The following is a 71,579-nucleotide window of genomic DNA, read 5'->3' on the forward strand; positions in this document are numbered from 1 at the left end:
CTGTTTTAACAAAAGGTACGTGTGCTTATAGTGGTTGGATAGAACTACTGTCAGTATGCTTCTGCTTTGTGTGATTGGTCAAAAAATTTTTCAAGTAAGCTGTGCCATTAAGTTCTTTGCCTGCTGCCACAGATGTGAGCCGCTGGCATCTTCCCATAGTCAGACCCAAGTAATGAGACTGATGCTGGAAAACAAACAGCTCGAGGCGCGTTCCTCAGCAGTCCCGTCCCGTTCGTGATTTGTACAGGGACCCCCGGCCGGCAATAGTGTATAGATGTTAAATTACATCCATGATAAATTAAGAGGTATTGCTTCATTCATTTTGATACTTTTTCATTTCATTTAGATTTATGTATTTTAATTTAATAAAGATTTGATTTCTTCCTCCAGCTTGGGAGAGCGAAGAATTACAACAGTGCAAAACCTTCTGCCCACACAGCAGTCAGCCCCCGGGCGTGTGCATGCACACCCACCCACTGCGCTTGCTCTTCTCAGCATCTCAGGGCTGCTGTTTGCACAAAATTGGGATGAATTTAACTCAACAGAGCCACGACTGGTGTGTCCAGCTTGTCATGAACACTCATGTGGCAACGAACAACACAGAGCTCTCAAATCACATGATCACAGGTCATTTCATTCCTGCTGGGCACTGAGGACATCTTAAAAGTGCCAAAGACACAGAAAACGGGGTGGAAAACACTGGCATCATGGTACTGCTGGTATCCTCATGGAGGAAAATCTCTTGAATTTCTTAAGGGGCTCTTGGATTTCTTAAGGTGGGAGCTTTCCAAAAACTAGGAAAATTGCTCAGCACTGGCTCCCCAATTGTGAATGGTTTTCCTGACTTGGCAAAGCTGGGGTGTTAACAATGGACTCCGTCCTTGGTTCAAATCACCTGCCCTCACTGCAGACAAAAGCACCACCACCAGCAGCAGAAGCTACTTCAGTCAATTTTCTCAAAAAGCTCTGTTAAATTTGGGAGAGGAAAAGAAAACAGATCAGACACTGTGGATTAATGACAAGACTCTGAGGAACAGTTCCAAAGCAAAGGGCAGCAGCTTCTCTCTGGGCCACTCCTTGTGCTCCAAGGCAGCCGGGCTGCCCTGGCTGCCCAGGACCCTGCGCCCCGCGGGCTCTGCAGAGCTGCACAGCGGGGAGGCAGCTTCGGGCACCTCAGCCCCGGGCAGGAGTGGCTGCTTGCTCTGCAGGGCTGCCTGTGGGCAAAAGCAGGGGGCTGGCCTTCTGCTCTTGGCCCTAGCCTGGCCTTGCAGGGTAATCCTGTTCCCTGTCTCAAATGTGCTAAAGACAGACTTGTTTGTTTCCAGCTCTGCACAGCATTGATGTGCACTGCAAAATACCAAAGGACTAAGGCCTGAATAACAAACCCTGACTGAAGCCTCCACAACAGGACCTGAGCCAAAGCTGCCCTCTAGATGATCTTTCCAACCTAGCGTTCCACATATCTCCTCCTTAACCAAGTATTAGTGTCAAATATATTGTTGCCTCCATTCACTGGTGAAGCATGTCTGCATCTTTCTGCATGAGGAAAAACGGACAAGGCCACACCTGGTCTTGGTTCTTCCTTGAGCCCTGGGCAGGCTCGAGGAGAAAACCAAGAGGAGAATGAAACCAGCTGTGCCCCAGCAGAAGCTCTGGCACATTGCTCGTCCAGCACTGTCGGAGCCGGGCTACTCTCACAGCGCACTCGGGAGCCTCGTGGCCGGCAAAGGTGGAGGCACCGCAGCATTTCCCCGTTCCCAGCCGTGGCTCTGCACGGCTTGGCTGGGACAGCTTCCCCCAGCTGATGTGCAGCTCTGGATGAAGGGGAAAGCATTGGGGTACCTGGTGATGTATCTTCCTTAATAACCAGAGGCACCCTTTTGTAATAATGCTGAGGTGCTTTGCTTAGCTTATTCTTTCCTGACTCTTTTTTGTTCTTTTGCATTACAGAAAATTACACTGTTCCTTCAGATGATGTCTGTGTCTGCATCTCTGACCCTCCCCAATATCAAAACAAACACACAGCCAGTTTAGCACGTGACCTGCCTCTCTGCCAGCCCATCTCTTGGCAAACACCCCTGGCGGCCATCTCCACAAATGAAATTCCCACGTTGCAACTTCCTTTTCTGCAGGCAAGTGAGAAAAGGAGCCACTCCCAATTCTGGACACCTCCGAAAACCAGCTGCTTTCAGCAGTCACAACCCTGAAATATCAACCTCCTTCCTTAAGCTGCCACAGCGAACCCCCACCAAGATCGTTTTGTCCAATGATACCCACAGAAGAGCTGGAGAATGGAGCAGATTGAAACACAACTGCTTCAGAGTTTAAACCTGCCTTTATCAAATGAGAACATACCAACCTGTCCCAAAGGGAAAGCAGGCAGGAACGAGAAGCTCCTCTCCCACAATAGCAAACTCTGTGCTTCCTTCTGTTCCAGCTGGAGACTGGAGGCCATGGGCTACACCTCACTTTGGGAAGGAGCCCTGGGAATTAGCCTGATCTGGGAGGGCAAAAAAATGAGCTCTCCAAAAAGCAGGAAAAGATCCTCGGGAAGGAATAGATGATGACAATATTTCTGCAGAAAAGCGAAAAAAAGGATAATTGAAGCATTTCAAGAAGTGCCCATGCTGAAATTGGTTTGCCAATACGACAACCCCAAAGTCTCTGTGCTGTGTCAGGAAGCTCAGAAATGAACCTGCATGCTTGGATAAACATCATTGCTGTCCGTCCCCCAGAGCACAAGCAGCTCCCCAGCAAGACTTCAAGACTAAGGACAAAGCTTCCCCCTTTAGCTCCCCACAGCAGCTCTAGGGAATCTCTCTCCGTTGCAAGATGTCCTTTGTCAGTCTACAGTGACAGGAGTTGGCTGCAGGAGGCATTTGCATTGGAGCTCTCCCCAGAGAAGGGGAAGAACAGGAAAAGGTGATTCCTGAGGAAAGAAAATAGCAACGCTGTTTGGGAAGACTCCAGTGTGAGGTCACTGCAACTGTAGGCCAGAAATGCTTTGAAGAAAGCAACATCCATCCATGGGGGAGCACTTTGGCTTTGATATCCATGCTGACAAAATTGCTGCCCCTTCCTGCTGCTGTAGCTGACTCCAAATCACGAGAAATGTGCCAACTCTGCCAAAGACAGGAGGACATGCTGAGATGAAACCAGCTAGTCTGCAAAATAGCAGTCCAAATTATTATTTTCTGAGTCCCGCTTTTCATCTTTTCCCCAGCCAAGCCAGAGCAGTGTCCTTGCTCTCTGTCCCCAATGGTTACCCAGGCATGGGATGCAGCATGTGGACAGAGCCTGTCACTGCTCCCAGTGCCCTGCCCTGCCCTTCCCTGCCTGCCTTGCCCTTCCCTGTCCTGCTGGAGCCTGCTGTGCTGTGCCAAGCCGAGCCGAGCCCGGCCAGCGGTCATGCATTTCAGGAATGATCCTCCCCTGTGCCGGCCGCCAGCGTAATGAACATAGCACTTTCTAACTTTGACTAGTTAGAGAGTCTTTGTTGGTGATTTTAAGTTTTAACAATTCAGGAAGCTTTTGTTTTCCCTGACAGAATCACAGTTGCTGCCAAGGGAAGCACACCCAAAGACCAGTAGTGACCCAGCCTTCCCTTTGCTTCCCTTTTCCTTCCCTCACTGCTACACAGTGCTCTCATACCATGACCTCAGTGCTGCCTCACCCGAGCATTTAGAGCTGCCTCCACGCCATTCCAGGTGAAGTGCAGGTGCTCACAATTCTGAGGTTTTCCTAGCTTCTTGGGAGAAGGTGTTTGCTTCATCTGGACTTCTTGGCGTTTCATCAGAGGAGCCAGGAACAGGCAAATTTCATCTCCACTGTGAGCTCCTCATTCTGCTTGTTCCCATGGAGCTTAAATGCCAACCTGAGCTCATCGTTCCTCTGGTACCCATAGACCATCACAACCCTTCCCTGGCCTCTCCAGAGAGGAGCAGCTGCACATCTTCAGAGCAGCACTTGCCAGCCCGCAGCCCATCAGGGAGGGAAAGAGCTTCTGCCCTTGCTTTCCAAGCAGCTCCTGGTTAATGACCCTTTCAAGTGTTTTCCTGCAGTGCTCTATCATGGGTAGATCTCAAGTGAGAAGCAGGTAGAAAGTGTCAAGTTGCCTAGGAAGGGGGACCTTGAAAACAGACAGATTCTCTGCCTCATTTTCCGGTCCTCACTGCAGATTTGGAGGGTGTTCTGGGCATTTTGTACACAGACTCTCTGTAGGGGTACAAGGGCATGGTGAAAGATATTGCCTAACAAGTGGTCAGTGTTAGGTGCACTCTCCTCTTTCTTTGAATGAAGCCAAACTGGGACTCTGATAGGACATTGCAGATGTTTAAGACTGTCTGCCCTGCAAATCAAGCCGTGCCATTGAAATGAGCTCTGTGTGCCCAACAACAGCTGCAGCTGAAGATAATGGCCTCACCCCCAAGGCTTTTTACAGAATAAACTCACAGTACAAGTTTACCATGCATGTATAGATCTGGGCTCTTCCTGGGTGAATCCATTTTCTGTGGTCGTTTGTGATGAGAAACCAAATGTAGCCAAATCCCAAAGCTGCTGGGAAGATGCACAAAGCTGTGATTCTAGGGTGTTGGGGTGTGTGTGTGTCTCTGTGTGTGTCTATATCAGATTTCCAGTTCATGCTTTAATCTATGTACATGTCAATTTGGATAAATATTTTTAAGAGGAAGAACTCACTCCTTCAATCCCCTGGGAAGTTTGAATACATTTCTGGAACGGAGGTTGCTGTGTGCTTCCTGTGATGTTTGATCCAAGGCAGGACTAGAGCTCTGCGTCCCAGAGACACATTTTGGAGCCCGACCAATGTGTTTGGATTCTTGCAGCCAGGCCAGACACTTCAGCCCCCAGCACTCAAGCCACCAGTGTAGGTTCTGCAGCATGGACAGCCACAGCTGGCTGTGGAATACTCCTGGGAAAGAGGAATTGCCACCGCTGGATCTGGACATGGTGTTTGAGACACTGGAGGAGATGTTTTCTCCCTCTGCTTGGGCAACTGCATTGGGCAGGGAAGAAAGGGGCTGGACTGAGAACTTGTGAATGTTGTTGCATGGCTGAGAAGGAAAAGCTTCTTGAGTTCAGCTGTGAATGGACAAGGAAGTATTTGCCTGGTAAAGCATGACTTCCTAAAGAAGAGGGAATGAAAATGTCATCCATGAGTAAGGATGGAAAGGTGTGAGCCTGTGTTGGCCAAGTTTGGGTGCTCCTTTTCCTGGGAAGAACCCCTGATGCAGGAGCATTTGTGGTGAGGAAGTGGAAGCTTTGTAGGTTCTAAGAGGCTTTGTTTGATGGGAAAGAAGAGAAGAGTGTTTGGAGAAGTGGCACTGAAGGCCCAGTGTCCCGTGCAGGGAGGGGCATGCCAGAGGTGCCTCCGTTGCAGCAGCAGATGTGGGCTGTGCCTCTTTTGGGTGGGGAGGCCAAGGCAAAGCAAGGGCTGGGCTGCTGCTGCTGCTGCTGCTGCTGCTGCTGCTGCTGCTGCTGCTGCTGCTGTGTGAGCCCTGCCGTGCATGTGGGCGCTCCCAGAGCCGTGGCTGGGGCTGGGCTGCAGCTGCAGCTTTCTTGTCCTCTCAGTAAGCTGCTGCCTGCAGTCCAGTTTCCATCTGGGAAATCCTCAGCTGGGAAAACTGGCCAGTCTTGCTGTCCATGTTGCAGAGCTCTTTCCCCTTGCTCTTGGGCATCTCTGTGGGAAGAGATGTGTGCTGCAGCCTGGATGAGACTTCTGTGCTCACGGCTGTGGAGGAAGGAGCACATCCCTTTGCCAGGAGCTGGCAGGACTCCTGCTTAGCAGCCATTCCATGTGGTCAGTGTCACCCCCATGTTCAACACTGTCAGCTCTGACAGCTTTTGGACTGTGTTTGAGAAGTCAATTTTTCTGACTGTTGAAGGGCTTTGGGTCTCAGAGTTGTTGTTAGGAAGAAGGGATTAAGTGTGTGAGCCATGGAGTTGTTGGACCAGGTGTTTTGTGTAAGTGGTGAGAAGGGTTTCTTCCTTTCTGTTTCTCTTTCAAGGGCAATATTATTGTTGCCCCTGAGTCTTCAGGAGGGGAGCCTGTGGGCAGAGCTGCAGCAGAGAGAGCTTTGCCTGGCACCAAGAGCCGCAGGAACAATTCCCAGGAGCCCGAGGAGCTTGGTAGGGACAGAGCCCCCACTGGTTTAGAGAGGGGTGAGATGGCTGCTCTGAGCCTGCCTCTGGCAGTGAGGGAGATGAGAAGGGTTGAGTTCCTGTCTGCAGGCTTGGTGCTTCCTGGTGCCTTGAGTTCAAATCCTGCACGGGCACAACCTGCCTGAGCCCTGCCCTCCACGCTTCTCCAGAGGCTCTGACACTGAGTCCTCTGCTGGGGCAAGAGAGCAGGGAATAAACCTGACCTGGTGGCAGTTGTGTCACCAAGCCAGGTGTCCCAGTTTTGTGCTGATGTCCGTGGATAAGTTTGCTGCAGGATGTCAGTGCTCTGGAGGCAACCCGGAGTGACTCTTGAAGCAAGAGAGGAAAAGCCCAGCAAAAGGTCAGTGTAGAAGTCTGAGCTTTTTGTCTCCAAGCATTAAATCCATGTAGTGGCCAGTCTGCCGATAGCTGTAGTGAGATACATTAAAAATACAAGCAGCAGAAGCTCTGAGGCAAGGAAATCATTAGTCACAGATCCAGGAGCTCAAGGAAAATCTGAAATCACCCCTTAAAGTTAGTGAGAACTAAAGGAGAGAGAGAGCACTTTGGGTCTGCATCCTTGAGCAAAGCTGGTGCTGCCTGCAGTCCTGTTAGGGAGCTCTTTCCTTCACAGCTGTGAGAAACAGAATTCACTGCTTAGAATTATAAAATGTATAATACTAATAGGATAAAAAAAGACAATATTTGCAGCACTGTGGTGCTCGGGGCTAACACCCAAACAACACCTGGTGCTAAGTGACAGTGTTAGCTTTATGGTGTTACATTGCTGAGAGGCAAGTATATTCATGTGTTTCATGAATTTTTCAAGCATTCTTGGGAATTTTCTGATGTTTTGGGAACTCCTTAGCTTGATTGCTTCGCACTCAGTTTTACGGCATGACATCCTTTGCATCAGGTCAACATATATTATTTCTGCTTGTGTCTCCTGATGTTTCACACCCTCTGATAAGGCTTTAGTAGGTTCTCCCTAAATTTCACATGGTATTCTCTAATTGTCCTGTGGTGCTCTGGTTTGTGTCAGGGTTATTTTATCACTTGGACAGGTTGGGCAGTGGACAGCCTTACACTGATTTTAGTTACACACAAGCCTTTTTTCCAGTTATGTTTTGCTAGGGTCTATAACACAATACATTCATCACACAATTGTTTCCATAAGTGATGCATAGATATTATATTCATTATGCTACTGTTTCTATGAGCAACACAGTGCTGATAGATTCTATTATATTACAAGCAGCTACAAGAGTTCTAACTGATGCTATTTCTAAATACTTATAATCACTAACAATGCCCATAAGCTAATACATAAATGCCTAAGCCAAAATTACCTGGTCATTTGTCACGGAGCTGTTCATCCCAGAGCTGGCGGTTGTTTTGGAGGAGCTGTGGCTCACTGCAGAGGGCAGGCTGTAGATGGCAGGGAATGGTGCTAGTTGATAACTCAGCTCCCAGCACCTTCAGCTTCAGCCATTTCAGTGAGGACTGAGGTGTCTCTGTCAGCACAGAGAAAGAACCAGGCTGGGCTTCTTTGTGGCAGCTGGGTCTGTCTGTGTTTCAAGCCCTCATGGGGGCCCTTGGCCCTGTGAAAGTATCCCAATACAATGAGGGCTTTCAGTGTATTGGGATACTTCAAAACTTCAGAAGTTATAAACTCTTGGAAGGAGTCTGGCTCTTTGAAGAGCAGGCTTCAAATTGCCAAGTGAGATTTTGCCTTTCGGCTCATCTTTTACAGACTTTGATAGAAGGACAGTTACTTCCAAGAGGACAAATGATGCAGAGAGGCCAATATTGACCCAGTGTTCCCTTTGCTTCCCAGACTTCCAGCTAAACTGCCTTGCCAGGAGGGCTGCCCTGCATGGGAAGAAGGACCAGAGGCAGAGCCTGTGAGCATCAGACGGGTGGAATCCCTTAGTGTACACACAGATTTATAGATTTCTACAATTCTCTTTCTATATCCATACAGTTGCATTTATAGATTTACAGAGGTGTGTTTATATGTGCATATATATACATCTATATAGTTAAATTGATCTCTATTGTTCTAGATGGGATAGAATTAGTTACATTTCTAGATTTTGAGATCTACATTTATACAATTAATAGAGTTACATTTAGATGCCTACATTTAGACACCTACATTTAGATGCTTAAATTTAGATGCTTAGCTATAGATCTAGAAATATGCTGAGTCATTTAGTTAGAGGTATGTGGAAGTTTAGATGCATAGATTGAGCTGTGTAATCCTAGGCTGCATTTTTACCTCTTTCCCCCCTCGGCTGCCTTTTTTCACCTCTTGCTTTTGCCCCTGTGCCCCCTGTGTCCCCTGTCCCTGTGCTTGGTCCGAGCTGGCGGCCGGTGCGGGCGGAGCAGCACTTCCAGCCCCGGCTGTCCCTGGAGCGGTGGGAGCTGTCGCTGGCCCCAGGCACTGTTCCCTGAGGAGCTGCTGAAGGACGGTGAGACAGAGGGGGCTGAGGGGGCTGAGGGGGCGGTGGCGCCGAAGGGACGCTGACCCTGAGCTGCTGCTGGGGCTGAGGGCTGTGGGGCAGCCGAGGGCCACGGTGGCACTGAGGTGACAGGGAAGTGGCACAGGCTGACAGACCAAAACTTCCCATGCATTTCTTCATCAATCTGCAGAAATGTTGGGTAAACAATTTGCTATTCCCTTTACTGATGCTTCTAGTATTGCATGATCCTGTCTTCCCGGTCAACGAGATGGCATTGGTTTAGGCATGGTGTTAGCCCTAGGGGTACTCAGCCCTTGCGGTAATGGCAAATGGATGTAACTCATGTAGAAGAATTTGGTCAGGAAAAATTTGTACATGTTTGCATTGATACCTATGCTTGTGTTTTATAGGGTACTCTCTTAAATGGTGAGACGTCATGTTGAGAAACATTTGTACAATTGCTTTCCTATATTAGGTATCCCCTTAGCAATTAAGACTGACAATAGTTCTGCTTCGTGTTCCTTAAGATTCAATTTTCTGTAAGTTTGGGGTATTTGACGTGACACTGGTATTTCTCACAATCCTACTGGACAGGCAATTATTGAGCGTGCCCATCAGATGTTCAAGGACATGCTGCAAAAACAAAAAGTGGGAACTCCAGGGTTATCCCTTGAGGAAAAAACAGCTAAAGCCAATTTTGTGCCTAATTAGCTCAGAACAACAGGAGATAGGGAAGATGCACCTATTCTTGTGCATCATGCCCTCACAGATAATCCAAGGGAGGAATTGCCTGACAGCATTCAGGTCATGTTCACAAGTCCAGGACAGGGGTGTGGCAAGGACCAGCTACAGTCAAATGAAGAGGAAGAAGTTCTATGTGCTTACTTACAGATAAAGGCGTTCGTTGGATTCCAGCCACGTGGACCTTCACTTCCCTCACAAGTTGTAAATCAGATAGAAAATGCTTGATATCTGCATAGTTGTGCATGTAAGCCATGCTTAAAGTTCATTGTATCAAGTGTAACTAAAAAACTTGGCAACGAGTTTGTCAAGAACATAATTGAGCAGTGGTCCGAGGGAAAAGCAAAAATTTCAGCCTATCAACCTAATATGCAATAACTGCTCTTACACACTTAACACTAGTACCCCAAGAATGGCATTAGCTAAATTTTTAAGGCATAACTCAAGAAGATATCAGAGTTTTCTCTAAGATGTATCTTTGATAGAAATATATAAGCAAAGATTGTTACTGCAATTGCAGTTTAGACTTGCTTTAATTGCTGCAGTAAATCAAATTGTGCTAGAGAGCAAGATAATAGCTACAGAATGTAGAGTAAGAATAGCAATACCACAAACACATCACTTGAGAGAGTTGGAGTGAGAACAAGCTAAAGCAGTTTCGGCAAAGTACAGGCGTGATGGACCACAAGGGCGACAATGGCACCAGTCTGGAAAACATTAACAATGTTGCTTAGTGGAGTGATTAATGAAATGCAGGGGGTATACAAGATAGAGCAGCGAGCTAACATGAGGGTTACATAGGCTAACAGAACAAGGCAAGAATCTTTCTGCCTATCACTAGCTCCACCTTCGGATCCATTTGGCACCTGTTTAATTGGCATTCCTTTAGACTCAATGGAAGAATTGGGAAATTAGACCAGAGCTCAAATTTATGGCAACTTAAGTAAGGCCTGTTCAAATTGGTGCACTAATCAAAATGGGATGATCACAGAAATTTGGTGTGAAAAACAAAGCATCTCTAGAAATCCGTTAGGAATTCAGGCATTTACAATCGTTCAAGGTTTAAATACTACAAGTCAGTGACCACAGGAACTGGATATTTTGGGATCAGTGCCAGGAAATTACTGTTTGTTCTATGAGTACCACCGGGTTAAAGAGCTGAGAAATCAGGAAAACTGATTAGGGAGAAATCAGGAAGACTCGGCAATGACGGCACTTGGATATTTCCTGTTTCTTCCTGGTATTACAATACCATGGCATACTGAGCCAATTGGACATGGTTGTATCCCTAAAACCAAAATCTGCAAGGATGTCACCTCCTGGAGTTTTTCTCATTTGTGGAGATAAAGCTTAGCCTGAGACTCCTGAGAAAGCATGAGGAGGACTGTGCTATTTTGGGAAACTGACACTGTTTGCCCCTAGCATTCAACAGATGCTTGACATCAGGCACAAATTAAATGTCCAAAATGTACTGTGCATCTATTAGGCTGAGACTGTAAGGATAATGTAGAATTGTAGAATATGCCTTTGGTTCTACTGGCATCACTTTTTACACCAGGAGTAGCTTCATCACAGGCCCTTACACAATTCAAACGATTGGCTTGTTGGACAAACAAACAAATTAACATTACATCTGCCATACTGAATGAGCTTACCACTGATGTAGGTAGCATACACCATGCTGTATTACAGGATAGGGCTGCAATAGTGTTTTTGTTGCTAGCACAGAGAGATGGGTGTGAAGATTTTGAAGGGATATGTTGCATGAATCTCTCTGAGCACTCTGAATCTATGGACAAGCAAGTGTCATTGCTTAAGGAGAACATGATACAGCTGACAGTTGTTTAGAATTCTTTTTTTTGATGAGTGGCTAAAATCCTGGGGAATAAGAGGCTGGCTCAAGGACTTAGTATGCTTTGGTATTAGGTATTCTTGGCTATGTAATGAATAAATAATTTTAAATATATTTGGCTTTGTATTTCATTCTTTATCAGTTCTGCTAATAGTGCCTTGCTTACTATGGTGTGTGCAAAAGGAAATTGACCGTGCTTTTAAATCAGTCTGGCTTCTGCAAAAACAAAAGAGGGGAACTGTTGAAGATATTTTGCATGTGGAGGAATTTCTGCAAGACAAGGGCCGTATTCAGCCGATGCAGAATCCAGCCTGCTTGTAATAATGGACACTGAACACGTTCACAAAGAATGAATTATGGACATATTCAGAAATGGGGTCGGTATATCCTTGAAGAAGATGCAAGCAAAAGAGTCATCAGGACTCAGCAAGTTTGTCAGCAAGCTTGAGAAAGTGAGCCATGGGTGGGCCATACAAACCCAGCAAGATGCGTGAAAACTTAGATAATCCAAGCAGCATTCTATTTTAGATGTGTGAACAGCTAGGATTAACCAATCATGTATTAGCTAGAGACGTGTGGACAGTAGAGATTTATTATAGATAGTCTTTTTAGGAATAATAAATTTAGCTTCACTGGATCATATTGGTTATGGTGTGATGCCCATGAACCTCCGCACCCCGCACTTAATGGTGGGTTGGTGTTGCCCAGAAAATGTACACATTTGGGGAAGTGCCCTTGGAAGAGAGGGGCTTGATTGCCAAGGAAACTGCTTCCCCAGGAGCCCCCAAAGAGACAGGTGCAAGTGTCTCCATTTGACTTCCTGTGTTTCCTTCAGTTCTTGCACTTGGCTGAGGGGCAGGCGAAGGATGTGAAGAGCAGCTTAGGCATCTGCCTGGGCCTGCAGAGACCAAGCCAAGCACCTGCGGCAGGGTTTGTTGCCCACCTTTGAGCACAGGTCTGAGCTGAATCCTGTTTGTCCAGCCGAGTGCCCCAAAGCTCTCTTGGGGAGCTGTGAATTCAAAGGCCTGATGCACACATTCATGCCACCTCCCCTATCTGGTGAGTTTTAACTCTTGGCAAGATGTGTTTACCCCGTGCTTGCTGGAAGCTGCTCTGCTCCAGAGCCACCAGGGAGCTGGGCTGTGCTGGCCTGGCACTGTGGAGAGTCCTCCCCTGAGCACTTGGCTGGGCTTGGTGTGTCCCAGGATGTCTTAGACACTTGGGGCAATGGATTTGTTCCAATCAGAGGCATTTGGGGCAGCGTTGGTGCAGCCCACTTGGCAGCGTGTCCAAGGGCCCTTGCTGACACGGCGCAGCATGGTTACCATGGAACGGAATGGAACAGGGCCCTTTGTGACACGTGGTGAAGTGGCTGCTGGCGGTGACGAAGCAACGCCACAGTGCTCGGTGCACGTGACAGGACAGGACTTGCCAGAGCTGTGCTGTGAGGAGCCCCACACAGCCGGCTCTTTCGTCACTGACCCACAGCGATTCCGAGGTGTTATTCCTGCAGCTGGCCTTGCAGCCGGACTGCGGGACTTGCTACCTCCGAGATTTCCCAGGCATCTGTCTCAAAGGTGTCCTAGAGGCCAAAAAGCAGGATGGCAGGCAGAGTGATCAGGCTCTTCAGGGTGCTTCGGGGGAAGAAAAAGAAAGGGCCTGCAGCCTCCCCAGAGCAGCAGCCTGCAGAGCCGGAGAAGTTGCAGCCAGTGCGTGATGGTGAGTGGCAGATCTGGGCCGCAGGGCTGGTGACTGCGGCCGGCCTGGCCCCATCCCATCCCTGCCCCTATGGATGTCCCCACAGACAGGACGCAAGAGGATGGGGCTGCCCTTGCTGGCTGTGCGCCGTCCCCTGGGCACCCGGGGGCTGTCCCTGCCTGGGCCGTGCAGGGCTGTGCCGTGTTCTCTGGCCTTTCCCGCAGCCCCTCAGCTCTGGCTGCATTCACTCTTTGCCAGATGCGGGCAAGGATGGGACACTGGAGCAGGACTCCACTCACGGCTGCTTCCACAGACCAGCGCAGGTACCTGCAGCCATCCCCACCTGGGCTGGGCCTGCTGGCACTGCTCGGCCCAGCACCGCTCTTGGAGCAGGCCACGGAACGTCCCTCTCTTCCTGCCCTTCCTTCTGTTGCAGATACTGCGGAGGTTCCTGGGCCTTGGGCGCAGAAACACCAGCGCCGCAACAACCGAGGGCACAGCTGAGCTGCAGGCAGAGGCTGATGTCACTTCAGTCTCCCCGGAACGTGCAGCAGACTCTGTCATGGACGTGGCTGAGGGCAGGCCAGAGGCTGTCATGGCCCTGCAGGGTCTGCACTTGAACAAGCACAGTGCCAGTGCCCTGTCGGTTGTGTCCAGGCACCTGCTGAGCGAGTGCGGAGACAGGCTGCACCCAGAGCTCAGAGGCCACATGGAGCTCAGCAAGGAGCCCTCGCTGGTGAGAAGGAGCAGTGGCTGATATCTACTTGGAACATGAGGTGGTAGAACAGGAAGGCCATCTTGCAATGGTGCCTGCTGTATCTGAAGTGAAATAGGCACCTTTGTGGCTAGGGAGCTGCGTGGGCAAGAAGGATGGCAGGCTGGCGGCCTTGAGCAGCTGAAGATGCGGCAGCGTGTGGCCAGGGGGCCAAGAAGGCCAAGGGCTTGGTGGCTGTGCCAGCAGCAGTGGGGCAGCAGGAGCAGGGCAGTGAGTGTGGCCCTGTGCTGGGCAGCGCTGCGGCAACAGCTGGAGTGCTGTGTGCACTTGTGGGCCCTGGGGAGCAGAAAGTCATGGAGGGGCTGCAGCGTGTGCACAGAAGGACAGGGGAGCTGGGCAAGGGGGTGCAGCACAAGGCCAGGGAGGAGGTGCCGAGGGAGCTTTAGCCTGGACAATGGGGGGGCCTCATGAGGCACCTTCAGGCGGACTTCCATAGATTGCTGCCTTAGATCCATAGATCCAAAGCTCAGCACAAGGGCTGTTTCCCTTCCAGACATCCCCTCACTGCATCCAAGTGCTTTAGACACTGGTGTGAGTAACACTTTCATATTTTGTTTATTTGTTGGTTTGATAGAAAGAAAACCCTTGTGCAATTTCTCCTTCTCCAGGGAGCAAGGGAGCTTTGTCTCAATCTTTCCTGCCCTTTTACAGCACTGGCAGAAATTCTGCTAGAATTTTAGTTTGCAAAGAGGCAGTTCTGGATAATGCAGTATTTATGCACAGGAACACATAGTTTGGGGCAGGGATGTTTGTGCAGAACAAGCTGTTCTGGTGCCCGACCAGCCAGTAGGGCTTGCTTATCATTTTCAAGTTAACGGCTCCCGTGTTTTTCGGCAGCCCAGGGAATCAGTGTGTTTTGTGTTTGGGACTTGATCAGGAAATCAATGCGCTTGCATTCCAGCTTGCCCTCAGAGATTAGAGAAGGTGGGAGGGGCTGGGCTGCATTTCTGATTCCAGCCACTTTAGCACCATCAGTGTGGTCAAGTGCAAGAGAAGAACTTGCCCGAGCACAGATGCACAAAGAGTGCTGTTCCCTGTGCAGCGCTCTGGGTCTGATTGCATTCCATAAGGACCCACATGCTCCAGAGACCCCAAGAGTGTGGGTTACTGAAGCAACAGGAGAGCAGGTTCAGGATGGCTTCTGATTGGGGCACTGCTACCAAGTGATGATGTGTGTAGCGACAGAAAGAACATTATTGATCCCGGGTGACCCCCACGTGGCGAAAAATGTGCTTTGACTCTGTGGTTTAGAAGTTTAAACAAATTCTTTATTAAGCTATGTTATATTACACTAGTACTATGTTAAAACTATACTATGGAAATAGTATACTAAAAAGATACTAAAGCAAAACTAGTGACTGTCTCCACACAGTCTTTTATCTAATTAGCTAATCAATCCAAACAACTGTCACTAAAATGCAATAACAAATCACTTACAGTAAACAATTGCTATAACACATTCTTCATAGACTAAACAACAAGAAGAGCAAGTAGAGATAATAATTGTTTTCTCTTCTTCTCTAAGTTTCTCACTACACTTCCTTAAAAAAAAGCCTAGGAGAGAGAATTATATCTCTCTCCATTCAAAGAATGTAAATCCCACAGTACAGTAAAGAGAGATTATAAAAGTGAGATCTGTCTATCTATCTATCTATTTGAATCTTCCTGGCTCTGCTCCAAAGCAGTGGAAGATGCAATGCTCACCTAAACGCATCCCTTCAGGAGAGACAAACAGGACATGGTAGAAGCAGAGGGAGGCCCTCACCAGACCCTTGAGAAATGCCACACCTTCCCTGTCAGCTGCCTGAGAGGCTCTTGCAGCTTCAGTCCCAGTTGGCCCCTGATTGTAGAGCCAGGGTCACTTTGGAATCTGTGCCTCCCCTCAAACAGAGAATGACCCAGCAGAGCAGCAGCACAGTGCTTTGGGAACGTGTGAGCCCAGCAGTCTTTGAGTCTTGGTCCACAAAGGTCATATGGGAAGCTGAAACCCATCTTCTCTCGCTTTCTGTGCAGGTGCTTCTTGAGAGAGAGCAGGAGCAGACTGCTTCATCAGAGATGCCATGCCAGACTCAGGGAGAGCTGTTCCCAGCCCGAGAGCAGGAAGAGCAGCTTGGGCAGCAGGTGGAAGAGCCACAGGAGAAAGGCCAGGTAAGCCAGACTGGCCAGGGCACAGAGGGAAGGGCAGGAAGAAGGGCATAAACCACAGCTCTTGGGGCTGAGGAGGCCAGGAATCCCACAGGCACTGGAAGCACAGAGCCTTGGAATCTGTAGAGATCAGCCCTGGGACAGGAGGGTTACAGAGGAAGCAGATGTGGGTAGGGAAGCAGAAAGAAGTGGCTGAATCCATGTGATTTTGAGGCAAAAAGAGGGAAAAGCTGAGCCTGATGACAGCTTCCAGTCACTTGCTCTGCATTTGTGTGCACAGAACATCAAGGTAGAAACACAAGCAGAGCTGCCCGAATCTCAGAGTGACATGGCAGTGAAGAGGAGGAATGAAGACATCCAAGCGGAGAAGAATGTCCCTATGCAGAGGGACAGTCAACAAAAACAGGTGAATGAAAGAATGGCAGCCGCTCCACTCATGAAAGAGAGTCCTTTCCGTTGTTGTTTACAGAACATGGACAAACAGGTGCCGGCACAACTGCAGGAAACTGAGGCTAGGATCAAGGCAAGGAAGAAGAGGCCAGACGAAAAAATTGAAATCATCAAAGAGAAAATTAATCGCCTCCTTCAGGAGTAAAAGGCTCTAGAAAAGCGAGAGAAATAGCAACAGGCACTGCAGTCACCCAAGGGGTGGTTTCTGCCCTCCTTGCCTTTGCAGTGCAGAGCAGCAGGGGGGTGGGGTGTTGCCTCTGAGTGCCATCCTGATGAGGCCTCTGTCAGAGCTGCTCTCAAGGACACTTCCTGCTCTGCTGAATCGCAGCTGATGCTCTAGACAGTGGCATTACTCCCTTGGCCATTTAGCCAGCAGTCATCCCAATGAACTCCTGCTGGCTTCTTCCGGGTGACCTTGTTTCTTGAGGTGTTTTTGCAGGTGAACATGGTCACTCACATAGATTTGGAATACAAGCTACAAGCTGTCTGTATCCCTTGTGAATCTGCTCCTGTCCTTTACTTTCTTCCCAGTCGATGACTCCTGGCTGACGGGGACAAGCTGTAGTCTCTGACTGCTTTGTTCTGTTTGACTTGAGGTGGAAGGTTCGCCATCCTACCTGGCAGCCTGCAGAGAGTTCCAGCAAGTGATGGGCAACCAAGAGCCCCGAGGCTGGCATGAGGCCCAGGAACTGTACCATCCAGAGATGCTGCAGGATAAGCACGTCCCGAGGAAGGTGCAGTAAAAGAGAATTTCATGGCAGGAGGTAGAACATTAGAATGAGGAGCTGCAAATGTATCTGCAGACCTAGGAGGGGGAAAGGAGTCTTTGGGAGGAAGTGGAGCGGTCGTTGCTGCAGTCATCCTTTAGAACAAGAAAGTGGCTATGAACTTGAGTAAAATCAGTCTTTGGTTTTGACCATTTGGTTTCACAAGTGGACATCCAAAGCAATCCAGTTGAAGAGCTCTGCATGTGGCAGACAGCAGCTTCCTAAGGGCTTGCATTTCAAATGGCAATCTCTCTTGCATTTCAGGGCAATCTCTGCCACACCTTCCTGACATCAACTCATTTCTTCTCTCAGATCTACACCAACTCTGACACTGAAGCTGCTGCAGCAATGCCGCCCCAAGGAGCCTTTGCTCCCCAGCCAAAGACGTGGAGCCTGAGCACTTGGTTCACCTCCCATGCTGACCCAGCTGCTGCTCTGCAACAGGAGATGGCGGGTGACTCCCTGGAGCAACACAGTACGTCTGCTGTCTTTCTTATCTGAGGGACAGTGTATTGTGTGCACATGTCAGCACAGCTGTTCCAAAGGGTTCTCCTCACTTCAGGGTCACAGAAGTGCTGGCATTGCTCCAAGGCAGCAAGAGGGAGCTCTGGGTGCTCCTGCTGCCTCAGAGGGCAGCTTAGGCTGGCTGGAGTTTGCCTGGGCTTCCCTCTCTGCCAAAGGCAGAAGCAGGAATTGTTCCTGCATCAGCAGAAGGCTGTGACTGCTTGACTTCTAGCCACTAGTAGAAGCCCTGCTGAGATCAGTCTCTAGGAGAACAAACCAAGCCCTTTGTGATTCTGCAGCACAACCCAATGAATCTGCTTCTTGCCCGTAACAGCTGCCAGTGCTGTGCTCTCACATAAGACCTGGTAGAGTTGAGAAGAGAGCCCAGGGGATTCTGTGTCTACCATCACCTGTTGGGACAAAAAGGGCACTGATCCACACCTTGGTGGGGCTGATCTCAAAGCCCATCCTGTTGTGTCCTGAATGGGGGCAAAAGCTTGTACAGGGCTCAGGCTCACTCTGGCTTCTTCCCATCAGTGCCTGTCAGTGCTCATGCTTGGCCTTTGCCAGCCTGGTTGTGCTCGCTGCCCTGGCCCTGAGGGCTGCAGGGACTGCAGAGGCTGGAGCCTTCCTTAGCTGGGAGGGTCCCGCTGCTGCCCGGCTGCTGCAGCGCGGAGCTGCCTGAGGCAGCAGCCCCTTCTCTGGGCCGGCTTCTGCCTCGCACGGCCTGGACTCACAAGAGGGTCAGCATCTCCTCTGGGCAGCTCTCTGTGTCACAGGGGTGCCTGAGGAGCACTGCTGCCCTCTGTGCTCGTGCCTGCCGTGCCGAGTTGGGAAGATGGGGAGGTGTGCGGTGCCGAGAGGGCGAGTGCAATGGGAGCGACTGATCCGCGCTGTCAGGGTGAAGAGAAGCGGCGTGGTTCTTCACGCGGGGCACGGGCAAGGGCGTCTTTGAGCTCAGCCTGCTCATAAAGGGTGAGGGTCCTGATGCTGAAAGCCCCGTCGCGATTGGTTCTGGCATGAGCTGCTCTGGTTTACAACTGGGAAGGCATTCTATTGGCAAACTGCTGCAAGGTGGAAAAGATGGGAACACTTGGCAATATTCCTCCTGTTCTGAACTTGACATCTGTTCAGAGGAATTGATTCGGGATGTGCAGGTGCATTTAATCTTAGCAAGTGGGAAACCTTTTCTAAATCTCGCAGTGTTTATTCCCAACAAAACAAAGGCACTCTTAGTTCCAGCTCTCCTCAATGTTTCTAGAGGACAAACTTACTTGCTTTGGTATGTATTCTCTTCTGGTCTCAGTGTAGTCTGAATCTATCTCCCTGTGCTTCCCTGTGTGTCTGCTGCCAAGAGGTCTCTCACTTCAAAGGATGCAAGAAATCAGTCTCTGTGCCAGCCAGACTTGTGCTGTGGACGTGCTGTTCTTTTCTTGTTGTTCCAGTTCCTGTTCCTGTTGTTGTTAGCCACCTCAGAGCTGGCTAACAAAGAGAGGGCTCAGAGCCCTAGACAGTGGGGCTGCCATTTGTATCTCCGAGAAGGTGGGATCTCTGCTTTAAAGTGAACATCTTGCATTTTGTTTCCCTCAGGGAGAATGGTGAAGACGGAAAATCCTATCATCAAATACATTGAACTGGAAAGTATTGGCAGTGGGTGAGTCCAAGCAATGCTAATTTTACGAAACTATGCATCAGGTGTTTTGCTGGTGGAATAGGTATCAAGCGTGAAGTCAGACAAGCTGCAAATGTGTTCAGGCACTGGGCTTAGATTGTCAGTGCTGATCAGAATTTCTAATTGTGCTCAGAAGGCATTGTCCAGAACGTCTCCATGCTTCCAGAGTCCTGCAGCTTTTAGGCATTTACAGCAGAGATCTCCTGTGTGGGCTGGCTTTCAGTGCAAGATCTAAATGGCTTCTCCTTTCTCTGCTTCTCTTTTGTTTCTAGGAGTTTTGGAGATGTTTTTAAAGCACTCGACACTGCCACAGGAGGAGAGGTAAATGTCAACAGCCCCTGCAGACTCTGCTGCTCTTGAGGGGCTTTCCCCACAGCTCCCCTCTGGTGTGAGCTGTGGCTGGAGCTTTGGCTAGAGCTGTGCTGAAAAGGCACAAGAAGCACAGACTGGTGCCAGCCTGCAAAATACATTTGGCACTTTGTCCTCCTCAGCTGCCGGAAGGAAGGCATGCAGGGCAGCGCTTCCTTTCAGACAAGGACGCGCTCACTCGCTCTCCATTGCTAAAACAAAGGTGGTGCCTTAGAGCACCTCCCTGCTCTTTGGGGCTACAGCTTCAGAGTCCTGAATTCTCGATTCTGGCTGCCAGCAAATCCATCGGAAAGTTACTGGTAGTTCCTTAGCCACCTGCAGTGTTACCCTTGGCAATTGCACATAGGGAGAGATCTGCAAGTGCCCTAAAAGCCCTAAGCCCTGCCCATTGCCCAAGATGGATCCACAGAGTCTTAAGGCATGGATTACTTCTTCTGAATCCTAGAAAGAGCAGCGGAGAGTGTGGTCAGAGGTTTGTGGGTGATAGTTGAGACACCACTGTTACCAAGTGGACAAGGCAAAATGTCAGTGGCCCCACATGTTCTGTAACTGGCTCCCAAGGGAGCAGAGAAATGGGCTGTTGGAATGTCAGTTCCTAATTACTGCAGTGCCTAATCACAAGGCAGTTTGGCACAGCTCAGCTGTGGCATTGCAAAATCACTCGCTTCATGTGCGTTGTTGTCTCCTGCCACCAACTGCTCAAGTTACTGATTTTCAATGTCATTTTAGGTGGCCATAAAGAAAATAAATCTTCAAGGACTGAGAAGGATGGAACGAAGCATTAATGAAATCCTAATCATGAAGAGGTACAGGAGTCCCAATGTTGTGAATTTTTTAGACAGGTGAGTGGTTCTGGTCTTATCCCATGTGTGCATTTACATACAGCAAACATAAGAGGTTAAAAACCCACTTTGGTCAGTGGCAGATAGTAAAGCTGTTAATTTTTATTTATTCATATCTCTCTACTCATCTCCAATGGATGAGAAGAGAGTGCATCCCTTCTGCATGAGTCTTCCCTGGCACACCTAGTTTGAAAATTATTCCAAAATTATTCAAAATCTGGATCAGCTGTATCTTCCTTAGTCATCAGCCTCGAAGTTTACTGCCTCCACATATTTTTGGGATTGATTTTTTCAAGTTTCTGAAGTGCTGATGAACCGTCCTAAAATGGATTTCCCTTGGATTGTTGCCACTCTTTGCCATTGCTGGGCATGCCAGGAAGACTAGGTGCTTATTTCCAGAAACACCATGCCTGACAGGTTTTTTATCTGGGCTGTTTCTAAACTGCATTTTTCACTCACTAGCCATCTAAGACATCTCCTTTTTCACAGCTGTGCTTTTCTCTTTGAGACTGCACAGATTGCAAACAATGCACAGCCAAGAGGGAATTTCTCTTGCTATGATTCTGTCCTTGTCACAAAGGCATTTGGAAGTAAGAAACCTGGAGGCAAAAATCAACGTAGCCATGCATGCTCATCTCCATGGCCTTCTTTCCTTCTTTCAGCTACCTTGTGGGTGAGGAACTCTGGCTGGTGCTGGAGTACATGGACGGAGGCACCCTGAACGACATCCTCAGCACGACCGCTCTGTATGAAGATGAGGCAGCAGCAATCAGTCGGGAGGTCAGCAATCCCATCTGTGTTTCCAAGGGCTTGGGCAGGATTGTCTGGGAAACAGGGGCTCAGACCTGCAGTGATTTCCTGTGCCAAGCTTTGGTTCTGTGTTGCTGGTATGCTATGGGCAAGAAAAAGCATCTCAAGTGAAAGGCCTGCCAGTGCCCCTGCACTCTCTGTACTCAGTGCCAGTACTCTTCTCTCCTGCTGTTGTATTCTCGCTCGGGCTCATGTATTTGTATTTGCTGTTCTCCACCTTGCCTCTCTAAATGTTTGCCTGGAGTCTGTCTTCACTGCATTCCTTGCCTGTGAAAGCAAAGGTGCTGGTGGCAGGATTTGAAATGATCAGCAAATAAAAAAGAGAGAGACTCGTTTCTCTCAGGCCTCAGCATACAAGGACAGGAGTGCAGCCAAAAGGCTCTTTGCTTCTGAGCACATGCACTGCAGCAGCAGTCATCCTGGCTGGTTTGCAGGGCACAGTCTATAACAGCAGGTGCTGTTGCTCTTTCAGAAGCTGACATGCCTTTCCTTCAGAAAGGTCCTGCTCTTCAAGTGTTGGAGCAGCAAGCTCTTCCTCTCAGTGGCACTGTGTTCTGCCATTACTGCCCATTCCCCTGCAGAGGGAATCTTTTAGATTCTTTGTTGCCTTTTTTGTGGGATGAAATCACATCACTCATTTTTGCCCTCCTCTTTCTGTTTTCTCTCTCAGTGCCTGCAAGGACTGCATTTTCTTCACTCAAACCATGTGATCCATCGAGATGTGAAGAGTGACAACATCCTTCTCAGAACCGATGGTTCTGTCAAGCTGGGTCAGTGTATTCTTGGTCAGGAGCAGCATTCCAGGGATGTGGGTGTGGGGCTGCTTGGAGTGACAGCCAGCTCCCCTAAATGGGGCTGGTGGCAGCTCAGGGACAACTGCTGTGAGCTGAGGGCACAGTTGCAACGTGCACAGAGGTAGGACAAGGAACAAGCAGTCAAGAGTGGCCTTGCTCTGTGTGTGTCCCTTCCAGAGGGAGGGAGTTACAAGTCTAAAGCTTCCAAAGAACAAAAGACACTACTGGCGACAGTGTAAAAAATGGGGGGAGTTTAAAAGTCGCCAATGCCAGGAGATTCAACAGCACATTTTCCAACTTCTACTGGGCAATTCTTTGGCTTGCTTTCCTAATTGCACAGAATTCAAATAGAAACAGAGTTTTGCTTTCTCCTCAGGTGATTTTGGCCTCTCTACTCAGCTCAGCCCTGAGCAGAGCAGACGGTGCTCGGTAGTCGGGACTCCTTGGTGGCTGGCGCCAGAAGTGCTGACAAGTCAACCATATGGTCCCAAAGTGGACATATGGTCTTTTGGAATCGTGGGGATTGAAATGATCGAACAAGAACCTCCCTACTGGAACCAAAGTCCCATCACGGTAAGGAGCAAATACTCACTGATCCCACTGTCTTTCTCACCTGTCCCTTGTCCTGCGTGCCATTGGGCAAAAGCCCATTGCCATCTGCCTGAACTACTTCCACCAAGGTCCCCTCCTAAAAATGTGCCTGCAACACATCAGCATCTGCTGTAGTTTTGGTTTCAGCAGTGGGGGAACTCAAGCCTTACCACATGCAAACAAACTCCAAACAAACTCTCTTCTCAGGCAACACTTTCCTTTGGCTTTTAAGTGGTTCCAGTCCTTTGGCTGTGGAGATGGCCTTAATAGCAGAAAAGAAGCATCTGACAACTGCTGTTATCTTTCCAGAAATGAAGGAAGGCAACACAAACCCAACAAAGTTTCTAAAACTGTGGTCTTTAGAGATGAACCTAACTCCCTGTACAGTTTCTTCTCACTGGGAAACATGCCTGAAACCTGGGCATGAGAGTGTAAAGGCCACTGAGTCTCTTCTGCTTCTTGTACAGTGCTGCTGAAACACTCAGTCACTGTGTTTCTCTCCTAGCCAAAGGCAAATTCTCTGTGTCACCAAGCCAGAGCCTGGTGATGCGGAGAGCCTGCCAAAACCTCCCATCTCTTTCCAGGCCCTTTCTGGCATGGGCCTACCATTAATGCATTGACTTGAGTAGCCAAATGAGCAGAGGGTGGCCATAGGGATGGCACCTCTCCTTCTTCTGACCATGACAATTTTTCTTTTGCTGCAAAATGGGAAGCTGCAATTTTCAGACTGCTGAGAGACAGAGCTGCAGGTGGCTCCTTTGTGCCCAAGCAGCAATTTTCATCCCAATACATTTGTGCAGGCATCTAAATGTGTCTCTGTTGAAGATGAGATTGCAAATGTTTATTTCCTTACCTGGGGATTAATTGATGGATTCCCTTTCTTTCCTTCCAATTACCATTGTTTTCAAAAAAAGCACAAAAGGTATGATGAGTTTTGTTCTTGGGCACGTGTGCTTAAAGGACCAACAAGCACTGCAGACATGCCTTTCATGTAGTAACCCTTGAAATTAGTTTGTATAGCACAGTCCCTCTTCCAAAAAGCCTCTCAAGCTGGTGTGAATCCTTATGGAAGCAAATGTGCGTTTTCTGATGTAGTTCCCATTAACTAGCACAGTCAATGAAATCAGCTGCCAAGGCAAGATCTGTGGGATGGTGAAAAAGCTGTGGCTGCATCGGGTTTGGGTTTTCTGGTTGGTAAAGGAAAATGATCTCTGGGTCTCTGCCAGGGCAGAAACTGCCACTGAAGAACAGAGGTTAAACAAAGGGAGGTGGGAGAGCACTTAGAGATGTGAAAGCAGCAAGTGGAGCCTGGTGTCTCCTTTTTCTCCAGGCTACACAACTGATAGCCACAGTAGGGACCCCACGGCTGCAGCAGCCCAACCGATTCTCGCCTTGCCTGCGTGACTTCCTGAGCTGCTGCCTGCAGACAGACGAGGAGCAGCGCTGGTCTGCCAGGGAGCTCCTGCAGGTAAAATGGGAAGGGGCTGCAGGTGAAACAGGTTCTGAGGCATGGGCTCCTCCTCCACTCAAGTCCAAGGCCCCCTTCCTCCTCACCTCCATTCTTGGTGCTCTTCAAATGAAAATGATGAGGAATCCTAGACTGGGCTGGGCTGCCAGGGCCCTGTAAAGGTCCTCTGGTGAAAGTGTCCTGCAATGAGCAGGGACATCTTCAAAGAGATCAGGTTTCTCAGAGCCCTTTCCCACTGGAGCCGGAATGGTTGCAGGGATGGGGCACCTGTAAGCTCTTGCGGGCAACCAGTGCCAGAGTCACACCATGCTCTGAGTAAACAAGTTCTGATTAGATCCTGTTTGTGTTTAAAAATATTCACCCACATCCTATTGTAACTGGCCCTGTTAAAAAATATGTCCCTCACTTTCTTCAAAGCCACTCTGAAGTCTTGGAAAGTGGCAATAAAGTCTCCCTGGGGCCTGTTCTTCACAAAACTGAGTAACTCCACCTCTCTCTGCATTTCCTGAGTCAGAGAGCTCCTCTGGCTGTTTTGGTCGCCCTCTTTTGTCATTTGGTGGTGTGCTCAGTTTTATCTAATGGCAAAAGAATTGAAGTAGAGCAATGCAGGGTACAGAGACATGAAATGGTGGTGCAGGAACCCAAGGAAGCCAGTCCCAGCCTAGGGGTCAGAGATTTGGCTGTTGGCAGGAGGGGTCCTGGGGTGCTCACTGTGAGCCTCCCGGGGGCCCTGGTTTGTGCCCCCCAGCCCACCCTTAGAGGTTTCTGCCACGCAAACAGCGACAGCTGGAAGGGACTTGTACCAGCCCCATCTGCTGCCTGGCACGCTCAAGCAGACAGGAACTGTGCCAGGGTTAGTGCCAGGTTGTGTGGCAGAGAGGGAACTGCAGGGCCCAGTGCCACTGGGCTGGCCCTGCTGGGAAGGAAGGTGCCATCCAGCACACGAGGGGCAGGGCATGGAAAGGTAGACACTGCTCTGTCTCCCTGTGGGAATCAGCACAGTGCCTGTCTTTCAAAGAGAGGGACCAGTGTGAGGCTTTAGAGATACCTGAAAAGAAGAAACTCCAAGGACAGAAAGCACCATTTCTAGAGCACTGGCAGGGCAAAAATCCTAGCAAGATGAAGACACCTGGATAAATGGATGAGTGGGATTCTGGGCCACATTTGCCTGTGATGGCTAAGTCCGGCGCATAAAGATGGAGGTCTAGATGGTCCCATTGGTCCTCTTCCTGCATCCTTCTATAAGACAGAGGAATCCTATGAAGCACTGAGCTTGTAAAGTCACGGTCCATTATATTTTGTTGATTTGTTTTTTTTCCCTTTGGGCAGCATCCATTTGTAACATTTGCTGAGCCTGCGTCCAGCCTGGTGCCGCTGATTGTTTCAGTGAAGAAGAGGAGGGAGACAAGAATGTGACAATCACATCAGGACCATTTATTCGTCAACCACTTTAGAGTAGGACTGTAGATTAGGATTAGGATTAGGATTAGGATTAGTATTAGGATTAGGATTAGGATTAGGGTTAAGGTTAAGGTTAGAGTAGGATTGTCTAATAGGAGTGCAGAGTAGGATTGGAAATGAATACAGTTTCTGAAACCACAAGTCACCTTGAAGATTCCCTTCCTTCTCACTCTGCGAATAAGCTCAAGAATTTCTTCTGAATTGTCTGTTGTTTCTTAAAGGTGGAAAGTGACACAATGTCTTTGACATGGTGTGAAAGTGGGGAAGAAGGATGTTCTTCATTCATCCTCTCCAGACCACACTGCCTTTGGAATCTGGCCCACTGGTCTGTTTTTGGCCAGCTTTGGTATTTCTATTTGAGGCAGAAAGGGCAATAGCATTTGAAGTCAAAACCAAAAGAAGAATGAGGCAGCCCAACACCCTGTGCAGATGCAGGCCTTCAGCTATGACTGGAGAACATTGGGGCTCCTGCCACTTGGATTTGTATCCCGAAATGCAATAATCTCTTTGGCTGCAGGAGAGCCTTGCTCAAGTGAGAAAGCAGAAAGATCAGAGAGGGTGCTCGGGAAGGTCTCCTGTGGTGCAGAGCTGTCAGCGCCTGTGAGGTGAGAGCGGGCCCAGCCTTGGCTGGGGTGGAGCCCCAGCAGAGCCCCGGCAGAGGCCGGAGCAGGCTGAGCCCCGGCAGAGGCAGGCTGGAAGGAGGCCCTTGGAGCTGCAAGAGGCAGCAGCCGGGCCCTGGGTGCCTGTTCCCGGCAGTGGGCGAATCCTCCGCTCTCAGAGCCCAGGTGGCAGCTGGCTGCTGCCGAGGGGAAGCGCAGCTGTGCTGGGCACAGCCCAGCCTGGAGGCATTGGCCATCTGGAGTGTGCCCAGGAGCAGAGAAAGGCCAAGGTCAGCCGAGGGTTGCTGGGCTGCCTGAGGATTCCTCCTCTTCTGCCGGCTGCCCTGCAACTCCTGGCAAAGGTCAGCAGCGTGTGCAGCACTCTGGGCACCGGGGCAGGGAGCCGGGCTGCTCGGCAGGCTGGAGCACAGGGCAGCCTCCTTCAGGCATGGCTCTTGTGCCAGGGGAAGCGAGGCCAGCGTGAGGCAGGGACAGCTTGGCAGGGCACATCTGCAGGAGCCAGCGCCTCACGCAGCTCTGGGAGGAAGCGCCCGCAATCCTGCAGTTCTGCACTGAGCCCGAGCAAAGGGGTGAGATGCAGAGTGTTTGGCAGGAATATTCAGGCCCACCAGGCCAGCCTGCTTTGTGCTCTCTGGCCCACAGCAAGCGCTGTTCAATGCAGCTCACACCTCTATTGCAGGGCTGTTCTTCTTCTCAGTAATCATCGCTCAGCTGTCTCTCACTGACATATTGCTGGCTGAAGACCTGTCTCTTCCATATCCCCTATAAAAAGACCTTACCTTAGATTCTCAAATTTAGCATGCATGCATGCCTGTGTTAAAAACAACCCCCACAAATCTTTAGGAAAATCAAGACATTAAAGCAGATTTCATTTATCAAACCCACAGCAACTGCGTTGAAATGTGGGTGTATGAGCCTTTCTTCAAAATTTTCTTAAGAAGATCTCTAGAGTAATTTTTGAGAGATAAGTATGCTGCCCCTAAAAAGTCCAGATTACTTGGCAAGGGGTAATTAGTCATCCATTAAGCATTCCAGCAGTTGCGTAGCATTTTCTTCTGATAACTGATCCCTGGATATTGCAACCAGCTTCTGATTTGTGTCTGCCCACTTCTTTTCCATGTTCTGAGCCAAGAGCAATAGTATCCTTGTGAGTGCATCTGAACACACTGGACACTGACACCTCATCCTATTGCCTATGTTCTTCCATGGAAGATTCCTTGCTCTTTTTTCTCTGCCACCAAAGGGGATCTGCAGTCCCTGCCGGGCACTGCTCGCTGTGGGTTGTCCAGGCAGAGGCGATGCTCTGGTGCACCTGGCGCAGGTGAGCCTCGGGCCCGGGCAGGGAGCGATGCTCCGAGCTGCCGCGGATCCGGCGGCGAAGCCGAGCGGTGCCGTGGCCTGGCTGGGAAGCCGAGCGGCGCCCGTGGCGCTGCCTCCCCGGGCAGGGCTGTGCTCTCAGCGCCGCCGGGGCTGCCGAGCAGCGCTTTCCACTCGCCTCCGCCTCCGGAGCGAGCCCCGCAGCCGCGCTCTCCCGAACCGCACTGACCCGCGCCCGTTCTCGGCCTGGCTGCAGGACTCCGTGATTCCGGGCTCTCTGGGTTCCCAGTCCACCCTCAGGAGCCTCCGCTCCTGGACCCCCGCCCTGGGCTTTCTTCTCCTACGTCTTTCCCAGGCCCTGTCCACTTTACTCCGGATCTCCCCCCCTTCACAGGTTGTCCTCTGTCTCCTGGGTTCTCCCTCCTCTCTCGGGTTTTCCCCAGTCCTAAGCTACCCCTTGTCCCAAGCTCCCTCCTTTCCCTAGCTAAAGCCAGTGGTTTTATTTGTCTCCCTGGATCTCCCCTTCTCCCGATTAGTCCTCCCTTTTCCAGGATCTCCCCCCTCTCCCAGGGCTCTCTACTGTCTTGGAAGGCTACCCACCCTTTCCCAGGGACCTCACCCCCCCTGTCCCGTTATCTCCCCTACTCCCGGGCTCGCCCCCCTCTCCTGGGATTTTCTCCCTCCTCCCAGCATCTCTCCCCTCTCCCGCTCACTCCTCCCTCTGCCAGGTCTCTCTCCCCTCTGCCGGGATGTCCGCCCATTCCCGGAGCGCCCCATGCCCCCGGCCCCTCGCCGCCCGTCCCTCGCCGCCTCGGCCGGGCCGCTCCGGGGCCGCGCTCGGAGCGCAGCGGGGCCGGGCCGGGGCCGCCGGGGCCGCGTCAGCTCCGCCCCGCGGGAGGAGCCGCGACAGCGCCCCGGCAGCGGCCCCGCACAGTCGGAGCGGCCCCGGCTGCGCCCGGAGCTGGGCCTGGGAGGGGCTGCGGCCTGTGAGAGCTGCTCCGGGCTCGCTCCGGACACGAGGAGCTGCGACCTGTGCTCGCTTTGTACCCTCAAGGCTGCCGGATGCCTTGCACTAAAGCTGGACTGCCCGGGCTATTCCAGTCTCTTCTGGTCCTCAGCTGAGTATTGCTGGCCGCGGGTCTCTGTACGAATCACGAAAGGGACGGGACTGCTGAGGAAGGCGCCTGGAGCTGTTTGTTTTCCAGCATCAGTCTCGTTACATGGTTGTTACAGTGGGAAGATGCCAGCAGCTCACATCCCTGGCAGCAGGCAATCAACTTACTTGAAAAGTTTTTTGACCACTCACACAAAGCAAGAGCATATTGACAGTAGTTCTGTGCAACCACTATAAGCACACGTAGCTTTTGTTAAAACACTGCTTGCTTATTTCAAACACTGTACCTGCTTTTGAGCCTTAAAACACAATGCACAGAGCTCCATTATTGTGGTAAATAGGTATCATTCATGCTGATAAAATTTGAAAGAGTAATTGATACTGATACAGTAATTAATATTTGAGAATAATAAATAGTTAAAAAGTTGTAATGCCAAAGAAGAGAGGGAGAGGAGGGGCTCCACCCCCCTTCCCAGCAGCTGTTCTCAAGGACCACAGGAAAGAAGCTGAAGATACAGTTGCTAAAAATGAGCAAGAACCTGGTTCGGTCCCAACAAATCCTAATTATAAGGGATTTATTGCCTTGATATGTAGATGGAGTGATACGTTAGTCTTGGCTTACATTGGCTGTACTGGCTACGTGCTGGCTTGATGCGCATGTGTAACCCAAAGGTGAATTAAAGGACAACAAAGAAGACTACAGGGCCTTCATCAGTGACGACCCCCAAAGACTTGTGCGACCACCAAACCGAGTGGTGGCGCATGCGTGGTAAAGGTGGTGAGGAAGGCGGAGACAGAAAAGTGACGAACCGAAAATAGGAGGAGATGGTATTGACATATGGCATACAAGGGGTGATTTTCACTTGGCAAGCTTGTACGTGAAGTGGCAAGGGTCAAGAACTCTGCCCTCCGTACCTCGCGGTATCTTTTCCTTATGTGCTATTATTTGAACCAAATTATCCCTTATTTATATATTTTCTAAACTATTCAATTAAAATTACTGCTACCTAAATATTGTTTGGTTTTTTGGGTTTTTTGATGGGATAATTGGGCAAATATAACAATTATTAAGCTTAGAAGTTCCTAATATCTTGCTAGAGATACTTTTCTGTAGCTTAGGGAGTCATTCCAGCCAAGTGTTAATACACTGGTGGGTCAGTATCAATCAAATTAGAATGAGGAGCCCAATTCAGCTCCACGGAGCAGCCTCTGGACTGACTGACAGAAGTTCCCAGGCAATGGGAGCTCTCCTAAGATACAGACATTGCATTGGTTCAGAGTCTGGGGGCACAGAGATAGACCAATGAGATGTCTCGGCCTGGGAGTTTTGACTGGGCTAAATGGACTGTGGGTGCTGAAGGCAATAAACGAAGCTGTTTGCTGATGACCAAAGGGAGTTCTGTTTTGTGTTACATCTCAGACATATGAATGTCCTGCATTCTACAGTAATAGACACAAACCATTGTTCTATTTGTCCTTACTTTTCTACTACTTATATAAATTTTCTGCTGACAAATCTACCGCTTAGCTCTAACCAAAGTTCTGCTTTCTCTGAGGTCTGTCTTTTGCAGCTGTCCCAGAACCCTCTGATTTCACATATTCCCACAATTCCCCCTCACGGTTTGGCTAAATAGAAGCCTTTGTAACCGTGTTGTTTATTAACTACCTTGCATTTCATAGCTTTACTGTAGTATACCTGCTTGCTACTTGCATAAAGCATCCTTCTTGCTCGCATTCAGCCTTGCTATATTCCAAGACAGCAATTTTAATGCTGTGAAAGTCCAGTCAGTTCAAAGGACAAAAGTCATGTCTGATAGCAATTACAAGTGATTGTTCCAAAAAAGTCTCGCCTGTTCTAAGGTCTTAATTCAAAACCTTCCTCCATGTCCATACCTTCATCCACCATCTGTGTGAGATTTTGGGAATTCTGTGTGAATCCATTTCCTGCCTCACTCTCTTGTGTGATAAAAACTTCTTAGATTGTTTTGTCCATCATTTGTCACACACACCGACGTATGCAAGGTATTACTACCAGTATCACTGCCAAAATACCCAACATATGGAGATCTATTCTACAAGGTCCCCTTAGCCAAGGTGCAAACCTCCATCCTTGGAACAAATCATCTAACCAGGAGCCACCATCTTCTTTAATTGGAGCTGTCAAATCTTTCAGCTTTTCTATGCTTTTGAGGATAAATACAGAGTGATCAGACAGGTTCATACAACACAATCCTTCAAATTCCTCACAACCATGTCCTTGTGCCAGTAAAAGAAAATCAATTGCTGCTCTATTTGGAAGGGCAGCATGTCTAACACTATTGACATCGGTCAACATGTCACTGATTGCAGTGGATGTGCCATTAGTTTGTTTACTCAGCCAATATGCAACCCGATCTAATTGTTTCAATGCCATTGCTGAAGGCAGCCGGGGTAAAAACAAACCTGCGGAAACCCTTTTTGCAGCCTTCCAAGGTGTGAAATCACTTCTACAGTTTTCACAATAATGACGAGCAGATCTTTTTCCCCTTTGTTTCTTCTTAATGACCGCTTTGGCAGTAGGCGCAATTACAGTGAGCATCCCATTGCTACATGGGCCACCTTCATGGGATGCCCTGCCAGGGCCTATCTACACAGGTGAACCAACATCCTTTTGGTAACTGTCGTGGATATTGGTCAGCTTTAGAAAGCAACTCTCAACATTCTTAATAATTACACCAAAACCTTGAGTTTCTGTATGCAAAACAATGGAGAGTAACATTGTGCTTTGGAGGATCACTTTCTCACTAATCATTAGCTGTAAATGTAAGGCAAAAATCCATTGTTAAAGGACCAAGGATTTCTAATTCTTGGGGTGCAGGTTCTGCTTTGGGAAGTTCTTTTTCCCAAATGTTACAATCCTATACAGAGCTCCTGCCATTGTCAATTTCACCAGGCTTACTATTGAATTGCTTTTTGACCAAGGGCAAATTCTTTACTGGCACACTGACTAATCAGGTTGAGAAAGACTTTTCTGTTCCGAATTAGACAAACACATGGTATCCGAGCCTGCTGCCTTGGCTAAGGTTACCCAGACATTTGGTTTTGGTTGTTCCACAAACAAATCTACACTACAAATTGACTAAAACTCTGCACTAGAAGAAGCAATCAAAACTGACATCGTAGTTAAACATTGGCACAAGTGCTTTTGCGTTTTGGTGAACAAAGGCGTGACTCAGTTTTGCTTGTTCCAAAATGTTTGGCAAAGTGTTGGAAATAAGCACTGTCAGTTTGTCCGCTCTCGCGTTTCCTTCCACTAAAAATCTAGGAAGCGAAGAATGAGCCCTGATGTGAGAAGCAAACTGTGGATTAGCTGGTTATTGTAAAGTTGTAAAAAGCCATGAAACCAATGATATCAAGTGTCGTTACTAGGATTCTTTAGAACTGATCCTTCTATTCTTTTAACCACATTAGCAACAAACGCAAAATGTGTGAATAAATTAAAAGGTTGTGGGAAGAACTGAGAAGCCTGAACCACAGCAGCAAGCTCAACAATCTGAGGAGATCCCTCTTCTATTTGAATATCTGATTCCCAAGTTTTAGTTGGGAACTTGGTTTGGTTCAACCAAGTAATGACTGATTTGTGACCTCTGCCAGATCTCTTTAGTGAAGAGAGTTATTATGTTTAAAGGTTCTTTACTTAAAAAAAAGGTTTCTCTCTAAAACTCAATTTTGCCTGCAATAATTTGTGAGCCGGGTAATGAAGAGAAGCAATATCTGCAAAATTAAATAATTCTCGTTGTAAATCATCAGAATTTGCAGAATTTTGCATTGCCCAATCAAGATAATTCTTTTCAGTGGTAAATAGAGAACTGCAAATTCTTCACCTGCTAAACTTAATAACCTTGTTCTGGCCTTAATCAGAATTTGTGTTATCCTCTCTAAGACTGTGAAAATAGTCTTTGGAAACCTTGAGGGAAGAAAACCCCATTCTATTATCAACAAAGGATCTCTCTCAGAAAGGTCTGATTGAAAAATGACAGAACAAAGTTGCATCTTTCCTCCTAAAATTGCAGAAAAGAATGGCTTTTCTGGAATACAGCAATGAGCTTGTTGTCTTTGGAGAGCCTCCATGACCTTGTCATGCGCTGCACGAGCTTCAGGTATTCGAGTTCAGGAGAGTCGATGGCGCAGCTTCCTCTCAACAAATTAAAAAGTGGACCCAATTCATCGTTGCTGATTCCCAAAACAGGTCTGACCCAATTGATTTCTTCTAGAAGCTGTTGTAAGTCTTGCAGGGTGTTGACACTGGTCCGGAGATGTATCTTCTGCAGTGTAATTGTTTTTTTCAGTCATCTTCCATCCCAGATACTTCCAAGGTGGAACTTCTTGAATTTTGGCTATGGAAATTTTAAGTCCAGCATTTTGGATTTCAGTAACAACACTAGGACGAGCTTGCTCCATCTCTGGCTTCGTTGGAGCTGCGATGAGCAAATCATCCCTGTAGTGTGAAATCACGGATCTTGGATACTTCTGTTGAACTGGAGACAAAACTTGTGTGAAAAAATATTGTCAAATTATAGGCGAATTCTTCATTTATAGAGGCAATGTTTTCCAGTGCTATCTCTGCATGGGTTCTCTTTGATTGATGACTAGAACTGAAAAGGCAAATCTTGGAGCATCATTGGGATGAAGTGGGATGTGAAAAAACAATCCTTTAAATGAATGACAATGAGAGGCCAGTGTTTTGGGATCATTGATAAAGAAGGAAGTCCAGGTTGAAGACGTCTCATGTCTTCAGTCACTACATTGATCTTCATGTCATGAAACAACCTCCAGGAGTCCAATGTCTTCCTGTGGATGACGAATACTGGTGAATTTCAGGGACTCTTTGTGGGTGTGATGTGACTTTCTTGTAATTGCTCCTTTACCAATCATTTAAGGCTATTTATTATTTTCTCTGTTAAAGGCCATTGATCAATCCATATAGGAGGATCAGTTTTCCAGTTCAGCTTTCAAGTGGCAGGTTTTGACGTGGTTTACATCGCAGGCCCACCTCCAGTTCTGTTCCACATTGGGACAGGACGTCTCTCCCCCAGACAGTGAGAAGCTTCTGAACAAGGAAAGGACGCACTATTGCTGTCTTTCCTTCAGGACCTGTAATGGTTATCATGGATGCACTTTGCAAACACACGGTAGCATCTCCAGTCCCTGTTAGGGAACCTGCAGGAGCTACTAAATCCCAATCTCTGGGACAAAACATGTGAGAGATTACAGTGACATCTGCACCAGTATCCGGCATGCCTGTAATGTAAATTGTTTTACTACAGTGAGTTCGGCAGCAAGTCAATTTTGCTTGCTTGCGGTACAAGAATTGCATCCAAAAGACCTCAGGACCTTAGCTTCCAAATGGCACAGACAGCATTGAATTCTCTGGAAAGTTGTTTTGCTTGGCTGTACTCATGGGTAGAAGAAATGCAATACCTATAGGTGTTTTTGGTGGAGTCGCTATAGGAACGTTACATGCAAGATTTAAATATATTGGTTTATTGTTAAAATCTATTGAAACAGCTGCTGGAAGAACTGCAAGTCTGAAAATTTTGGTGCTAGCTCTGCCTAGAATCAAAAGCTCTTGTCTTTGCTGAAAAAACCTGATAATTCCACTAGAAATACTTTCATACCAGAAATTATTTAAAAGGTGTATCAATTTTTGAGGGGGCCAATTCAAACCTTGTATGTGAGGGTATTGACCTGGGACCATTTGAGGGATGGTTGACTGAAGGATAAATGACTGAGGTACCAATGCCATTTGACTGGGTACTTGACTGTAAGGAGGTCGCTGCTTGTGTCCAGGTGCGGTGATAATCCGCGCTCTTATTTCAGTTTAACGACAAAGCTTTGCCATCGATGTCCAATTGAGAATGACAGTACTTAGAAAGATGCTTCCCTTTCCTACACTGAGGGCAAATAGAATGTGGTTTAGGTTTGATGGTTGTTGTAGGACAATCTCTTTTCATGTGTCCTGCTTTACCACAAGCAAAGCCACAAGCGTTTTTATCAGAGTCCAACTGTACAGTACCAACAGATTTTTAGAAAATGTTTCTTTGTGCTTCAAGGGCCTTTTCAAGCTTTTCCATTTTTTGTCCCAAATTTTCTCCCAAAGCCTTTCCCAAATTATCTCCCATTGGATTCCTAACTTTTCTTAAGAATCTGCAATCAGCTTTCCAAAAGCACTGACTTGCACATTAGCAAGATATTTTGAAGAGATGAGCTTACTGCAAGCTGTTAGCATCTCTGTTACACTTGGAGGCTGATCAGGTAAAGTTATAATAGTTTTTTTTGCATTCTTCCTATAAGTTCTTTGATCTCGTGGTGAGAAGGAATTATGTATTGTGCATTTACATTGTTATGAGCATATCTTACAGGTAAGTCAAGGAAAATGTTTATTTGAATCCAAATTTTTTCTAAATTTTGAATAATATTTGAATAATATCTAAGACCACTTAGGTAGTTGCAATGGAAGGTCTACTGTCAATTTAGACCGTGGTTTTTTTCCTTTTCATCACTCCTGTATCTGATCCAGAAGAACAGGTAGTGTTGTCACAGCAATCAGCTGTTCCATGAACCCTGCCAAAAAGCTCCAAGTTCCAAGGTTTGTTTTTACCCTAGCTGGCTTCAGCAATGGCATTGAAACAATTAGATTGGTTTGGATATTGGCTGAGTAAACAAACTAATGGCACATCCACAGCAATCAGTGACATGTTGACCGATGTTAATAGTGTTAGACATTCTACCCTTCCAAATAGAGCAGCAATTGATTTTTTTTAACTGGCACAAGGACAAGGTTGTGAGGAATTTGAAGGATTGTGTTGCATGAACCTGTCTGATGACTCTGAATCCATCCTCAAAAGCACACAAAAACTGAAATTAAAGAAGATGGTGGGTCCTGGTCAGATAATTTGTCCTAAGAATGGAGCTTTGCACCTTGGCTAAGGGAACTTTGCAAAATCGGTCTCAGTGTATTGGGTGTTTTGGTAGTGATATTAATAGTAATACCTTGCATCCTTCAGTGTGTGCAACGAGAGATGAACAAAACTGTCCAAGAAGTTTTTATCGCACAAGAGAGAGAGGTAGGAAATGGATTCACAGACAGGGCTCAAAATGTCACGGAGATGGTGGATGAAGGTATAGAAATGGAGGAAGGTTTTGAGTTAAGACCCTGGAATCGACAAGAGATTTTTGAACAATGACTTGTAACTATTGTCAGGCATAATTTATGGCCTTTCCACTGACTGGACCTTCACAGCATTAAATTGCTGTGTTGTAATACAGCAATTTAATGCTTAGTGCCAACAAAAACATGCTTTAGGCAGATAAGAAACAAAAATATTATAGTAAGGCCACAAAACGCAAGTAATAAATGACACAATTGGTAAGGTTTCTTTTTTGGTGAAGGGAGAGGGGGAATTGAGGGAATCCATAAAATTGGAGGGTTTTGGGAAAGCTGCAAAAGGCAGGCCTCAGATACAGCAGATTTGTGAGTAGAGCTAAAGCAACAGTCATGAGATAGGTCAGCAGAAAAAATTATTTAAACTGTAGAAAAAAGCAAGGGCAAATAGAACAATAAGCCTGTGTATTTATGCTTGTCTGAATAGCTCTCTAAGCTGCACAAAGTTTATCTAGCAAGATATTAGGAAGGTTGACGTTTAATAGTGGAGCTCTGTGCATTGTGTTTTAAGGCTTACAAACAGGTACTGTATTCGAAATAAGCAAGCATTGTTTTAACCAAAGCTACGTGTGCTTATGGTGATTGGATAGAACTAGTGTCAATATGTTTTGCTTTGTGTGATTTGTTAAGAAGATTATATAGTAAGTTGTAACCCTATAATTTTTGGCCTGCTGCCTGGATTGTGAGCTGCTAGCATCTTCCCATTATCATAATCATGTAATTAGACTGATGCTGAAAAATAAACAGCTCTAGGCACTTTCCATAGCAGCCCTGTCTTGTTTGAAGTCTGTAAATAGCCCCCGGGCGGCGTCAATTGGCAGTAGTGTTGCCGCAGCAACTTTCCTGGGAACCCTGCTAGGAAGGGCTGGGGAGGAGAGCTCCAAGTTCTTGGTGACAGGAAGAAAGCCAGAGCCTGCTAACTCACATCTGGATTCACTAAATTGGATCTTTTTAGATTCATACAAATCGGGCTGCTCTCCAGCTGTAGACCCCGACTTTGTGATGCTTTCCAATGGACTGTGAGAGGTTCCACACTGTATCCCTGCCCGCAGGCATACAGCTGGAAAACTCTCAGGTCCAAGAGCAATCTCAGCATGCCTTCCCCCATGAGCCCAGCAGCCAATGAGACAGGCTTCAAGGCTTCTGAATGAACTGTCTCTGCCTCCACAGCAACTTTCCTGAGCTCTCCCACCTCCACCCCATCCACCTCTCTGGGCAGAGCCATCCCTGCCCTGCTCAAGCCCTGGCTGCCCCCCGCCACCTCTGTCCTCTCCCCTGCCCGCTCCCCTGCAGGCAGAGCCAAATCCAAAGCCCCACCACCCGCTGTAACCGGAGGCTTGGGAGCCAAAAGTGGTGAAAATCCCGGAAAGTTTTGGCAGAGGAATCTGTATGAAAAGAGTCCTCAGAGCTCCAAAGCAAACTGCCAGCCTGAGCCCGATCTGAGGGGGTGACTTTCTGGGAAGGGCAAACAGTGACAGGAGCGACCCTGCAGCCCCTCGGCCAGGCAGAGCGGGTCCAGAGCCCCCCCTTGGCTGACCCCACCTGCACAACTTCAGAATAAGATCCGGCCGCATCTTTTTCAGAAGAGCAGCAGAGCACAGAAACAGCAGCTCCTCTTTTGCAAAGCCTCCCCAAACGTTAATCTCCTGGACCAATTTGATTCCCAGCCTCCCTACAACATGTCCCATGACCACTCAATCTCTTGGAATGCAAGAAAAATCCCAAACACTCTCTGGGAATTCTGGGGTTGGATGATTTTCCGGAGGAGTTGGGGCAATGCCTGGTTGCAGCGTCAATGACTCAGGTAATCCTGGAAAAAGCAGAGAACATGACCAAAGCTGGAAGCTGATCTGATTCCCCTTTTCCGGGCTTCGGGGTGCTGTCCACACTGCCTGGAGAAACCCTGGACATGCCAGGACACCCTGAACAAAATCTGAGATCCCCCCAGAGAAGGATGAAGGTCCAGCACCACTGAGAATTAAAGACTCAGAGCCAGGTGTTCTGTTCTGATGTTTGAGAAAGTCTCTGTTACAATCATTCTGACCAAAGCTCTCCATTAAAGCTCTGGAGACAGGCATAAGGTGGACCAAAGACTCTTCCTTTTTGAGAGAGACTAGATTGTGAATTTTCCACTTTATCTGGTCCCAGAAATCAAAGGTAAAATCAGACTTCAAGTCTGTATTTTGAGTATTCACTTTTACCCAGATTAATTATCTTTTAGTTCACGTTTTGACATGTCCGAATGTCCTTGACCCTGTAAAATTGCCTCAAGCTATTAAACGACATCCCATTCTGGTTTAGAGAGATGGTTTCCCATCTCATTGCCCCCGAGGTTGCTACTTATTACTGACAGGGGTATCAGCTACAGGCGGCGAAGGGGACGATCCATTCCTCCTTTGAACAGCCTGGGCCTCTGGCAATGGCACTGTCCATGGCCTTCTTTTTATTTTTATATTCCTCTAGCCTAGAAATCCTCCTCACTGAGGAGCAGCTTTCCCAAAACCCTCTGATTTAAAGGATTTCTACAATACACCACATAATATATATTTTAATATATGTACTGTAATAAATAGAATCTATGAAATGTATCCCTGATCTTTTTCTCAGCCAGCAGGCCTTTGCAGCGAATTCTGAGCACACGTGGGGCTCTGCTGTCAGCCCAAATCTGCGCTTCCCTTGCCCAGCCTGAGTGCAGGTGGGGCACGTGCTGGGCATGGCTGGAGATTTGCATGGCCAAAATCCTCCAGCATTTACATCTGCCCATGGCTTTGGGTAGCACAAATTACAACACATCCATCTCACTTGACAAATGGCATTTCTTACCAGCGCTGACCATTTCTTACACCAGCGCTGACAAAACAGAACCATACAGATCTTTGTTAAATTTTAAAAAAGTAATTTATGTATTTGTTAAAACACACTATTTAAAAAGATACAAATAACAACTTCTGGTAACAAAAATTAATTTATTGCAAACCTCTAAAAACACTCATTATACACAGAGATCAAGGGAAAATTAACAACTTAATTTATTGCATATTATGGCAAACATACAGCCCATATACAAATACGAAAATATCACTATTTGCCTGTAATACCAAGTACTCTACAAATAGAATTCCACCACTATACCACTCCAGACACATTTAAATAGAACTGAATACATAAATAACCACTACAATATACAGATGTGAATACAGAATAAATGTTACCTATTACATTCAAGAAGCAGATACATAAAACAAACCTATCTATAAATAGACAAACAGCAGTACCAACCTAAATATCTGTACAACTGCATCAATACAAATATACAGCAATATATCTGGATATATATGTAAATATAATATATATAGAAATACATCAATGCACATCTAAAAAAATATAAAAATACATATATACCAAAACAAATACCAATATAGCTATTTAAAAAGACCAAAACTACATCAATACATCAATAGAAATAGATACCTACACAACCGTATACATATGGAAATCTAAACACAGATATTACAATACACATAACAAACTGGATACATATACACACAAAGATGTGACTGAAAACCTGTATCTATACAGGTACCTATACGTACATAGATACACAGTACATTCATAAATCTGATACCATATGTACAGAAATAGGCCTGAACAAATAGCTGGCTACTTATGTACAAATCCATATAATAATCCCTGTTCACATGCAAGTCCGTGTATCTTTAAACAGAGCTCCAAGCAGAGGGATCCCAGCTGCCCCATCTTCAAAGCCTCTCCCTCGGGCTCCTCCTCCCGTGCAGAGCAGCTCTCCTGGACAGCGACAGCAGATGGGGCATCCGGCAAGCAAAGGGAACACTTGAGTGAGTATGGGGACCTTTCCCTTGGCAGCAGCTGCACTTCCATCAGGGAAGAGGAAATGTCAGAGCCTCCCCAGGAGGGTCAGAAGGAAAAGCAGCCGAGCGGGCCGGGCTGTGGTGAGCTGTTCACTTCTTTCAGGCATCCCAGTTGCTCTGAGGGAACTCCCTCATGTCACCTTACTGAACCACCTCTGCATTTACCAAGACTGCGGCTCCCAAATCAATCAGTATTTATGTCTCCAGCTGCTTGCACCAATGACAGGCAACGTCCTCTAACAGAGCTGGGGCACAAAGTTACCTTCCACAGGTCATCTGACGGGGCCTTGTGCTTCCTGTGCTGCCTGTCTTTCTCCTTACCTTCCACTTGGAATTTTTACAGCATTTCTCTTTCTTTCCCCTTGATCAGCACTAAAATGCACGTTTCTCTCCCAGGTTTGACTTTCTTCAGTGATCCTGTCAAGCCTTTTCCCAGAAGCTTTTACTGTGAAATTGAGTGTTAATTTCAGCAATTTTGGTGATTTTATGTGAGATTTATGCAAGTCTCCTGTTCATCAGGGCACCATTTAGGAAGGTACCAAGGGAAAAAAGATGTTTCTATATGTCAGTTCACTAGTGGAATATTCATGGATAGAGAGAGTGATTAGCTGAATTTTACATCTACTTGTAACCTGAGAGTGCAACAGGTGATTTGGGGAGAAATTAAAGCCAGATCTCTCCTTCTACCAGCCTCTTTTCAAATGTAAAGTAAATAGAGCAGGGTGAAGAACTTCAGAGTTCAGTTCCTGAAATGCCTTATTAAGGTGCTCTTAAAGTAACCGAGATAAAATCTGGGCAGGCATTCCTAATTTCCAGACACTCATTGTCAATTTCATTGACTCTGAAAAGAGCAGAGATGTGCCCATCATACCTGATCAATCCATGTGGGGATGTTTTAGGTTCAGATTCTTTGAGGCTTTAGATTTTTAGGTCTCTAGACAATGCTTCCAGGAATCTAAATAGCTTTCAGAAACTAAACTTTTCTCCTTTTTTCCTCAGTCTTTGCACTCATGTGCACCAGAAACATTCAGTGAATGAGTTCCACTCTAATCCATCTCCAAGACGAATCTCCCAGCTGTGTTCACACTGGTGGCTTGTATGTCTCTTCTGCACAGTGCAATTTTAAAATCTTCGTTCCTTATTATCTCTGCCCTTCTTTTTCTGTTTTAGCTTACAAAGGCAAGTTTCTGAGTTGCCAGCACTTGCTGTGTCTGGCTGAGGATGCTGAGTGCTGGAGTCCTGCAGGATGGAGCCTTTTCCTGCAGGCAGTGACAGCTAGAAATTGGCCTATGACCTGTCATGTTGGGTTCCTGCCTCTCCTGCAGCCAAAGAGATTTCATTTAGGGATCCAAATCCAAGTGGCAGGAACCCAAATGCTCTTGAGTCACAGCTGCAGGCTTGAATCCACACAGGATGTCAGGGCTGCCCATTCCTCCTTTGGTTTTTCCTGCAAATGCCACTGCCTTTTCTGTCTCAACTAGAAATACCGCAGCTGTGCCAAAACCAGCTAGTGGGTGGTATTCCAAAGGCAGTGTGCTCTGGGTAGGATGAATGAAGAAGAACCTTCCCCACTTTTGAACCGTTCAAAAGAAACCATAAGTGTGTCTTAGCACCAATAGAAAAACAACTGCTAACTGAGGAGGAAATGTTGAGTTTTCGGAGGGAGTCAGAAGGGGATCTTTCAAACCATCTTCCAAATGAGTTGATATTTCAGAAACTTTAATTACTTTATTTAATTAATCCTAGTCTAGAACCATATCCTACAAAACTCTACAACAATCCTACTCTAGAATCTGACTCTACAATTCTACTCAAAATTGGCTATGGAGGTAACATCTTGACATGATATGTTCTTGTCTCTTACTTCTTCTGGACTGAGTTGATGAGTGGTGCCAGGATGAATGCTGGCTTTGCTGTTGTTACAAATGATGCTGTCCACAGGGAAAAAAAAACAAAACAAGAGCAATGAACCATGACTTTGCAAGCTGAGTGCTTCACAGGCTCCATGAGGATTCCTCTAGTTGCTAGAAAGACCCAGAAAGCAGAACAATGGGACCATCTGTTCCCCAATTGTCATGTACAGGACCTGGCCATCCCAGGCAAATGTGGCCCAGAGTCCCAGGCATCTGTTGACTGTTATGTCTTCATCTTGCTGGGATTTTTGCCCTGCCAGTGCTGTAGAAATGGTGCTTTCTGTCCCTGGGGTTTCTTCCTTTCAGGGAAATCCAATGACTCACATAGGTCCCTGCCTTTGAAAGACACCTTGAGCAGTTGGTGGCAACGCACAACAGTGGACATGGAGCGATTGATTTTGCAATGGCACAGCTGAGCTGTGCCAAACTGCCTTGTGATTAGGCACTGCAGTAATTAGGAACTGACATTCCAACAGCCCATTTCTCTGCTGCCTTGGGGGCCAGTTACAGGACACATGTAGCCACTGAAATTTTGCCTTGTCCACTTGGTAACAGTGGTGTCTCAACTATCACCCACAAACCTCTGACCGCAATCTCTGCTGCTCTTTCTAGGATTCAGAAGAAGTAATCCATGCCTTAATACTCTGTGGACACACCTGGGGCTATGGGCAGGGCTTAGGGCTTTTAGGGCACTTGCAGATCTCTCCCGATGTGCAGTTGCCAAGTGCAGCACTGCAGGTGGCTAAGGAACCAGCAGTAACTTTCCGATGGATTTGCTGGCAGCCAGAATCGAGAATTCAGGACTCTGGAGCTGTAGCCCCAAAGAGCAGGGAGGTGCTCTAAGGCACCACCTTTGTTTTAGCAATGGAGAGCGAGTGAGCGCGTCCTTGTCTGAAAGGAAGCGCTGCCCTGCGTGCCTTCCTTCCGGCAGCTGAGGAGGACAAAGTGCCAAATGTATTTTGCAGGCTGGCACCAGTCTGTGCTTCTTGTGCCTTTTCAGCACGGCTCTAGCCAAAGCTCCAGCCACAGCTCACACCAGAGGGGGAAGCCCCTCAAGAGCAGCAGAGTCTGCAGGGGCTGTTGACATTTACCTCTCCTCCTGTGGCAGTGTCGACTGCTTTAAAAACATCTCCAAAACTCCCAGAAACAAAAGAGAAGCAGAGAAAGGAGAAGCCATTTAGATCTTGCACTGAAAGCCAGCCCACACAGGAGATCTCTGCTGTAAATGTGTAAAATTTTAAAGGTATATTGAACATTAACAAAGGAATGAATAAGGAAAAAATGCAACATTGAGAGTCTCCATGACTAGCAGCAATGTGCTTATCTACAAAAAGGACGCTCGGCCTTTCATACCCTTATCCCCTCCAGAAGTTTTGTCAGTCAGCTCTTTCTCTGCTGTCCATTGGTGGATATTACTTTCTTGCACCTTGACTGGAGGTCAGGTGTTGTTTCCCCCTGCCTGCTGGTCACAAGCCAGCCCTCCCCAAATGCCCTGACTACCAAGACGATTACAAAGGGGAGGGGAAAGAGGACTGTGGGAGGATATATAACAATATCATCACTACACATTTGAACATCCACATAACATCTACTTCTTAATTGTCAGAGCAAACCATTGCATTACTCATTTAGAACACACAGAACCAGGAGAGAAGGCACTGTTGGCATCACAGCTGAAATTTTTCCTAACAAATCTCCCCACCTATTTGCCCCTTTCTTGGACATGCCCAGGGCTCCGGTGCATGTACATCTGTGCCTTTCTTGCCCTTTGGAAGCAGTCGAACTGGCAGCATCTGCCCGCCAGCAGCAGCTGCTCCAAGCTCGAAATGCTGCTGGTGGTGCTGATTTCCAGAGGCTTCTGTGTGCCAGGGGAAGCCAAGGCAGGAGCGGGCTGAACGGTGCTGGCGCTGCTGCTGCTCTGTGCCAGAGAGCCCCGGCTGGGCAGGGCACGGTGCCCACTGCGCTGCGGGCTCTTTCTCCTGCCAGAGCTGGGCACACCTGGCAACAAGGCATGACAACTGGTGGGCAAGCCAAGGGCTTTCTGGGGCTGCTCTGCTCTGCACACACCCAGGACACCTGCAGCACAGAATCTTAACCCTCAAACAGGTGAACCAGAGGGAAACAGCTGGAAAAGATTTCATTTGGACCTTTCTTACCTGCTGAACAGAAGTCTTCAAAATGAACGTTACCAAGCAGGGCCTGATCCCTGCTGCCAGCTCAGGGTTAGAAAAGAGGCAATACTTGATCTCAGCACTGGGTGTGTGGGGAATCACTTCCCTGATACGTGCACACCCAGCAATCTCACTTACCAGTTTGTATCCATGGATCTAAGACATTTTCAATACTTTTCTGAAACTCACAGGCTTAATATTCCCCCAAATTATTTGATTTACTGATTGATATCTTTTGACTTTCTGATACCTAAAGCACTTCTCAGAATTTACTGACATGAGTATAGGAGTGTCATGTAGGTCCCTGCTGGCTTTTGTCACAGGTTCAAGAAGAGCCCCATGCACAAAAGAACCCAGGACAAAACGGGGCTTGCAAAGCAAAGTCATTCTATTAGTTGCAATAGCAAATAATGCACAGCAACCCCTGGATTCCTAAAAATCTGTGGAGCAGGAGAAGGAGGTGGAGCATGGTGCTCGGCAGCAGAGGAAGGTAGGCAGTGCACTTTCAGGATATCCCCTGGATGAAAATGGTGTGCATCTCATCCTTCTCACCCTTCCAGCTCAGAACCAGGCCCTGTATCTCCTGCTCAGGAGTGGAATTTCCCAGTTACGGCATTGGCTCACACATGGCTGGCGTGTGAGACGAGGCCAATGAATCAAGGATTTGAAAGAACTGGAAGAGTTAAAATTTTAGCAAGATTTAGTTAGGGGGAAAGAGTATAGCAAGAAGAGTAGAAATAATAAGGGATAGTTAATTTTTTTCAGGTAAGGTAGTTAAGGCTAGGGTAATATATCCCTTGCCTGTCTTTACTATGTTTAAAGAAGCAGGATGGGATGCGGATTTCTTTGTGACAAAGAAGAGGACCAGAGCCTGCACCTGGGCCTTGAAACTTCAGCTATAGGCAAGAAGTGCAAAAGCCTGCCAACAGGTCATAAGTAAAGAGGTCAACTTGAGGAAGACGTCTTGGCCTTCATCAGAAGGACACCATTCCCCAGTTTAAAACCCACCAACCCATTTGAAGTGAAAGACTGCAGAAATGTGAAGGAACTTTGGACACAATTATAATACATTTTAGTACAGAGGGGTGTACGCAGTGTTACCTAATGAATACGTGTTAGGTTTTTTGGGAATTATATGAATGTGTACTCATTTTAGATGAGTAGAGAGCCAGTGATTCTTCACACATGTCTTTAAGAGACAACTCCTCCTGTGCCTGGCGCTGTAATAAACACACCACCTTCTAACTTCAACTGTGGTGAGTTCTATTCCACACCTCATTTGGTGACCGTGGCAGGAACGCTTCTCTGCTCCAGCAAGAACAACCGCGCTGTGGACGTCTCTGGGCACTGCCAGGACATTCCTTTCCTGGAGGCACCTCTGGTCTGGGCTGTTCCTCGTGGGGGACAGACAAGACTGCTGGGACTGTGGAGAAAGGGAGTGTTTAACTCTGTATAAAGTAACCCGTAAGGAGAACGCAGGGGAAGGGCTGTTCCTAAGTCACACAGAGATGTCCTGCGCACAACGTACGCCTGTACAGTTTGGGTTTGGGTCTGGCTGCCAGCAGAAAGGATTTGCTGTGTCAATAAGGACCTGCTAGAAATTCTGGGTTTGAATTGAGCAAATGCTGTTTTATTGCTGCAAGTTTTCCTGTGTTGATGTAATTGTGGTTGTGTTTCCAGTGGGTATGTTTTGAGGAAGATGATGTGGGTGGATGCTGATGTGGTAGATGGTGAGTTGTGTTGAGAAAAGTGAGCACTCTGTCCCCTCATAAAGAGATACTCCTTTCCCGGTGAGCTTGTGTGTGTGGACTTTGTAATTGCAGGGGTTGGTACTCCCTGTGACACCTGGTGCCTGGGTATACAGGGGGGTTGAGTGGTTTTTCTCCCTCATTGTGATCATTTGGGCCTGAATGGTTGTGTTTGGGGAGATTTTAGAATTTTGTTTGCAACAAGTGCAGCAATTTATGCAGAAAACTACAATGTGGTGATTTATGTATGTTGACCTATGGTAGTTCCTTTATACCACCCCCCCTCCTCCAGGGTTACAAATCTCCTGCCAGAAGGTGGACACTCTCTTTCCTCTCCTGGACATCCTCGTTCCTCTCCTGGATGCTCCCTCTCTCTCCTGGAGTTTTTCTCCATTAAAGCTGTGCGACTTTGGTCCCGAGAAGAAAGAGCGCCTCTCGTCTTTTGCTTTGTCCTTGTCAGTGTCACTGGGGTCCAGAGCTCGCCAAACTGATCCCCCACGAGGCAAAAACCCACAAATGGCCCCACATGCAGAGCTCAAAAATTGGCGACATTTCTGATGGACAGGAGTGTTTGCCACACTTTTGGAATTCCCTATTCCCACACATGTCAGGCAGTTGTTGAAAGGATGCACCACACCCTAAAACCCTTAAATGGTCAAAAAAGGGGGAGTGGCCCAAGCAACACCTCTGATAAGGTAGAGCAAAGCTTTAGATGTCTTTATCTTTTGAATAGATCATTTGTAGGACCTAATCCTCCCATTTTTAGGCACTTTTCAAACAACACACAGGCAAAATGGAAAGAAAATGCTCCCGTTTTGATTAGAAACCTTGAGTTTGGACAAATTGAAGGACCATTTGCACTAATCACTTGGGGCAAAGGGTATGCTTGTATTTATTTGCACAGGTGCCAGACCTAAGTGGGTCCCTGCGAAGGACGTGAAACCATCTCATACACAAGAGCGCACCGACAATTCCACCAGCAGGGAAATGAGCACGCAGACGTGACCCACACGGAGAAACTACAGTTCATGCCAGACATTCCCTGTTCAGCCTGTGAAAGCTACAAATCTTGAGTTTGATTGCTGCTCTTTAGACTGTGAAAATTGTTTGTATCATAGAGCTCTTTCAGCAAAAGCATGGTGTCCGTTTTGTTCAAAAGAATTCTAAGATACCCAAATTTATAAAAACTGAAGGTCCGAGGAACAGTTTAGTGCCCTGAACAAGTGCTAAAAGATTTGCTTGAGAGCTGAAAGAGATGGGGAAGCAGCTGAACAGAAGCATGGAGTTTGATCAAATGATATACTGGCATTTGTTGGTTTTGCTTGCTTGCTTTTGCAGTGCATATATGCCTGTAGATCAACCAAAAATGAATGTTTACCTTGCTTTAGCCAAGTCAGCAGGCTCAGACACCATATGTTTGACCAATTTGAGCCCAGACAAACCCTTGGTGACCTGTTTGGTCGGTGTGCCAGTGCCAGCCAAGGAATGGCCAATAGCCAATCGTGACAAATATTGGTGTGAGGCTGCCAATGAGACCAATCCCATAACCAGCTGGCATCATTGGGCCCCTGATCTGCTTAGAGCACCTTCTAAACCTCAAGAATTGGAATTCTTGGTTCATTTCTAATGGAAATTTGTGCTGCCTTTCAGTACCAGGGAGATCCACAGTTAAATGTTACTCCCCATCATCCTGTGGACAGATACTCAAGTTTGTGGTGCAATTGTACTACCCCAGTGTCCCCTAAGGGTGAAACTGCTGACAAGCAGATGACCTAGATGAATCCCCACGACAATTGGTAACAGAATATTGGCTCATTGGTGGAGATGAAGCCTGACAGGGAATCCCTCAAAAATTAAGGGTGGCCCATCTAGCATCAGACAACTCACTGGGATAGCACCTATTGTTAAAAAAGCCATCAAGAGAAAACAGAGAAAAAAGATTTGCCCATCATTATAAAGAAAAGTGTAATAGCAATTTCAGACCTAGGGCCCTGCTAAATGAGTTACATCAAATTTATTTCTGCATCAACTTGCCTCGGGTGAGGCATTGAGACCATTATAACAATTGGGGTGTTGGCTGGAGAAAGAAGACAGTGCTACTTGCGTTGCAATTAGTGACGTGATGACTGATGTTAGTGTTGCAGACATGCAACCTTACAGAACAGAGCAGCAATTGATTTTCTTTTACTGGCACATGGACATGGTTGTGAGGAATTTGAAGGATTGTGTTGCATGAACCTGTCTGATCACTCTGAATCCATGCAGAAAAGCATACAAAAGCTGAAAGATTTGACAGCTCCAAAAAAGGAAGACGGTGGGTCATGGTTAGATGATTTGTTCCAAGGATGGAGCTTTGCACCTTGGCTAAGGGGAACTTTGTAGAATAGGTCTCTATGGATTGGGTGTTTTGGTAGTGGTACTAGTAGTAATACCTTGCCTACATTGGTGTGTGTGACAAATGATGGAAAAAATGAACAAAGAAGTTTTTGTCACACAGGAGAGAGAGGTAGGGAATGGTTTCACAGAGAGTTCTTGAAATCTCACACAGATGGTGGATGAAGGTATGGACATGGAGGGAAGTTTTGAATTAAGACCTTGGAACAGGCGAGACTTTTTTGGAACAATGACTTGTAATTGCTATCAGACATGACTTTTGCCCTTTGAACTGACTGGACTTTAAAAGCATTAAAATTGCTGTGTTGGAGTGTAGCAATGCTTAATGCGAGCAAAAAGGATGATTTAAGCAAGTAATAAGCAGGTATGCTGCAGTAAAGCTATGAAATGCAAGGTAGTTAATAAACGACATGGATACAAAGGTTTCTTTTTAGTTGTACTGAGAGGGGGAATTGTGGGAATCCTTCAACTCAGGGGGTTTTGGGAAAGCTACAAAAGGCAGAGCTCAGAGAAAGCGGTTGGAGCTAAGCAGCAGCCATAGGATTTGTCAGCACAAGAGTTATAGAAGTAGAAAAGTAAGGAGAAATAGCAAAATGGCCTGTGTGTTAGTGCTTGCCTAGAATAACTCGTTAGCCTTCAGAAAAGTATCTCTAGCAAGATATTAGGAAATTCTCAGCTTAATAATGGAGCTCAGTGCATTGTGTTTTAAGGCTTACAAGCAGGTATAGTATTCAAAAGAAGCAAGCACTGTTTTAACAAAAGGTACGTGTGCTTATAGTGGTTGGATAGAACTACTGTCAGTATACTTCTGCTTTGTGTGATTGGTCAAAAAATTTTTCAAGTAAGCTGTGCCATTAAGTTCTTTGCCTGCTGCCACAGATGTGAGCCGCTGGCATCTTCCCATAGTCAGACCCAAGTAATGAGACTGATGCTGGAAAACAAACAGCTCGAGGCGCGTTCCTCAGCAGTCCCGTCCCGTTCGTGATTTGTACAGGGACCCCCGGCTGGCAATAGTGTATAGATGTTAAATTACATCCATGATAAATTAATAGGTATTGTTTCATTAATTTTGATACTTTTTCATTTCATAGAGATTTATATATTTTAATTTAATAAAGATTTGATTTCTTCCTCCAGCTTGGGAGAGCGAAGAATTACAACAGTGCAAAACCTTCTGCCCACACAGCAGTCAGCCCCCGGGCGTGTGCATGCACACCCACCCACTGCGCTTGCTCTTCTCAGCATCTCAGGGCTGCTGTTTGCACAAAATTGGGATGAATTTAACTCAACAGAGCCACGGCTGGTGTGTCCAGCTTGTCATGAACACTCATGTGGCAACGAACAACACAGAGCTCTCAAATCACATGATCACAGGTCATTTCATTCCTGCTGGGCACTGAGGACATCTTAAAAGTGCCAAAGACACAGAAAATGGGGTGGAAAACACTGGCATCATGGTACTGCTGGTATCCTCATGAAGGATAATCTCTTGAATTTCTTAAGGTGGGAGCTTTCCAAAAACTAGGAAAATTGCTCAGCACTGGCTGCCCAATTGTGAATGGTTTTCTTGACTTGGCAAAGCTGGGGTGTTAACAATGGACTCCGTCCTTGGTTCAAATCACCTGCCCTCACCTGCAGACAAAAGCACCACCACCAGCAGCAGAAGCTACTTCAGTCAATTTTCTCAAAAAGCTCTGTTAAATTTGGGAGAGGAAAAGAAAACACATCAGACACTGGGGATTAATGACAAGACTCTGAGGAACAGTTCCAAAGCAAAGGGCAGCAGCTTCTCTCTGGGCCCCTCCTTGTGCTCCAAGGCAGCCGGGCTGCCCTGGCTGCCCAGGACCCTGCGCCCCGCGGGCTCTGCAGAGCTGCACAGCGGGGAGGCAGCTTCGGGCACCTCAGCCCTGGGCAGGAGTGGCTGCTTGCCCTGCAGGGCTGCCTGTGGGCAAAAGCAGGGTGCTGGCCTTCTGCTCTTGGCCCTAGCCTGGCCTTGCAGGGCTAATCCTGTTCCCTGTCTCAAATGTGCTAAAGACAGACTTGTTTGTTTCCAGCTCTTCACAGCATTGATGTGCACTGCAAAATACCAAAGGACTAAGGCCTGAACAACAGACCCTGACTGAAGCCTCCACAACAGGACCTGAGCCAAAGCTGCTCTCTAGATGATCTTTCCAACCCAATGTTCTATGTATCTCCTCCTTAACCAAGTATTACTGTCAAAAATATTGTTGCCTCCATTCACTGGTGAAGCATGTCTGCATCTTTCTGCATGAGGAAAATGGACAAGGCCACACCTGGTCTTGGTTCTTCCTTGAGCCCTGGGCAGGCTCGGGGAGAAAACCAAGAGGAGAATGAAACCAGCTGTGCCCCAGCAGAAGCTCTGGCACATTGCTCGTCCAGCACTGTCAGGGCCGGGCTACTCTCACAGCGCACTCGGGAGCCTCGTGGCCGGCAAAGGTGGAGGCACCGCAGCATTTCCCCGTTCCCGGCCGTGGCTCTGCAGGGCTTGGCTGGGACAGCTTCCCCCAGCTGATGTGCAGCTCTGGATGAAGGGGAAAGCATTGTGGTACCTGGTGATGTATCTTCCTTAATAACCAGAGGCACCCTTTTGTAATAATGCTGAGGTGCTTTGCTTAGCTTATTCTTTCCTGACTCTTTTTTGCTCTTTTGCATTACAGAAAATTACACTGTTCCTTCAGATGGTGTCTGTGTCTGCATCTCTGACCCTCCCCAATATCAAAACAAACACACAGCCAGTTTAGCACGAGACCTGCCTCTCTGCCAGCCCATCTCTTGGCAAACACCCCTGGCGGCCATCTCCACAAATGAAATTCCCACTTTGCAACTTCCTTTTCTGCAGGCAAGTGAGAAAAGAAGCCGCTCCTAATTCTGGACACCTCAGAAAACCAGCTGCTTTCAGCAGTCACAACCCTGAAATATCAACCTCCTTCCTTAAGCTGCCACAGGGAGCCCCCACCAAGATCGTTTTGTCCAAGGATACCCACAGAAGAGCTGGAGAAGGGAGCAGATTGAAACACAACTGCTTCAGAGTTTAAACCTGCCTTTATCAAATGAGAACACACCAACCTGTCCCAAAGGGAAAGCAGGCAGGAATGAGAAGCTCCTCTCCCACAATAGCAAACTCTGTGCTTCCTTCTGTTCCAGCTGAAGAGTGGAGGCCATGGGCTACACCTCACTTTGGGAAGGAGCCCTGGGAATTAGCCTGATCTGGGAGGGCAAAAAAAGGAGCTCTCCAAAAAGCAGGAAAAGATCCTCGGGAAGGAATAGATGATGACAATATTTCTGCAGAAAAGCAGAAAAAAGGATAATTGAAGCATTTCAAAGTGCACAGACTGAAATTTATTTGCCAGTACGACAACCCCAAAGTCTCTGTGGTGTGTCAAGAAGCTCAGGAATGAACTGCAAGGCTTGGATAAACATCATTGGTGTTGTTAGCCTTAAGAAACACATAATCCCATAAGCAATTATATGCAGGTGCTTTTATTAAGACCTCTGGGTTTCAGGAGTATTCAATTCAAATCTGACTCCAACCATATATTTGAGATGATCATGCTTTTATGTTCTATCGTTACATAACTTCCATGTTAATTATTACACTTCTATTGTTCTATTGTATACATAGACTTCAGCCAAGCATAGCCCTCCCTAAATTTCCAATATAATTTTTCATGATTCTTCTCATGACTATATAATAATTATTTTTAATTACTAAACAATCATCACATCTAACAATTATATAATTTTTCTTACTGCTTATGCAGGTGCAGTTGATTTGGGAAAACACAAAGCCTAAAATTTTCAGATTCAATCTTTTACATTTTCCAGGGCTCCACTATCAGTGTCTGTCCCCCAGAGCACAAGCAGCTCCCCAACAAGACTAAGGGACAAAGCTTCCCCCTTCAGCTCCCTACAGCAGCTCTAGGGAATCTCTCTCCATTGCAAGATCTCCTTTGTCAGTCTACAGTGACAGGAGTTGGTTGCAGGAGGCATTTGCATTGGAGCTCTCCCCAGATGGGGGGAAGAAAAGGAAAAGGTGATTCATGAGGAAAGAAAAGGGCAATGCTCTTTGGGAAGACACCAGTGTGAGTTTGCTACAACTCTAGGCCAGAAATGCTTTGGAGAAAGCAACATCCATCCATGGGGCAGCACTTTGGCTTTGATATCCATGCTGACAAAATTGCTGCCCCTTCCTGCTGCTGTAGCTGACTCCAAATCACGAGAAATGCGCCAACTCTGCCAAAGACAGGAGGACATGCTGAGATGAAACCAGCTAGTCTGCAAAAAGGAGTCCTAATTAATGTTTTAAAACACCCTCTTTTCACCCTTTCTTCAGCCAAGCCAGAGCAATGTCCTTCCTCTCTGTCCCCGATGGTTACCCAGGCATGGGATGCAGCATGTAGACAGAGCCTGTCACTGCTCCCAGTGCCCTGCCCTGCCCTTCCCTGCCTGCCTTGCCCTTCCCTGTCCTGCTGGAACCTGCTGTGCTGTGCCAAGCCGTGCCGTGCCGAGCCGAGCCTGGCCAGCGGTCACGTATTTCAGGAATGACTCTCCCCTGTGCCGGCCGCCAGCATAATGAACATAGCACTTTCTAACTTTGACTAGTTAGAGAGTCTTTGTCGGTGATTTTCAGTTTTAACAATTCAGGGAGCTTTTGTTTTCCCTGAAAGAAGCACAGCTGCTGCCAGGGGAAGCACACCCAAAGACCAATAGTGACCCAGCCTTCCCTTTGCTTCCCTTTTCCTTCCCTCACTGCTACACAGTGCTCTCATACCACGACCTCAGTGCTGCCTCACCCAAGCATTTAGAGCTGCCTCCACACCATTCCAAGTGAAGTGCAGGTGCTCATGATTCTGAGGTTTTCCTAGCTTCTTGGGAGAAGGTGTTTGCTTCATCTGGACTTCTTGGCGTTTCATCAGAGGAGCCAGGAACAGGCAAATTTCATCTCCACTGTGAGCTCTTCATTCTGCTTGTTCCCATGGAGCTTAAATACCAAACTGAGCTCATCGTTCCTCTGGTACCCATAGACCCTCTTTCTTTGAATGAAGCCAAACTGGGACTCTGATAGGACATTGCAGATGTTTAAGACTGTCTGCCCTGCAAATCAAGCCGTGCCATTGAAATGAGCTCTGTGTGCCCAACAACAGCTGCAGCTGAAGAATATGACCTCACCCTCAAGGCTGTTTATAGAATAAACTCACAGTACAAGTTTAGCATGCATGTCTACAGATCTGGGCTCTTCCTGGGTGAATCCATTTTCTGTGGTCTTTTGTGATGAGAAACCAAATGTAGCCAAATCCCAAAGCTGCTGGGAAGATGCACAAAGCTGTGATTCTAGGGTGTTGGGGTGTGTGTGTGTCTCTGTGTGTGTCTATATCAGATTTCCAGTTCATGCTTTAATCTATGTACATGTCAATTTGGATAAATATTTTTAAGAGGAAGAACTCACTCCTTCAATCCTCTGGGAAGTCTGAATACATTTCTGGAACGGAGGTTGCTGTGTGCTTGATGTTTGATCCAAGGCAGCAGTAGAGCTCTGCGTCCCAAAGACACATTTTGGAGCCTGACCAATGTGTTTGGATTCTTGCAGCCAGGCCAGACACTTCAGCCCCCAGCACTCAAGCCACCAGTGTAGGTTCTGCAGCATGGACAGCCACAGCTGGCTGTGGAATACTCCTGGGAAAGAGGAATTGCCACTGCTGGATCTGGACATGGTGTTTGAGACACTGGAGGAGATGTTTTCTCCCTCTGCTTGGGCAACAGCATTGGGCAGGGAAGAAAGGGGCTGGACTGAGAACTTGTGAATGTTGTTGCATGGCTGAGAAGGAAAAGCTTCTTGAGTTCAGCTGTGAATGGACAAGGAAGTATTTGCCTGGTAAAGCATGACTTCCTAAAGAAGAGGGAATGAAAATGTCATCCATGAGTAAGGATGGAAAGGTGTGAGCCTGTGTTGGCCAAGTTTGGGTGCTCCTTTTCCTGGGAAGAACCCCTGATGCAGGAGCATTTGTGGTGAGGAAGTGGAAGCTTTGTAGGTTCTAAGAGGCTTTGTTTGATGGGAAAGAAGAGAAGAGTGTTTGGAGAAGTGGCACTGAAGGCCCAGTGTCCCGTGCAGGGAGAGGCATTCCAGCGGTGCTTCTGTTGCAGCAGCAGATGTGGGCTGTGCCTCTTTTGGGTGGGAAGGCCAAGGCAAAGCAAGGGCTGGGCTGCTGCTGCTGCTGTGTGAGCCTTGCCCGTGCGTGTGGGCGCTCCCAGAGCCGTGGCTGGGGCTGGACTGCAGCTGCAGCTTTCTTGTCCTCTCAGTAAGCTGCTGCCTTCAGTCCAGTTTCCATCTGGGAAATCCTCAGCTGGGCAAACTGGCCAGTCTTGCTGTCCATGTTGCAGAGCTCTTTCCCCTTGCTCTTGGGCATCTCTGTGGGAAGAGATGTGTGCTGCAGCCTGGATGAGACTTCTGTGCTCAGGGCTGTGGAGGAAGGAGCACATCCCTTTGCCAGGAGCTGGCAGGACTCCTGCTTAGCAGCCATTCCATGTGGTCAGTGTCACCCCCATGTTCAACACTGTCAGCTCTGACAGCTTTTGGACTGTGTTTGAGAAGTCAATTTTTCTGACTGTTGAAGGGCTTTGGGTCCCAGAGTTGTTGTTAGGAAGAAGGGATTAAGTGTGTGAGCCATGGAGTTGTTGGACCAGGTGTTTTGTGTAAGTGGTGAGAAGGGTTTCTTCCTTTCTGTTTCTCTTTCAAGGGCAATATTATTGTTGCCCCTGAGTCTTCAGGAGAGGAGCCTGTGGGCAGAGCTGCAGCAGAGGGAGCTTTGCCTGGCACCGAGAGCCGCAGGAACAATTCCCAGGAGCCCGAGGAGCTTGGTAGGGACAGAGCCCCCACTGGTTTAGAGAGGGGTGAGACGGCTGCTCTGAGCCTGCCTCTGGCAGTGAGGGAGATGAGAAGGGTTGAGTTCCTGTCTGCAGGCTTGGTGCTTCCTGGTGCCTTGAGTTCAAATCCTGCACGGGCACAACCTGCCTGAGCCCTGCCCTCCACGCTTCTCCAGAGGCTCTGACACTGAGTCCTCTGCTGGGGCAAGAGAACAGGGAATAAACCTGACCTGGTGGCAGTTGTGTCACCAAGCCAGGTGTCCCAGTTTTGTGCTGATGTCCGTGGATAAGTTTGCTGCAGGATGTCAGTGCTCTGGAGGCAACCCGGAGTGACTCTTGAAGCAAGAGAGGAAAAGCCCAGCAAAAGGTCAGTGTAGAAGTCTGAGCTTTTTGTCTCCAAGCATTAAATCCATGTAGTGCCAGTCTGCCAATAGCTGTAGTGAGATACATTAAAAATACAAGCAGCAGAAGCTCTGAGGCCAAAGAAATCATTAGTCACAGATCCAGGAGCTCAAGGAAAATCTGAAATCACCCCTTAAAGTTAGTGAGAACTAAAGGAGAGAGAGAGCACTTGGGGTCTGCATCCTTGAGCAAAGCTGGTGCTGCCTGAAGTCCTGTTAGGGAGCTCTTTCCTTCACAGCTGTGAGAAACAGAATTCACTGCTTAGAATTATAAAATGTATAATACTAATAGGATAAAAAAAGACAATATTTGCAGCACTGTGGTGCTCGGGGCTAACACCCAAACAACATCTGGTGCTAAGTGACAGTGTTAGCTTTATGGTGTTACATTGCTGAGAGGCAAGTATATTCATGTGTTTCATGAATTTTTCAAGCATTCTTGGGAATTTTCTGATGTTTTGGGAACTCCTTAGCTTGATTGCTTCGCACTCAGTTTTACTGCATGACATCCTTTGCATCAGGTCAACATATATTTTTTCTGCTTGTGTCTCCTGATGTTTCACACCCTCTGATAAGGCTTTAGTAGGTTCTCCCTAAATTTCGCATGGTATTCTCTAATTGTCCTCTGTTGCTGTGGTTTGTGTCACGGTTATTTTATCACTTGGACAGGTTGGGCAGTGGACAGCCTTGCACTGATTTTAGTTACACACAAGCCTTTTTTCCTGTTAAGTTTTGCTAGGGTCTATAACACAATACATTCATCACACAATTGTTTCCATAAATGATGCATAGATATTATATTCATTACACTACTATTTCTATGAGCAACACAATGCTGATAAATTCTATTATATTACAAGCAGCTACAAGAGTTCTAACTGATGCTATTTCTAAATACTTATAATCACTAACAACGCCCATAAGCTAATACATAAATTCCTAAGCCAAAATTACCCGGTCATTTGTCACCCAGCTGTTCATCCCAGAGCTGGCGGTTGTTTTGGAGGAGCTGTGGCTCACTGCAGAGGGCAGGTTGTAGATGGCAGGGAACGGTGCTAGTTGATAACTCAGCTCCCAGCACCTTCAGCTTCAGCCATTTCAGTGAGGACTGAGGTCTCTCTGTCAGCACAGAGAAAGAACCAGGCTGGGCTTCTTTGTGGCAGCTGGGTCTGTCTGTGTTTCAAGCTCTCATGGGGGCCATGGCCCTGCGAAAGTATCCCAATATATTGAGGGCTTTCAGTGTATTGGGATACTTCAAAACTCCAGAAGTTATAAACTCTTGGAAGGAGTCTGGCTCTTTGAAGAGCAGGCTTCAAATTGCCAAGTGAGATTTTGCCTTTCGGCTCATCTTTTACAGACTTTGATAGAAGGACAGTTACTTCCAAGAGGACAAATGATGCAGAGAGGCCAATATTGACCCAGTGTTCCCTTTGCTTCCCAGACTTCCAGCTAATCTGCCTTGCCAGGAGGGCTGCACTGCATGGGAAGAAGGACCAGAGGCAGAGCCTGTGAGCATCAGACGGGTGGAATCCCTTAGTGTACACATAGATTTATAGATTTCTACAATTCTCTTTCTATATCCATATAGTTGCATTTATAGATTTACAGAGGTGTGTTTATATGTGCATATATATACATCTATATAGTTAAATTGATCTCTATTGTTCTAGATGGGATAGAATTAGTTACATTTCTAGATTTTGAGATCTACATTTATACAGTTATTAGAGTTACATTTAGATGCCTACATTTAGACACCTACATTTAGATGCTTAAATTTAGATGCTTAGATATAGATCTAGAAATATGCTGAGTCATTTAGTTAGAGGTATGTGGAAGTTTAGATGCATAGATTGAGCTGTGTAAGCGTAGGCTGCATCTTTACCTCTTTCCCCCCTCGGCTGCCTTTTTCACCTCTTGCTTTTGCCCCTGTGCCCCCTGTGTCCCCTGTCCCTGTGCTGGGTCCAAGCTGGCGGCCGGTGCGGGCGGAGCAGCACTTCCAGCCCCGGCTGTCCCTGGAGCGGTGGGAGCTGTCGCTGGCCCCAGGCACTGTTCCCTGAGGAGCTGCTGAAGGACGGTGAGACAGAGGGGGCTGAGGGGGCTGAGGAGGCGGTGGCGCCGAAGGGACGCTGACCCTGAGCTGCTGCTGGGGCTGAGGGCTGTGGGGCAGCCGAGGGCCATGGTGGCACTGAGGTGACAGGGAAGTGGCACAGGCTGACAGACCAAAACTTCCCATGCATTTCTTCATCAATCTGCAGAAATGTTGGGTAAACAATTTGCTATTCCCTTTACTGATGCTTCTAGTATTGCGTGATCCTGTCCTGCCCGGTCAACGAGATGGCATTGGTTTAGGCATGGTGTTAGCCCTAGGGGTACTCAGCCCTTGCGGTAATGGCAAATGGATGTAACTCATGTAGAAGAATTTGGTCAGGAAAAATTTGTACATGTTTGCATTGATACCTATGCTTGTGTTTTATAGGGTACTCTCTTAAATGGTGAGACGTCATGTTGAGAAACATTTGTACAATTGCTTTCCTATATTAGGTATCCCCTTAGCAATTAAGACTGACAATAGTTCTGCTTCGTGTTCCTTAAGATTCAATTTTCTGTAAGTTTGGGGTATTTGACGTGACACTGGTATTTCTCACAATCCTACTGGACAGGCAATTATTGAGCGTGCCCATCAGATGTTCAAGGACATGCTGCAAAAACAAAAAGTGGGAACTCCAGGGTTATCCCTTGAGGAAAAAACAGCTAAAGCCAATTTTGTGCCTAATTAGCTCAGAACAACAGGAGATAGGGAAGATGCACCTATTCTTGTGCATCATGCCCTCACAGATAATCCAAGGGAGGAATTGCCTGACGGCATTCAGGTCATGTTCACAAGTCCAGGACAGGGGTGTGGCAAGGACCAGCTACAGTCAAATGAAAAGGAAGAAGTTCTATGGGTTTACTTACAGATAAAGGCGTTCGTTGGATTCCAGCCACGTGGACCTTCACTTCCCTCACAAGTTGTAAATCAGATAGAAAATGCTTGATATCTGCATAGTTGTGCATGTAAGCCATGGCTTAAAGTTCATTGTATCAAGTGTAACTAAAAAACTTGGCAACGAGTTTGTCAAGAACATAATTGAGCAGTGGTCCGAGGGAAAAGCAAAAATTTCAGCCTATCAACCTAATATGCAATAACTGCTCTTACACACTTAACACTAGTACCCCGAGAATGGCATTAACTAAATTTTTAAGGCATAACTCAAGAAGATATCAGAGTTTTCTCTAAGATGTATCTTTGATAGAAATATATAAGCAAAGATTGTTACTGCAATTGCAGTTTAAACTTGCTTTAATTGCTGTAGAAAATCAAATTGTGCTAGAGAGCAAGATAATAGCTACAGAATGTAGAGTAAGAATAGCAATACCACAAACACATCTAAAGCAGTTTGGGCAAAGCGCAGGCGTGATGGACCACAAGGGCGACAATGGCACCAGTCTGGAAAATATTAACCATGTTGCTTAGTGGAGTGATTAATGAAATGCAGGGGGTATACAAAATAGAGCAGCGAGCTAACATGAGGGTTACATAGGCTAACAGAACAAGGCAAGAATCTTTCTGCCTATCACTAGCTCCACCTTCGGATCCATTTGGCACCTGTTTAATTGGCATTCCTTCAGACTCAATGGAAGAATTGGGAAATTAGATCAGAGCTCAAATTTATGGCAACTTAAGTAAGGCCTGTTCAAATTGGTGCACTAATCAAAATGGGATGATCACAGAAATTTGGTGTGAAAAACAAAGCATCTCTAGAAATCCGTTAGGAATTCAGGCATTTACAATCGTTCAAGGTTTAAATACTACAAGTCAGTGACCACAGGAATTGGATATTTTTGGATCAGTGCCAGGAAATTACTGTTTGTTCTATGAGTACCACCGGGTTAAAGAGCTGAGAAATCAGGAAAACTGATTAGGGAGAAATCAGGAAGACTCGGCGATGACGGCACTTGGATATCTCCTGTTTCTTCCTGGTATTACAATACCATGGCATACTGAGCCAATTGGACATGGTTGTATCCCTAAAACCAAAATCTGCAAGGATGTCACCTCCTGGAGTTTTTCTCATTTGTGGAGATAAAGCTTAGCCTGAGACTCCTGAGAAAGCATGAGGAGGACTGTGCTATTTTGGGAAACTGACACTGTTTGCCCCTAGCATTCAACAGATGCTTGACATCAGGCACAAATTAAATGTCCAAAACGTACTGTGCATCTATTAGGCTGAGACTGTAAGGATAATGTAGAATTGTAGAATATGCCTTTGGTTCTACTGGCATCACTTTTTTCACCAAGAGTAGCTTCATCACAGGCCCTTACACAATTCAAACGATTGGCTTGTTGGACAAACAAACAAATTAACATTACATCTGCCATACTGAATGAGCTTACCACTGATGTAGGTAGCATACACCATGCTGTATTACAGGATAGGGCTGCAATAGTGTTTTTGTTGCTAGCACAGAGAGATGGGTGTGAAGATTTTGAAGGGATGTGTTGCATGAATCTCTCTGAGCACTCTGAATCTATGGACAAGCAAGTGTCATTGCTTAAGGAGAACATGATACAGCTGACAGTTGTTTAGAATTCTTTTTTTTGATGAGTGGCTAAAATCCTGGGGAATAAGAGGCTGGCTCAAGGACTTAGTATGCTTTGGTATTAGGTATTCTTGGCTATGTAATGAATAAATAATTTTAAATATATTTGGCTTTGTATTTCATTCTTTTATCAGTTCTGCTAATAGTGCCTTGCTTACTATGGTGTGTGCAAAAGGAAATTGACCGTGCTTTTAAATCAGTCTGGCCTCTGCAAAAACAAAAGCGGGGAACTGTTGAAGATACTTTGCAGGTGGAGGAGTTTTTGCAAGACAAGGGCCATATTCAGCCGATGCACAATCCAGGCTGCTTGTAATAATGGACACTGAACATGTTCAGTGGGGTTGGTATATCCTTGAAGAAGATGCAAGAAAAAGAGTCATCAGGACTCAGCAAGTTTGTCAGCAAGCTTGAGAAAGTGAGCCATGGGGGGGCCATACAAACCCAGCAAGATGCGTGAAAACTTAGATAATCCAAGCAGCATTCTATTTTACATGTGTGAACAGCTAGGATTAACCAATCATGTATTAGCTAGAGATGCGTGGACAGTAGAGATTTATTATAGATAGTCTTTGTAGGAATAATAAATTTAGCTTCACTGGATCATATTGGTTATGGTGTGATGCCCATGAACCTCCGCACCCCGCACTTAAGGGTGGGTTGGTGTTGCCCAGGAAAAGTACACATTTGGAGAAGTGCCTTTGGAAGAGAGGGGCTTGATTGCCAAGGAAACTGCTTCCCCAGGAGCCCCTAAAGAGACAGGCGGAAGTGTCTCCATTTGACTTCCTGTGTTTCCTTCAGTTCTTGCACTTGGCCGAGGGGCAGGCGAAGGATGTGAAGAGCAGCTTAGGCATCTGCCTGGGCCTGCAGAGACCAAGCCAAGCACCTGCGGCAGGGTTTGTTGCCCACCTTTGAGCACAGGTCTGAGCCGGATCCTGTTTTTCAAGCTGAGTGCCCCAAAGCTCTCTTGGGGAGCTGTGAATTCAAAGGCCTTGATGCACACATTCATGCCACCTCCCCTATCTGGTGAGTTTTAACTCTTGGCAAGATGTGTTTGCCCCGTGCTTGCTGGAAGCTGCTCTGCTCCAGAGCCACCAGGGAGCTGGGCTGTGCTGGCCTGGCACTGTGGAGAGTCCTCCCCTGAGCACTTGGCTGGGCTTGGTGTGTCCCAGGATGTCTTAGACACTTGGGGCAATGGATTTGTTCCAATCAGAGGCATTTGGGGCAGGGTTGGTGCAGCCCACTTGGCAGCGTGTCCAAGGGCCCTTGCTGACACGGCGCAGCATGGTTACCATGGAACGGAATGGAACAGGGCCCTTTGTGACACGTGGTGAAGTGGCTGCTGGCGGTGACGAAGCAACGCCACAGTGCTCGGTGCACTAGACAGGACAGGACGTGCCAGAGCTGTGCTGTGAGGAGCCCCACACAGCCGGCTCTTTCGTCACTGACCCACAGCGATTCCGAGGCGTTATTCCTGCAGCTGGCCTTGCAGCCAGACTGTGGAACTTGCTACATCCCAGCTTTTCCCAGGCATCTGTCTCAAAGGTGTCCTAGAGGCCAAAAAGCAGGATGGCAGGCAGAGTGCTCAGGCTCTTCAGGGTGCTTCGGGGGAAGAAAAAGAAAGGGTCTGCAGCCTCCCCAGCGCAGCAGCCTGCAGAGCCGGAGAAGTTGCGGCCAGTGCAGGATGGTGAGTGGCAGAGCTGGGCCGCAGGACTGGTGACTGCGGCCGGCCTGGCCCCATCCCATCCCTGCCCCTATGGATGTCCCCACAGACAGGACGTAAGAGGGGTGGGGCTGCCCTTGCTGGCCGTGCTCCGCCCCCTGGGCACCCGGGGGCTGTCCCTGCCTGGGCCGTGCAGGGCTGTGCCGTGTTCTCCGGCCTTTCCCGCAGCCCCTCAGCTCTGGCTGCACTCGCTCTTTGCCAGATGCGGGCAAGGATGGGACACTGGAGCAGGACTCCACTCACGGCTGCTTCCACAGACCAGTGCAGGTACCTGCGGCCATCCACACCTGGGCTGGGCCTGCTGGCACTGCTCCGCCCAGCGCCGCTCTTGGAGCAGGCCATGGAACGTCCCTCTCTTCCTGCCCTTCCTTCTGTTGCAGATACTGCGGAGGTTCCTGGGCCTTGGGCGCAGAAACACCAGTGCCGCAACAACCGAGGGCACGGCTGAGCTGCAAGCAGAGGCTGATGTCACCTCAGCCTCCCCGGAGTGTGCAGCAGACTCTGTCAGGGCAGTGGCTGAGGGCAGGCTGGAGGCTGTCATGGCCCTGCAGGGTCTGCACTTGAGCAAGCACAGTGCCAGTGCCCTGTCAATTGTGTCCCGGCACCTGCTGAGCGATTGCGGGGACAGGCTGCACCCAGAGCTCAGAGGCCACGTGGAGCTCAGCAAGGAGCCTTCGCTGGTGAGAAGGGGCAGTGGCTGATATCTACTTGGAACATGAGGTGGTAGAACAGGAAGGCCATCTTGCAATGGTGCCTGCTGTATCTGAAGTGAAATAGGCACCTTTGTGGCTAGCGAGCTGCGTGGGCAAGAAGGATGGCAGGCTGGCGGCCTTGAGCAGCTGAAGATGCGGCAGCGTGTGGCCAGGGGGCCAAGAAGGCCAAGGGCTTGGTGGCTGTGCCAGCAGCAGTGGGGCAGCAGGAGCAGGGCAGTGAGCGTGGCCCTGTGCTGGGCAGTGCTGCGGCCACAGCTGGGGTGCTGTGTGCACTTGTGGGCCCTGGGGAGCAGAAAGTCATGGAGGGGCTGCAGCGTGTGCACAGAAGGACAGGGCAGCTGGGTAAGGGGTGCAGCACAAGGCCAGGGAGGAGGTGCCGAGGGAGCTTTAGCCTCGAGAGTGGGAGGCTCTTGAGGGACCTTCCGGCAGACTTTCATCAATCCCTGTGTGACAGTGCTCAGCACAAGCGTTGTTTCACCACCAAACATGCCCTCACTGCATCCAAAGCCTTTACACAGTAGAGTGGCTGATGCTTCCATCTTGTGGCTTGTTGGCTTGTTGTTTTGTTAGGAAGAGAAGGCCTGTTCATTTTCCTCTTTTTCCAGCAAGCAAAGATGCTTCTGCACAACGTTTTCTGCCATTTTGCAGCCCTGGATGGGATTGTGATCCATTTTGAGATTTCTATGTCTGCAGCAGCAGTAGCAATGGCATTGCTGTCGCTTTCCTACTTTTCCATTTCAGTGCTTTCAAGCACTAAAAGTTCGGTTTTGCCAAAACAACCTTGCTTGCTGATAGGAGCCTGGGAGGAAAATCAGCTTCATATCCATCTAGAGTGCTGTTGAATTGGCCCATTTTAATTTGGTGGCTGTGACTTAGAACCCCTCTGTCACTATGAAATATTTTGATTTTTCCTTCGAAGATGTGGGGGTAGATGAGAAAAGAAATGAGGTTCTACATGATAGGAAATGGCCTCTCCCTCACGCTCCTCTCTTCTCACAGATGACAGAACCAAGAGCCGTCTCTCCCCTGGCTCCCGCTGCTCTTGGAGAAGAAGCCAGAGAGGAGCAAAGTGAGGTGGATGAGCACCAGCCTCCATCAGTGCTCACACCAGGGCCAGGATATTCTGATGCTGTAAGTGCCAGTTGTGTGTGGTGCTGTCTTTAGTGCAAGGCAGAGCTGCAAGATTTGGAGCAGCCAGCACTTTGCTGTTGCAGGCTGAGGATGCTGGGTGCTGGAGTCCTGCCAGGAGCTCGGGATTTCCTCCAGCCAGCAACCACAGATCCTGGCACTTGAGCTGTTATGTTGGGGCAGCAAAGGGCTGGTGCCTCTGGGAGAGCATCTGGCTGCTTGGCTGAGGGAAGCTCTATCTCTTGGCTTCTGCAGTGCTATGGCCAAGGGCAAAGGCGGTAATGCTGGAGGTGCCAGGCCTTGTTTTGTTGGTTTTCCTTTTTTGGAAAGGTATGTTTGGCTTGGGAAAGCGGTCTGCACTTTCCTTGAGTGGTTCTTCACTTGTACAGTCTCTTTTGGACCAGCTGTCTTTTGGCTTTTGATAAGCTGCAAGGGGAGGATTGTGTGGTCCATGCAGCTGTGGGAGCCATTCCTGTCCCATGTGGCCAAAGAAACAAAGTGCGGAGTTGCGAAGCCTTCTTGCGAGGCAAAAATCAGAAGCAGCCAGTTTCTTCTGATGCATATTTTGGTGCAGTCTGCAGCTTTGGCAAGTTCTTTGGAGCTTGGAGTGGGGGTGAATCTCCAAGTGCTTGACTGCTGTGTTGTGTTGCTTGGAAGAGGAAGGCCATCTTGCAATGGGGCCTGCTTTATCAGGAGTGAAATGGGCATCTTTGTGGCTGAGGAGGTGGTGGACCAAAAGGAGCCAGTGGTGCTGGTGGCCTTGAGCAGCTGAAGATGCGGCAGCGTGTGGCTAGAGGGCCAAGAAGGCCAAGGGCATGGTGGCTGTGCCAGCAGCAGTAGGGCAGCAGGAGCAGGGCAGTGAGCGTGGCCCTGTGCTGGGCAGTGCTGCGGCCACAGCTGGAGTGCTGTGTGCACTTGTGGGCCCTGGGGAGCAGAAAGTCATGGAGGGGCTGCAGCGTGTGCACAGAAGGATAGGGCAGCTGGGTAAGGGGTGCAGCACAAGGCCAGGGAGGACATGCCGAGGGAGCTTTAGCCTGGACCATGGGAGGCTCTTGAGGGACCTGCACGAGGCTTCCATCAATCCCCGCATAACTGTGCTCAGCACAAGGGCCTTTCCTCTGTGAAACATCACCTCACTGCATCCAAGGTCTTCAGACACTGGAGTCACTGTCACTTCCGTCTTGTGCTTTATGGGTTACCAAGGGGGAGAAAGCCTGTTCCTTTTCTCTTTTTCCAGCAAGCAAGGAGGCTTCTGCACAACATTTTCTGTTCCTTTAATCACTGAAAGGGATTCTGAACCCTTTCTGGTTTTCCATGTCTTCAGCAGCAGTAGCAAAGTCCTTGCTGGCTCTTCCTACTTTTCCATTTCAGAGTTTACAAGATCTAAAAGCTGCCTTTTGAAGAGACAACCTTGCCTGCAAATAGCAGACAAGGAGGAATATCGAATTGATAGCCTTATACTGTTCTGTTGAATGTGCCCATTTCAGTCTGGTTGGAGTGACTTCAAATGCCATTGCTACACAAAGTTCATGAGTTCTCCTTTGAAGATGTGTCTGTGGATGTGAGGAGAAATGAGGTTCTAAGCGCTAGGTAACGGCCTGTCCCTATCATTCTGTCTTGGCACAGGTGACAAGAGCAAGAGCCATTTTTCCCCTGGCTCTTTCTCCGATTCCAGAAGAAGACAGAGAGGAGGAAAATGAGCCAGATGACCAGCGCAAGCGTCCAGTCATGGTCACACCAAAGCCTGCTCATCTTCCCAAGAGAGTAAGTGCCCTTTGTGGGGGGCGCTGTCTTTAGTGCAAGGCAGAGATGCAAGTTTCTGAGCGGCCAGCACTTGCTGTGTCTGGCCAAGGATGTTAAGTGCTGGAGTCCTGCAGGACGTGGCCTTTTCCTGCAGGCAGTGACAGCTGGAAATTGGTCTTTGACCTGTCCTGTTGAGGCAGCACCGAGCTGGGGGCTGCAGCTGAGCTTCTGGCTGCTTGGCTCAGGGAAGCTCCATGTCTGGGCTTCTGCGGATTTACGGCCAAGGGCGCAAGTGGTAGTGCTCAAAGTCAAAAGGTTTTGTTGGTTTGTTTTCCCTTTTGGAAAGGTGCCTTAACTTGTGGAAGTGTTCTGCAGTTTACTTGAGTCATTTTGAACTTGTAGAGTTACTGTTGGCCCAACTGCCTGTTGGCTTTTCAGAAGGCGCAAAGAGCAGTAGGGGCAAGTTTCTGCTGATCGGTTTTGTGCTGAAGTCTGCAGCTTGGGCAAGTGCATTGGAGCCCAGAGTGAGGGTGAAGCTGCAAGTGCTTGACTGCTGTGTTGTGTTGCTCGGAAGAGGAAGGCCATCTTGCAATGGGGCCTGCTTTATCAGGAGTGAAATGGGCATCTTTGTGGCTGAGGAGGTGGTGGACCAAAAGGAGCCAGGGGTGCTGGCGGCCTTGAGCAGCTGAAGATGAGGCAGCGTGTGGCCAGGGGGCCAAGAAGGCCAAGGGCATGGTGGCTGTGCCAGCAGCAGTGGGGCAGCAGGAGCAGGGCAGTGAGCGTGGCCCTGTGCTGGGCAGTGCTGCGGCCACAGCTGGAGTGCTGTGTGCACTTGTGGGCCCTGGGGAGCAGAAAGTCATGGAGGGGCTGCAGCGTGTGCACAGAAGGATAGGGCAGCTGGGTAAGGGGTGCAGCACAAGGCCAGGGAGGACATGCCAAGGGAGCTTTAGCCTGGACCATGGGAGGCTCTTGAGGGACCTGCACGAGGCTTCCATCAATCCCCGCATAACTGTGCTCAGCACAAGGGCCTTTCCTCTGTGAAACATCACCTCACTACATCCAAGGTCTTCAGACACTGGAGTCACTGTCATTTCCGTCTTGTGCTTTATGGGTTACCAAGGGGGAGAAAGCCTGTTCCTTTTCTCTTTTTCCAGCAAGCAAGGAGGCTTCTGCACAACATTTTCTGTTCCTTTAATCACTGAAAGGGATTCTGAACCCTTTCTGGTTTTCCATGTCTTCAGCAGCAGTAGCAAAGTCCTTGCTGGCTCTTCCTACTTTTCCATTTCAGAGTTTACAAGATCTAAAAGCTGCCTTTTGAAGAGACAACCTTGCCTGCAAATAGCAGACAAGGAGGAATATCGAATTCATAGCCTTATACTGTTCTGTTGAATGTGCCCATTTCAGTCTGGTTGGAGTGACTTCAAATGCCATTGCTACACAAAGTTCATGAGTTCTCCTTTGAAGATGTGTCTGTGGATGTGAGGAGAAATGAGGTTCTAAGCGCTAGGTAACGGCCTGTCCCTATCATTCTGTCTTGGCACAGGTGACAAGAGCAAGTGCCATTTTTCCCCTGGCTCTTTCTCCGATTCCAGAAGAAGACAGAGAGGAGGAAAATGAGCCAGATGACCAGCGCAAGTGTCCAGTCATGGTCACACCAAAGCCTGCTCATCTTCCCAAGAGAGTAAGTGCCCTTTGTGGGGGGCGCTGTCTTTAGTGCAAGGCAGAGATGCAAGTTTCTGAGTGGCCAGCACTTGCTGTGTCTGGCCAAGGATGTTAAGTGCTGGAGTCCTGCAGGACGTGGCCTTTTCCTGCAGGCAGTGACACCTGGAAATTGGCCTTTGACCTGTCCTGTTGAGGCAGCACCGAGCTGGGGGCTGCAGCTGAGCTTCTGGCTGCTTGGCTCAGGGAAGCTCCATGTCTGGGCTTCTGCGGATTTACGGCCAAGGGCGCAAGTGGTAGTGCTCAAAGTCAAAAGGTTTTGTTGGTTTGTTTTCCCTTTTGGAAAGGTGCCTTAACTTGTGGAAGTGTTCTGCAGTTTACTTGAGTCATTTTGAACTTGTAGAGTTACTGTTGGCCCAACTGCCTTTTGGCTTTTCAGAAGGCGCAAAGAGCAGTAGGGGCAAGTTTCTGCTGATCAGTTTTGTGCTGAAGTCTGCAGCTTGGGCAAGCGCATTGGAGCCCAGAGTGAGGGTGAAGCTGCAAGTGCTTGACTGCTGTGTTGTGTTGCTCGGAAGAGGAAGGCCATCTTGCAATGGGGCCTGCTTTATCAGGAGTGAAATGGGCATCTTTGTGGCTGAGGAGGTGGTGGACCAAAAGGAGCCAGGGGTGCTGGCGGCCTTGAGCAGCTGAAGATGAGGCAGCGTGTGGCCAGGGGGCCAAGAAGGCCAAGGGCATGGTGGCTGTGCCAGCAGCAGTGGGGCAGCAGGAGCAGGGCAGTGAGCGTGGCCCTGTGCTGGGCAGCGCTGCGGCCACAGCTGGAGTGCTGTGTGCACTTGTGGGCCCTGGGGAGCAGAAAGTCATGGAGGGGCTGCAGCGTGTGCACAGAAGGATAGGGCAGCTGGGTAAGGGGTGCAGCACAAGGCCAGGGAGGACATGCCAAGGGAGCTTTAGCCTGGACCATGGGAGGCTCTTGAGGGACCTGCACGAGGCTTCCATCAATCCCCGCATAACAGTGCTCAGCACAAGGGCCTTTCCTCTCTGAAACATCACCTCACTACATCCAAGGTCTTCAGACACTGGAGTCACTGTCATTTCCGTCTTGTGCTTTATGGGTTTCCAAGGGGGAGAAAGCGTGTTCCTTTTCTCTTTTTCCAGCAAGCAAGGAGGCTTCTGCACAACATTTTCTGTTCCTTTAATCACTGAAAGGGATTCTGAACCCTTTCTGGTTTTCCATGTCTTCAGCAGCAGTAGCAAAGTCCTTGCTGGCTCTTCCTACTTTTCCATTTCAGAGTTTACAAGATCTAAAAGCTGCCTTTTGCAGAGACAACCTTGCCTGCAAATAGCAGACAAGGAGGAATATCGAATTGATAGCCTTATACTGTTCTGTTGAATGTGCCCATTTCAGTCTGGTTGGAGTGACTTCAAATGCCATTGCTACACAAAGTTCATGAGTTCTCCTTTGAAGATGTGTCTGTGGATGTGAGGAGAAATGAGGTTCTGAGCTCTAGGTAACGGCCTGTCCCTATCATTCTGTCTTGGCACAGGTGACAAGAGCAAGAGCCATTTTTCCCCTGGCTCTTTCTCCTATTCCAGAAGAAGACAGAGAGGAGGAACATGAGCCAGATGACCAGCGCAAGCATCCAGTCATGGTCACACCAAAGCCTGCTCATCTTCCCAAGAGAGTAAGTGCCCTTTGTGGGGGGCGCTGTCTTTAGTGCAAGGCAGAGATGCAAAATGTTGCAAAAACATAAAGAATCTGATTAGATCCCCATTTTTAAAAATATTCACCCACATCCTATTGTATCTGGCCCTGTAAAAAAAGATGTCCCCCACTTTCTTCAAAGCCACTCTGAAGTCTTGGAAAGTGGCAATAAAATCTCCCTGGGGCCTGTTCTTTACAAAACTGAATAACTCTACCTCTCTCTGCATTTCCTGAGTCAGAGAGCTCCTCTGGCTGTTTCCGTCACCCTCTTTTGTCATTTGGTGGGGTGCTCAGTTTTATCTAATGGCAAAAGAATTGAAGTAGAGCAATGCAGGATAAAGAGACATGAAATAGTGGTGCAGGAACCCAAGGAAGCCAGTTGCAGCCTAGGGGTCAGAGATTTGGCTGTGGGCAGGAGGGGTCCTGGGGTGCTCACTGTGAGCCTCCCGGGGGCCCTGGTTTGTGCCCCCCAGCCCACCCTTAGAGGTTTCTGCCACGCAAACAGGGACAGCTGGGAGGGACTTGTACCAGCCCCATCTGCTGCCTGGCACGCTAAAGCAGACAGGAACTCTGCCAGGGTTAGTGCCAGGTTGTGTGGCAGAGAGGGAACTGCAGGGCCCAGTGCCACTGGGCTGGCCCTGCTGGGAAGGAAGGTGCCATCCAGCACACGAGGGGCAGGGCATGGAAAGGTAGACACTGCTCTGTCTCCCTGTGGGAATCAGCACAGTGCCTGTCTTTCAAAGAGAGGGACCAGTGTGAGGCTTTAGAGATACCTGAAAAGAAGAAACTCCAAGGACAGAAAGCACCATTTCTAGAGCACTGGCAGGGCAAAAATCCTAGCAAGATGAAGACACCTGGATAAATGGATGAGTGGGATTCTGGGCCCCATTTGCCTGTGATGGCAAAGTCTGGCACATAAAGATGGAGGTGTAGATGGTCCCATTGGTCCTCTTCCTGCATCCTTCTATAAGCCAGAGGAATCCGATGAACCACTGAGCTTGGAAAGTCATGGTGCATTATTTTTTGTTGATTTGTTTTTTTTCCCTTTGGGCAGCATCCATCTGTAACATTTGCTGAGCCTGCATCCAGCCTGGTGCCGCTGATTGTTTCAGTGAAGAAGAGGAGGGAGACAAGAATGTGACAATCACATCAGGACCATTTATTCGTCAACCACTTTAGAGCAGGACTGTAGGTTAGGATTAGGATTAGGATTAGGATTAGGATTAGGATTAGGATTAGGATTAGGATTAGGATTAGCATTAGGATTAAGATTAGGATTAGGGTTAAGGTTAGAGTAGGATTGTCTAATAGGAGTGCAGAGTAGGATTGGAAATGAATACAGTTTCTGAAACCACAAGTCACCTTGAAGATTCCCTTCCTTCTCACTCTGCGAATACGCTCAAGAATTTCTCCTGAATTGTCTGTTGTTTCTTAAAGGTGGAAAGTGACATGGCGTCTTTGACATGGTGTGAAAGTGGGAGGAAGGATGTTCTCATTCATACTCTCCAGACCACACTGCCTTTGGAATCTGGCCTACTAGTCTGTTTTTGGTCAGCTTTGGTATTTCTATTTGAGGCAGAAAGGGCAATTTGCTTTTGAAGGCAAAAGCAAAAGAAGAATGAGGCAGCCCAACACCCTGTGCAGATGCAGGCCTTCAGCTGTGACTGGAGAACATTGGGGCTCCTGCCACTTGGATTTGTATCCCGAAATGCAATAATAATCTCTTTGGCTGGAGGAGAGCCTTGCTCAAGTGAGAAAGCAGAAAGGTCAGAGAGGGTGCTCGGGAAGATCTCCTGTGGTGCAGAGCTGTCAGCGCCTGTGAGGTGAGAGCGAGCCCAGCCTTGGCTGGGGTGGAGCCCCGGCAGAGCCCCGGCAGAGGCCGGAGCAGGCTGAGCCCCGGCAGAGGCAGGCTGGAAGGAGGCCCTTGGAGCTGCAAGAGGCAGCAGCCGGGCCCTGGGTGCCTGTTCCCGGCAGTGGGCGAATCCTCCGCTCTCAGAGCCCAGGTGGCAGCTGGCTGCTGCCGAGGGGAAGCGCAGCCGTGCTGGGCACAGCCCAGCCTGGAGGCATTGGCCATCTGGAGTGTGCCCAGGAGCAGAGAAAGGCCAAGGTCAGCCAAGGGTTGCTGGGCTGCCTGAGGATTCCTCCTCTTCTGCCGGCTGCCCTGCAACTCCTGGCAAAGGTCAGCAGTGTGTGCAGCACTCTGGGCACCGGGGCAGGGAGCCGGGCTGCTCGGCAGGCTGGAGCACAGGGCAGCCTCCTTCAGGCCCGGCTCTTGTGCTAGGGGAAGCGAGGCCAGCGTGAGGCAGGGACAGCTTGGCAGGGCACATCTGCAGGAGCCAGCGCCTCACGCAGCTCTGGGAGGAAGCGCCCGCAATCCTGCAGTTCTGCACTGAGCCCGAGCAAAGGGGTGAGATGCAGAGTGTTTGGCAGGAATATTCAGGCCCACTAGGCCAGCCTGCTTTGTGCTCTCTGGCCCACAGCAAGCGCTGTTCAATGCAGCTCACACCTCTATTGCAGGGCTGTTCTTCTTCTCAGTAATCATCGCTCAGCTGTCTCTCACTGACATATTGCTGGCTGAAGACCTGTCTCTTCCATATCCCCTGAAAAAAGACCTTACCTTAGATTCTCAAATTTAGCATGCATGCCTGTGTTAAAAACAACCCCCACAAATCTTTAGGAAAATCAAGACATTAAAGCAGATTTCATTTATCAAACCCACAGCAACTGCATTGAAATGTGGGTGTATGAGCCTTTCTTCAAAATTTTCTTAAGAAGATCTCTAGAGTAATTTTTGAGAGATAAGTATGCTGCCCCTAAAAAGTCCAGATTACTTGGCAAGGGGTAATTAGTCATCCATTAAGCATTCCAGCAGTTGTGTAGCATTTTCTTCTGATAACTGATTCCTGGATATTGCAACCAGCTTCTGATTTGTGTCTGCCCACTTCTTTTCCATGTTCTGAGCCAAGAGCAATAGTATCCTTGTGAGTGCATCTGAACACACTGGACACTGACACCTCATCCTATTGCCTATGTTCTCCCATGGAAGATTCCTTGCT

Source organism: Ammospiza caudacuta, chromosome Z (genome assembly GCF_027887145.1).
Source record: "Ammospiza caudacuta isolate bAmmCau1 chromosome Z, bAmmCau1.pri, whole genome shotgun sequence".
NCBI lineage: Eukaryota > Metazoa > Chordata > Aves > Passeriformes > Passerellidae > Ammospiza > Ammospiza caudacuta.